Here is a 72089-nt window from a genome sequence, read left to right as displayed (position 1 = left end):
ACTTTCACACTGTGTTTTTTATCTGTGAGCCAATTTGCAACCCACCTAATGATATAGGGGTCGATGCCTAGTTTGGTGAGTTTATCAATAATTCCTAAGTGAGGAATGGTATCAAAGGCCTTGGCCAGATCAAGGTAGGCTCTATGAACTGCCTTTTCCACAGTTCTGGTGATTGACTCAAAGAAGTCAACCAGGTTGAGCCGGCATGATGATCCACTCCATAGCCTTACATATCAGACTCATCAGTCTAATAGGGCGATAATTTCCAAGGTCTGTAGTCACTCCTCCTTTATGGAGAGGGATGATTGTAGCAGTGCATCATTTGGTAGGGACAAAGCCTGAGGTGAGGCTGTGAGTGAACAGAGCACACAGATATGGCTCCAGTTCATTTTATAATTCATGTAGAACACATCAGGGATATTGTTGGGCCCCATAGAAGCTGTATTCTTGGCCTTAGACAATGCAGCTTTAACCTGTGCTGCAGTAATCCAGGATGCCTGGCATTCTTCCGGTATTGAGATTGGGCCTTTAGTGGGGGATAGAGGGGTAAAGTTGGCACTGAATCTGTTGGCCAGTATGTTGGTAATATCTGTTGGATCAGTATAGGAGGTACCATTGTGCAGTAACTCAGAGAAAATCTGGGTATTGCCATGGAGATTCATGATATAACTAAATAAGTCTTTGTGGTTGTTTTTAGTATCTGCTACAATTCTGCCTTCATAGCTGGCTTTGGACATTTTGATGAGGGATCTCAACTTTTTGTTGAGGCTAATAAGGGATTTTTTCCAGTCTTGGGACTTCACCATTTTCTGCAACAGCTTCTTCCTTCTATTGTAAAGTTTATTAATGGCAGGGGACCACCAGACTGGCTTCCTTTTTTTTGTAGGAGAGTGTATGGTTCTGTTGGATATGTCTAGTTCCATGCATTTATGTGCACATTCAGTGCATAGGTGTATGATTCGGCAGTCATGCATCTATTTTCAATTGGCATGGTGCTGAGTGCTGTGAAGTTAGCCACCTCAGCTTTGGAGAAGTTTTTCATGTTGGATATCTTTGTGGGGGGTGTGGGACTATGACAGTCAAAGACTAGATTACTATCTATATGTGTCCCCAAGTCCCTGACTACTGGATTGACTCTTAGGGGCATGTTGGCAAGTTGATAGTTGCCAGAGTTGGATGGCTTCCTGAAGGATACTATTATGCATTTCTTGGCATTTCGTTTTAGTCCATCGCTCTGACACAAATTATTTGTCTGTGTCAGCCCTTCCTGGAGAATATATATAATATGCTGATAAATACATCAACAACTAAGCCTATGAGATTTGTGAAACTTAAATTGAAAGGTGAATATTTAATACAGCACACAATGATTGAAACTGTAGACTCATTTAAGGACCTGGCTATATGGGTAGAGCCAGCTTTGAGTTTTTCTGACCTTATCAACCAATTGGCTAATGATAGTTATAGAACTATAGCTTGTATAAAAGATTTATAAAGTCTAAGAAATCAGAAATGATAAAGTCATTGTTTGTTAGTTACATTAGACCCAAACTTGAGTATGGAATAACAATATGAAAACCTTGTAAGAAAACTAGCGTAAGTAAACTGGAAAGAGTACAGAGGAAATATACCAAGGGCATCCATGGATGTGAAAATTTAAGCTATTATGAAAGACTAAAATATCTGAATTTGTACAGTGTATCTTACAGATATATAAGAGATCTTATTCAGGTATACAGGGCATTTAGAGACAACTATATCTGGGAAAGTTTGGGGTTATCAAAAAGTACTAGAGAATCATCAGACAAATTATGTAGAAGATTCTATAGGAATGAGAAGTGTACTAACTGGTTCTCTGAGAGAGCAGCTGATATGTGGAACACACTGCCAAATTATATTAAAGCAAGTACTAGTTTAGATATTTTTATGAACAGCATGGACACTTATTATGGGAACACGTGTTTGGCAGGCTAAAAGGGCATTAATGCCCGTACTTGAAATATTCGTATATATGTATGTATTAGTGTCAGTGTCAGAGTCTATGACAATTTGCAATTGTCTACAAATTTGATCATCCAGAGGCTATTCACACTGGCCTTGACTTCAGAGCAGTAAATGCCAAAAACGAGTGGTCTCAGGACCAATCCCTGTGGGACCTGGCTTGTGGCTGACCACTTTTCTAAAGGTGGACTCCCCATTTCTAACTTCCTGGGCCCTTTCTGTGAGCCAGCTGGCTATCCATCAGGTGACATAAGGGTTTATACCTAACCTCTTGAGTCTCTCAACAATGTTTGAGTGGAGTATTATGTCAAATGCCTTGGCCAGGTCAGGGTAGCCAGTGTGAACTATTTTGCCCTCATGCATTGATTTGATGACCTTCTCAAAGAAGTCCACTAGGCTGAGTAGGCATGACCTGCTCTTGAAGAAACAAAATATGGTTGCTTCCAGCATCTGGAGGTTTTGTATGATGTTACTGATTATTTCCATGATAATTCTATCCATTGCTTTACATATGAGTCTAGTGAGACTTATGGGTCTGTAGTTTCCAGGGTCTGAAGATGATTCCCATTTGAACACACTGATGATTGTTGCTGTTGTCCATTGGCGAGGCACAAAGTCAGTTTGGAGGGTAGAGTTAAATAGTGATTTCAGAGGCCCTGACAGGTCATCTTTCATGCTATTTAGAAGGCATCCTGGGATATTTTCTGAGCCCATAAATGCAGTGTTCTTTGCCTTAGAGACAGCATTAAGGACCTGTTCCCTGGTGATAGTATTTGATGGTATTTCCTTAGGTGAATTTGAAGGGAGAGAGGAGAAAAGTTAGAGCTGAATTTGTCTGCTGGTAGTTTGCTACATCTTCTGGCTCAGTATAGCAGACTGCATTAACAATGAGCTCTGCACACAAGTGTGTATTGCCTTTAAGATTGCGTGCAGAGCTAAAGAATGCTGTGTAGTTGTCCTTGGCCTGGGAGGCCAAATTTACCTAACGTTTGGCTTTGGTAGACTTTATTTGTCCTCTGAGTTGTTTATTTAGTTTGATGAAAATGTTTTTATGCTGAACTCCTAATTTTTGCCACGACTTTTTTCTTTTTATTATACAGCCTATTGATGTTATGATTCCACCATGGTGGCTTGCTTTCTGAGTTAATTCTATACTTATTCCTGATGGGTACAGCTACCTCTGTGCAGATATTTATATGCTTGTATAAGGTTTCTCTGAGCAGTATCATGGTTCATAGGTTCATAGGTTCATACTAGGCTATCTGCTCTAGGGCATTTATAAGCCTAGCCAGAGTGTGTTTGGCTTTCGCCACCCATTTTAAATTAATTTTGCTATGCCCTTTTACGAGGTTAGTATACTGTGCCTCTGTCTAACAGTGACACAGACGTGATACCCAGGGTAAACCTACGATCTCCCATCCACTCATCAAGATTCCTCTTGAAGAGAGTCAATGAGGGACTCTGCCTAACCTGGACTGGGATTTTATTCCAGAGTGAAGGGAGCCTCTGGGTTATGAATCTGTCCCTCCAGCATGTCCTATTTATTTCAGTGCTGAGGTTCAAGTCTCTCGAGCACGTAGCTCGATAGGATTTGGATTTTCTGAGGTGCAGCACGTCCATTAATTCCGGGTTGGACATGGCTTTATGCGTCAGGAACAGATCGCCTCTGAGCAGGCGGTATGCCACTGAGTAGAGCTGGAGTTTCTTTAACCGGGCAGCATATGGCATCTGTTTGAGCCCTATGATCCTCTTGGTGAGGTACTTTTGGGGTCTTTCCAGTTGCTGCAGGTGTCTGGTAAGGTACATCCCGAAAGGGGCATTGTACTCAATTATGGGCCTGATGAAGGATGAGTAAAGAGGCACGATGACCTCCCCTGATCTAGATGTGAATCCCTTCATGATTAGGTGGGCTATATAAAATGTTTTTCTAACCACTTTGGTCACGTGGTTGTCAAATGAGAGATTGCTATCAACTTGGGTCCCCAGGTCCCTAATTACTTCTTCTGTACTTAATGGATTACCACCTATGTGGTAATTTGTGGGCACTTTGTTTTGCCAAAGGGATGACTATACACTTTTGGCGTTTAGCTTGAGGCCATGGCTCTGGCACCAGTTGTCTGTTTCTATGAGGCCCTTTTGGAGGATGCTTGTGTCAGCTGGAGAGTCGATTATGGCACCCAGTTTGCAGTCATCTGCGAACTTAGTCAGCCACAGTCCTTCCATGTTGGCCTGTACCTCCGAGAAATATATACCGAACAAGATAGGTCCCAGGACTGAGCCTTGTGGGACGCCACTTGTAACTGGTTTGGAGTCTGACATGGCTCCAGCAATTCTAACCATGTGGGATCTGTCCTTGAGCCAGTTTGCAACCCATCTAGTGACATAGGGGTTTATATTTAAGCTGGTGAGCTTATCTATAATGCCCGAGTGGGGTATTGTATCGAAGGCTTTTGCAAGGTCCAGGTAGTCTGTGTGGACCACCTTCCCCTCGTCAATGGCCTTGGTGACTGTTTCAAAGAAATCAACCAGGTTTAAGAGGCAGGATCTGCCCTTAACAAAGCCGAACTGGGTAGGATCCAGTGTCTGTAGGTCCCCAATATCTTTATTTATGAGGTCCATGATGATCCTTTCCATAGTTTTGCAGACCAAGCTAGTCAGGCTTATGGGGCGATAGTTTCCAGGATCCATTGAGGCACCACCTTTGTGGAGAGGGACCACTGTTGCTGTACGCCACTCTTTGGGTACATATCCTGTAGTAAGGCTGAGATTGAACAGTAGTTTTATGTTTGGGTTTAGCTCTTCTTGGAGTTCATGTAGGATGCAGCCTGGGACACCATCTGGTCCCATTGATGCTGTGTTTTTTGCTTTGGAGAGGGCAGTTCTTACCTGAGCATCTGAGATGTCAGGGGGGCAACACTCTGCTGTGATAAATATTTGCCCTTTTGGTGGGGGGGGGGGGTTTGCGCTGAACCTGTCAGTTAGGATGCTGGCAATGTCATAGAGGCAGCAGTACTCTCAGAGTTTATGGGTGCTTGAAATTTTGCCAAGTTATCACTTAATAGTGGGAAGCTAGTCCTAGAGTAATTTCTGAACAGTCCAGGGTTAGCTGGACTTCTACGTTTTAGTTTTACTTCAAAGGAGACTGTTTAGTGGTCTGGCATTACCAGAGAGGGCAATACACTAGGTGGTGTGCAATGCTTTCCTGAATTAGTGAGGACCAGATCCAGTATGTTTGCAACTCTGGTCAGCATACTGACAATGTGGTCCAGGGAGTTTGTACTTATACAATCTAGGAATCTCTATGCCTGCATGCTTGGTGTAGTAAATGTAGCCATTCTGGTGGTGGTGCAGAGAGATAAAGCCCTATAACCCTGGGTTCATTTAGCTTCTTACAAGACTGATAAAATGACAATGAGGGATGGGTGTGTCCATCCTGGGTGGAAGACTGTTCATTGATGATGCTTCCTTAGAAGAGGCATGGTTCAAAAGATGGGAGTTGCCCTTGTAAGTAGTCAATTAATGTGCAAGGTTGGGCAGGGAAGTGGGTATGGCATATAAATAACAATTTCCACAGGGCAAAAAGGCTGAGCCCTCAGTATGCTTTTAGGATTCATGACTAGCTACAGCAGTATTGGAGTAAGTCTGGGAGTTAGGAAATAAAGTTTGTAGACCTGACATGGACATGGGGCAACGGGGGGCAGGCTGGTTACATGACTTCTCAAGAGAGACAAAAAAAAACATTTGCATAGTAGCTGTTTATACATTTGTGCTGGTGTCATACTGCTGTTCTACACAAGTATATGCCAGGGTGACACACTGCTCCTTGTCTAACCTTATAGTGAACTGACTGCAGTGCAAAGTGGGGAATTGTACAAGGAGCATATTCAGTTAAGAGATGCATTTCTGATGTCCTTTATAATATGCAGCAATTGTACTTCCAGGAGGGGTGTGTTTACTTACAGTATGTTTTTCATTGAGAATTGTAAATGTTGTGTTATGCAGCAAGTGAGTGACACACATATTTGGACCTACATATATCTCACACACAAACACACACACACACACACACACACACACACACACACACACACACACACACACACACACACACACACACACACACACACACACACACACACACACACACACACACACACACACACACACACACACACATTTATATATGCACACACACACACACACACACACACACACACACACACACACATATATGCACACACACACACATATATTTATATATAGATATATATATATATATAGATATATATATATATATATATATATATATATATATATATATATATATATATATATATATAGATATATAGATATAGATATCATACCAGGCCATACAGCTTTCTGATGCTGAAAAAATAGCAACCAGGTTGTCAGTATCATGCAGCACATCAGTAAACAAAGCACACACAGGTCAGATCAAATATACAGACCTGCATATGCTTAGGCTCTTAAAAGTAACCAATCTGAACCACTATAGCCTTCTAAATGTAACATAAGAAATAAGTACCCTTAGCAACCACACAAGCACATATCACAGGCAGGTCCCACCATGAAGTTTACATCCTAGAGTCACAATGACTCATTTCAAAAGTCCATATGGCAAACCTCCCCATTCCAATAGTAATAGGTGACTCCACAGTGAGACACACTGATGCACCATTCACCAGGATGTATACAAGGCCATATTCAGTTGTCTATCCAGCACCAGCATTTGCCTAGTCATGCAAGCACTCACGTCCTTGTATGACAAGTACAAATATGACCCAGTGTTAGTACACATGGGACTAAATGACTTGAGATGTATATCCATGGACTATATGAACAGAGACATGATGGAGGTCTTGGAATATGTCTGAGGCTGATATGAACCTAACCTTGAGCAGCATTCTATCATCACCAAGAATGATGCTGCTATACAAACAAAACATTATTGATTTCAACATTTGGCTTTGCTTGTGATATCATTTACAGTGTGTATGTGTGTGTGTGTGTGTGTGTGTGTGTGTGTGTGTGTGTGTGTGTGTGTGTGTGTGTGTGTGTGTGTGTGAGAGAGAAAGAGTGAGAGCGAGTGAAGAGTGAGAGTGATCCCTGGCAGCAGCAGTTGAGAGGTCTACAAACCTGTCGACATACCTCTCAACTATACTGATTTTTTCAGCATGTTCAGACTTTTGCTACATATTTTTGGTATAGTTAGCATCAGATTTTGGTTTTCTGCTAAATCACTGGCAAAGCATTGAGAAATTAAGTCAAAATTATGACAACATTTAAATTTCAGACATAATTCCTTTCAGAAAATGCATGCTAATACAAAACTTTTCATTTTATCAACTTTCTATGCATGGAAAAGCAGTATTTAAAAATTGTGTTCCCCTATTACTTATGGCGTTGTCCAGATTTCTTGTTCTAAGAGGTATGCCACTCAAACCCTTACCTCAACATCTCCAGTACTTAGTACTTAGTAATGATGACCATCCCTCCCGGAATCCCTAAAGGTCAGTTCCTTGTGCTTTCTCCCATTAACCCGGTGAACTTGGGCATTCTGAGGCAGTGTAGCATCTGCCTCATGTACACAGACAACCCTCTCCTCTTACCTCCCAACACTCAGACTTGTGAGAGATGCACTTATATCTCCAAACTGAAAGCCATGCATTCTCCAGCCAAGACCGGAATATCTGGTCAAGAGGAGAAGGTCAACACCTGCACCGCACCACATGGAACACTTAGTCCTTCAGAACACCCACCATCACAGCTCTCACATAACAACACAAACCACACACCCACCTTCATGGAGCCTCTCAATAGAAATCTACCCAAACAGCAGAGACCTCCAAAGCCGAAACGCACTCAACCACCACAACACAGCACAAACCACAAGACACACTGCTCACCTACACAGTGTGCCCCTCAATCTAAGCTCCTAAGGTAAAACAGCTTTCCCAATACAATAATAATAGGTGACTCAATAGTGAGGCACACTGATATCCAACTCACTAGGTGAATAAGGCGAAGGTAACAGTCAGCTGTCTATCAGATGCCAGAATCCAACATATAACACACACACTCAGGTCTCTCCACAGCATGTACAAGTATGACTCTGTCATTGTCCATGTGGGTGTGAATGATCTGAGATGCACCTCCCTAGACTACATGAAAAGAGACATGGTGGAGCTCTCAGATTATGTGGCCCAGGTATTTGTGACCCTAGCCCTGAGCAGCATCCTACTGTCACCCAGAATTATACCGCAGTACAAACAGAAAATGATTGACTTCAACAATTTGCTAACTTTCTGATGTCATTCTAAGGGGATCCAATATCTGTCTGCTTGGAATGACATGTTTGACAGACCTCGATACTTTGCCAGAGATGGCCTGCATTTGTCACCCCTGGGTTTCTGGGTACTGGCTAAGGCTCTTGCCACCACTATTGTGCCTTTTTTAGGCAGTGTTCCAAAGACCATATTACCACTGTAACAGCTATAAATAAATGCAATCTGAGGGTCATGCTGCTCAATGCTAGAAGTCAAAATCGCAAGATGCACTCACTTGAAGCACTCCTCAAAATGGAGAACATCGACATTTCTGCTGTAACGGAGACCTGGTTTAAAGCAGCAGAAAGCACCCCTGTACTACCAAGCTATAACTCATTCCACACTTTTCGGCCCCAGAAGATGGACTGATGCTGCAAAGGTGGTGAAGTCTCCATATTCATAAAGGATATGCACACCTCCAGACTAGTAGCCCAGCATAATGCATCTGAGATACTCCAGGTACAACTAACATTGGGTAAGACGGAAATTCAGGTCATAGTCTGCTATAGGTCCCCAACCATGTCTCAAGACTCTCACTCCACATTCCTAAGCACCCTGGAAACTATTAAGATGCAACCTAACACTCTCATACTAGGTGACTTCAACTACCCCTCCATCAACTAGGAAAATACTCATGCACTAATGCACTGGTCCAAGGCTTCCTGGAATTCATCAATTCCAGTGCTCTGGACCAGCTCATTCTTACCCTCACTAGAAGAAGCAACATTCTTGACCTGGTTATTACTAAGATGGGCAACCATTGCTTTATACCAGTATTCAATTTCACCCTGGTTAAATCCGACCACAAACTAATCACCATGAAATCCACCCCCCACCCCCCCGCAAAGGTATCCACTATGAAAAACTTCTCCAAAGCTGACTTTGGACTCCTAAAAACAGAGGTGGCTAACTTCACGGCACCCATGCCAATGGAAAATAGATTCATGACTGCTGAATCATACACCAATGAACTGTACGAACATGTACATAAATGCATGGAACTAGCCATACCCAACAGAACCAAGACACTCTCCTCCAAAAAAAGGAAGCCAATCTGGTGGTCCCCTGCCATTAATAAACTCTACAACAGAAGGAAAAAGCTGTTGCAGAGGAAAAAGCTGTTGCAGAAAAAGGTGAAGTCCAGAGACTGGAAAAATTCCCTTATTACCCTCAACAAAATGTTGAGATCCCTCATCAAAACCCTCAAAGCCAGCTATGAAGGCAAACACTAAAAACAACCACAAAGCCTTCTATAGTTATATCAAGAATCTCCATGGCAATACCCAGATTTGCTCTGAGTTACTGCACAATGATACCTCCTATACTGAGCCAACAGATATTGCCAACATACTGGCCTACAGATTCAGTGCCAGCTTTAACTATCCCCCCAAAAAGGACCAATCTCATTACCAGAAGAATGCCAGGCACCCAGCATTACTGCAGCACAGGTTAAAGCTGCATTGTCTAAGGCCAAAAATACAGCTTCCATGGGACCCGACAATATCCCTGGATGTGTTCTACATGAATTACAAAGTGAACTGGCACCACATATGTATGCCCTGTTCACTGACAGCCTCGCCTCAGGCTTTATCCCTGCTGAATTTGGCACTGCTACAGTCATCCCTCTCCATAAAGGAGGACTGACTACAGAACCTAGAAATTCTCACCCCATTAGCCTGGCGAATCTGATATGTAAGGCTATGGAGCCTATCATCATCATGGACCTAATTAACAAGGCTATAGGGAATCTCCAAACCCTAGATCCCATGCAATTTGGTTTTGTGAAAGGTAGATCATGCCTGCTCGACCTGGTTGACTTCTTTGAGTCAGTCAACAGAGCTGTGGATGAGGGTAAGGCAATTCATACAGCCTATCTCGATCTGGCCAAGGCCTTTGATACCATTCCTCGATTAGGAATTATTGATAAACTCGCCAAACTAAGCATCAACCCCTATATCATTAGGTGGGTTGCAAATTGGCTCACAGATAGTACCCACAGTGTGAAAGTAGTGGACTCCAAGTCAGACTGCCGACCAGTCATGAGTGGAGTCCCACAAGGATCAGTCCTTGGTACTCTTCTGTTTGGCATCTACTTCTCAGAAGTCTAGGCCAACACAGAGGGACTCTGGCTGACCAAGTTCACAGACGACTGCAAGATGGGAGCCATTATTAACTCCCCAAGTGATGCCGACATCCTACAGAAAGGCCTCACTGAGACCAGCGACTGGTGACAAAACCATGGCCTTAAGCTTAATGCCAAAAAATGCGTTGTCATCCCCTTTGGGAAAATTTCAGTTCCGACTAATTACCACATTGATGTGAGCCCACTGAACACTGAAGGAATTATAAGAGATCTGGAGACACGGGTTGACAGCAACCTCTCCTTCGACCACCACATTGCCACTGTGTTCAGAAAGTCCTTCTATGTGGATCATCTCATTACCAAGGATTTTGCATCCAGGAAGAAAGAAGTTATCATTTCTCTCTAATCTACCCTCATTAGACCAATCATAGAGTACAATGCCTCATTTGGCATGTACCTCACTAGACACCTGCAACAGCTGGAGAGTCCACAAAAGTACCTCACGAAGAGGATTCTAGGCCTTAAACACATGTCCTACATGGATAGACTCAAAAAACGCAGCTATTCTCTGTCTCATATCATCTACTAAGAGATGATCTCTGCTTGGCTTACAAATCCATGTCTGACTCAGCTCTGTTAGAAATGCTACACTCTTTAAGAGAAATCCTGATGAGTGGATGGGAAGGATCACTCCAGTGGCTCTATTTGATATATGCACTAGGAACTGACATCGGGCGGCACAATGCCAGGGCACTTCTATGGGCTAGGCTTGTAAAGGCCCCAGAGCCATTAGCCTAGTACACACCTATGCACCTATGAACATATGCTTTTTATATACATTTGATGTAAAATGCTTCCTCCAACACCATTAACATATACTACAGCAAGTTTGAAACATTAGGCGGAGGAACTATTTTACATCAATAATAGATATAAAAAATATAGTACTTAAAAAAAATAAATAAATAAAACACAACAATTTTACAGAGAGCCCATTCTCTAAGCTGCTGCAGCTTTGGGCCTCATAACACCCCTGGGAGGGTGTTAATTACACATTAACACACAGCCTGTCTGAAGTTCTTGCTTGCTTGTTGCAACTATACCTTCAGCTTACAAATTCAAATGACAGCATTATCATGAAAATTGCAGGCATACCTCTCAGAAAGAGAAAATTAATTTTTATCTCAAATAATTTTATGGTAAAGATCTACACAGCGAGTTATAAAGGGGTCTATGACATTTCATTGAATGCCTATTCAGTGAATACCCATTCGTCAAATACCTATTTATCGAAGCCACTCTTCAGCGAATGGTTGATTTTAACTAGGGGACACAAGATGTTGGCCAACTGAGTGACTGCAAAAAAAATAAATAAAATTTAAAACTTGCAAAGGTGGGGGACAAAGCATCCCCTTCCCCTTAAATAAATATACCAACTCTGACATGCCACTACAGTGGGGGAAAGGGCAAATTCCCAACGGTGGTAAACTGCTGTTTTGCCCTAGTTAAAATCTGCCATTCCTTGAAGAGTGGCTTCGATAAATAGGTATTTGATAAATGGGTATTCACGGAATAGCCATTCGACATATGTCATAGATCCAGTTATAAAGGTTAGTCGAACTTGATAATTATCGAGAGGTTCACCTACCTGACCCAGAGAAGTATATAATTTTTCAACTTATCCCAAAGAGTCAACACTCCCACTGCATACCCTAGTTCTTTACTGACATGCTGTCCTCCTCCCTTCACTTTCTGTCATTCATATCCTGGAGATGAGTCACACAGCTCTGCTTGCCTTCTTCTGACTTGTAGTCAGTAAATTGTAGCCTGAGTGCAGGAGCTGTTCTTTGAATGGTCACAAATACAAGCATAATTATGTCACTCTGTATCTCTTCTCTTTGCCTATCTTTAATCTACCCATTATCAACAGAGCTATAGGTTCTGTACTGTGGACTGGTGATATTCTGTTACCTACCTTTTGCAACAAAGAATACAGTGCTTAAAGTGCTTGATTCATTTTCTGACTTTGATTCATTTTCTAACCTATTAATCTGAATTTATGATGGCCATTCTAAATAAAAACATTCATAAAATACTATTTTTATATAACTAATGTCCCTGAAATTTTCATTGAAATTTACCCTCTATGATACCTATGTATGGATTGTATCTGGATGCATCCATACAGCTTAATAGATGCACCGACACACATGACAGAAACATGTCCATTAAAGACTACAAATGCATCCTAACGCCAGCCCTATGGTTGCTTAATCAAGTGGTAAAGTAAGTTTATGTGGGCATATATTTAAAAAAAATTGAGATTTTGTGACAGTTTTTATTATGAAGTGGGCAATGTAAATTAGGAATATTGGGGAAGAATACCTCAGAACTGCACTTAAGCTTTGACATGCTATGGTATTTGTCAAAATGGCAACAGAACACCTATTTCATTGACTCCTTTATTATCTTTTACAAAAAAAACCCATCATCATCATCAACCCCCCCTTTTTCCCATTTTTCTAGATGGAGTTGGGGTGTCACATTACCAGCTTTCTTCCTCCTTTGTTCCAATGCCTTATTCTATAAAATAGTTCTTTCCCCTTTCCATTGAAACATTATAACCAGTGGAACTAACAATTCACATTTCATCACAGGAGTAGTTAATGATCACTAAAGAACCTGTTACTCTTATAAAAAAATGTAGCAACCATGAGAACAGCACATGCAATATAGTAATATAAGAAACCTCTTGCTTGAAGACATGCTCAGATAAAACATGTGGAAAGGGCCCAAGAAAGCTAATTTGAGCAGTCTTGCTTGAAGAAGACATATATCTACATGATATACTGTATATGTAACTCATCTTCAAAAAATTAGCCAGTGTCCCAAGCACCACAATTTGGCCACAACATAACACCATATAACATGTTGCTTCTTCTATGAATGACTGATGCACGATCTTTCAAAAAAAAAAAAAATATTGCTCAATGACAGATTTCTGCTGCAACCCACTGACAATGAACAAAATAAATGATTTTGCAAGGCGCAAACCCCCAGCACTTACTTCTGTACACAGGGCATGCCTTCACTTTTCATGAACTTAAATATACTATACGTCATGGTTACAAAACAATGTTGAAAGGAGAAACTCCTCATTGAAGGCTGAAGTGCTCAGCAGTCTTGTACAAACAACAGTTTGACTGTCTAAGACATTAGTCAAATCAGTGCTAAAAAGGGTTATGTTGGCCAGTTATGTTTGAACAGTTAGAATCCAATTAATTTCTCCTTGGTGACCTGTAGGGAAACCATACTCCATAAGCTGGGTGCTATCCTTCTCACCCGTTATAAAGCCTAAACCCACAGAACCCAGTGAGAACAATAAAACGAGCAAGAAAGAAAGAAAGAAAAATCTCATAAAACAAACAAAAAAAACAATAAAACAGCCTTTAAAAATGGCAACCTTAACTCACCTTCATTGCCTGCAAAACCAAACTGAAACTTTGAAAAATGCAGGAAAAAAACCTCCTGTGAAAATAATTTCCAAAGCAGTACAAAAATAACCTAATATAACTTCATATGCCCTACAATGGGATCCATTTCTAAATCTAAAAAGGTGATACTAATAGCACCACTATTTTGTTAAACATCCAAGTTAAAATGTTTAATGGAAAAAAAAGCATAAATACAAATAATAATTATAAAGCATGAGTGGCATATGTGAAATCTAGTTTTATATGTACAAAATAGTGTATGACTTCTGAATTTGCCATAAAGCTTGTCCCCTACAAATACAGTAAAAATACTTTACATACTGAATTTAATTTGTGTTCAGATCATATACTGGTGGTTAGGTGTGTAACATGCAAACCATATGATACAGTATGGTAAGGAAAGAAAGCCATGATGTGACAAAGTCACAATTCATATTACAAGTTTCTTATGTCTACAGTGCAAATAATATCATATGTATACCATAAATCCATTTTTCTAAATTTTTAATATTTTTTTGTGATTTTATGCTGACATACTTTTTGGTTTTGGGAGCCTTGAACTGTGGTGGTAATTGTTTCTCAATGCAACAGGATTCCCAGGGTTGAATGAAATGTGCTATTAAATGCATTTTGAAACTAAGACATTATGTTATTTATGTTTTTTATATCAATTACTTAAAATGTTGTTAACATTGTCAGTAGGGGATGAATGTTAAGTAATGGTGGTGTTTTTCATGCTTGTGTTGCTTTAAGGTCACCTAAAAGATTTTAAACTAAAATAATGATTGTGATTGGCTGTAATGATGCATGTGATTTTGTGCACAGATTTCAAAATGAACAGGAAGTAAAGGAGGTTGAGGACAAACCAATTTGTCCAGGACCCTCCTTTTGGGGAAAAGGGGGGAGGGGCAGTATAGGAGGAAGGGGAAGGGAGGGGGTTTTGGTGTGGTTAAGTCAGGTAACATTAAGAGATTAATTGGCTTGGGGAGTTAGGGGAAGTGAGATAGGTTTAGGGACAGACTTAGCTTTTATATTTTGGCAGCAGAGGAAGTGGTGTCACATTTAGGTGTGAGTTGGTGAAACTAACCCACATCCAAGATAAACTGGGGTGCATCCAGAGCATACTTTCTGTAGGTCAGTGGTCTTTTTGTTAAAAAGGGATAAGAGTAAATACCACTGGGTAAGGGTGAATAAGTTGGTTCTGGAGGATTTGTTGCTTTGGCTGTGTTTTTTGGATCAGTTCAATGGGATTTCTTTTTGGCAGGTAGACTGGGTGGGGCAAGAGGAACTTCAATTATTCATGGATGCAGCAGGGGGCATTGGCATGGGGACTTATTTTGGTAGACAGTGGTTTGCAGTGAAATGGCCTCTGCATCAGAAGGAAGAATGGAAAAGAGAGGTCGTGCTTTTAGAGTTGATGCCAATTTGGCAGCTTTGGTAGTTTGGAAGGAGCGTTTGCAGGGGAAATGGGTAGTTTTCTTTCGCATAACATGGCAGTGGTGTGGGTGTTGCAGAAGAAGATGGCCAGGTCAGAATTGCCATTGCTGATTTTGCGTAAGTTGGTTTTACAGAGTTTGATAATTAATTTTTCATTTACAGGAGTGCATGTGCCTTTGGTGACTAATGTCATTGCTGATAGCTTGTCCTGATTTCAGTTTTCCAGGTTTCAGCTGTTGGTGCCAGGGGCAGAGGAAGTGCCAGTACTCTTGCCAAAGGAGGTGAGAAACCTTGGGTCGAGCTAACCAGGAGGTTGGTGTGTCATTCTTGGCCGGTGTCTACAAGGAAGGCTTACAGCAGAGCTCTTTGTGAATTTGATCAGTCTGTCTTAAAATTGCCAGAAGATGAAGGGGTTTGGTCCAAGGAGTTACTGCTTCATAACTAAGCTCGAGCCTGGGATTTAGGTAAAGCCTTACAAATGGTTATGGTGGATTTAGCTGCAATTAGCATATCCACGTGGGTATCTGGGTTACATAACTTTACAAAGTCTTGAATGGCAGGGCATATGTTGAGGGGATGGGGAAGAGTGGCTGCAGAGTGCAGTGATGTGCAATGGCCGTTGACGAGGACATTGCTGAAAGTTTTACTGAAAGGTTAAGCCTTACTGGAAGGTAACTCCTTGGATTATATTATGTGGTTCACTTTGTGTGTATGGTTATATTTTGGTACATTCCGTGTGTCTGAGTTGCTAGGATCATTACTTTGGAGGGATGTAATGATAGGCCCTGGGATGGTGATTATTGGGCTGTGGAAGGCTAAGACAGATCAGTTGGGGAAAGGTGCATCAGTAGTGCTCAAAAAAGATAGAAACCTTAGGCTTTGCACAGTAAGGTGGGCCAAAAAATTAAGAGAGACTCAGGTGGGGGGGCCCGTATGACTTGGTTTTCCATTTGGTGGATGGCAGGAGGGTGACAAGTGTTCGCCTTGTACATGTCATCAGGAGGGTGTTTTGCTGCATGGGTTTTCCAGCAGAAAGGTTTGCATCTCATTCGTTTTGCAATGGTAGGGCTTCAGACTTGGCTAGGAATGGCAGTTCCATTGAGGTTATTAAAAGAGTGGGGAAGTGGTCTTCTAATGCATTTTTATCTTATATTAGATAAGGTTTGCACTGCATATGTTAATAATTTTCTTTTCTTTCTTTTTTTTTTAGGAAAGCAGATTGTCATCCTGGGTCATTCTTATATCCACTGGGTAGAGAAATGGGCAGTGGTTAGGATGGATGGACAGAATTTGGGTTTGTCTCTGTTAAATAAATTTGTTAGAGTCAGACTGTAAAAATCATTGAGTTATTCAAAAACAATGTCAATCAATAACAAACAATAATGCAGGAGAACTCAAGTATCTAACGCTCTAATGTACATTAGGAGGCAAAAAACCATACACAAACTTGTACAGAATTTTGTCTAGTTTATTCACAGAGGACACCATTTTTATACATGTCATTATCAGTTTTGCCCACCTCACTGGCGTGGTCAGTGACAGGGTCTTTACATCATAGTAACTTATGGAAAAGTGCTGAGGTTGTGTTTTTCAAAAAGTCTTTTCCCATGAGAATGTTACAGCCTTGCAAGCACCTGGTCAGTCACGATGACCTCCTGAGGATGTAGCCAATTCAAGGCTCTTAGATTAGTTCGAATACAATAGATGTATGTCTTCTTCAATGCCTCTCTTTGTCTTTCTTGTTCACCAGCTGGGCACTATCTCTGATAGTGCGCACAAGGCTATTCTTCTGGTGGAAGCAGGCAGAAGATACACATGCGAACAGATTTATTATTTTCTAACTTTGCAAAATAATCTTTACTTGAAAGACATGAGCCAGGCTGTGCTTGCACGCTGCCAAGGCCAAATTTCTGATTACACTGCAGCTTGTGCTTCAAGCAATAATATGCAAGTTTATTTCTACTATTATTCTAGTAAGACAGAATTAAATGCATTATATACTACTTTTCAAACTTTGTTCTCTATTATGGATTTAAGTACATTTATTCCTAACTAAAGCACACATTTCTCTATATATTTGACCACACAACTTATATGTGTTTGAATGTTTGAATACACATTTTCCCAAGCAGCATACATTGTAAATATATTTTCTAAGCAGCATACATTGTAAATATATTTTCTAAGCAGCATGTATAGATTTTTCTAACATTCTCCCTCCTGTTAATGCATTTTATTCTATTTGAAACATAAACAATATTATTTCATTCCTCAGCCTTTTCCTTTCAAGGACTTTCAGTTAAGTTAGTCATTGGTTTTATATTTCAGAAAAAGCATCATTTGAAATTAATCTTTTAATTTCAACACTTTGGTAAAAAGTTTCAGTAACAGATATATCAACAGATTTTTGATTAATCTTTTCATGCAGGGAATTTCACAGTAAACACATGCTCCTATTAGGAGTATACCCACAAAAATTAAATGTTTAATAGGATGGAACCCCACCCCCCCCAAACAGATTCTGGAAAAAGTTCGTCAGTGGGTTTGGGTCTGGTTTAGTCATTGCTGATACTTGCTGAATTACCTCTAGGTGGTCATTGATTTTATGTTGGTTGTCTGGAATGACAGCATTTTTCTTCGTGTACCACCTCTTGCCGCTAGGGTGAAGTAAAGAGCCATTCGATTTTGTAGCACAACAGTTTTTATTGCATTCAGTTCATTAGTCACCAATTCTAGGGTGGAAAAAGTTGCATTGCTCATGACTTTTTGACAGCTTCCTCAGCTCCCAGATCGATTTGACTGCTCCATAGGCTGGTGGTATTCCTGTCCTGGATATAACACTGTTGCCCAAGTTCATATGAGTCAATTTACTTTTGTCTTTCACTGAATTATGGCCTTTTCAACCAGCTTCGATTTTACCAACTGGATTCACAGGTTTTTTTTCACTGGACCTTCAGATTCTCGAGCTGTTTTCCTTACGTTTCGTATTTTACCCAAAGGTAATTCTGCAGTATGTCTTATTGCTAAAACCAGATAACCCAAAAAACAACTGCGGACCAATTCTCAGGTAACCATTTATATGCCTTCTGCCCGCAAATAAAATCATTACTTTGGTACTGATACGTGTTATCCCTGCATGAAACATTTTTTCATTCTTAATAGACAATTGCTTAGTTAAGACTGGATTGTCACATACTGCATTTAATGTAGTTTTCATTGAACTCAGATATGAATCATGGTTAGTATTACAAACAGTACCCCACTTTTGACTTTAATGTAACATTTATAAGACATTGTTATATTACCATTACTCCAGCCCACCTGGAGGGTATTACTTTTGTAGAAACATACAACTCCTTTTTGTGTGAACAGGTAAAAATAAAGCAATTTTGTCCTGTGATCTCACAGTTTCTGTATAAAAACTTTCCAAAGTCTCATTTTATCCCCAGAGGGACAGAGGACGTTAAAGTCTATTATATGTTGTTGGTATAGCTGTACAAACTCAGCAATTTGAAATGTGCATAGTTTCTGTATACACTTGCTTCATGGCCAGGATCGTGTTAAAGTTTGGATGCCAGTCTATAAACAGTTCATCACGTCTTCTCACTTTCACTTGTGTGGTTGAGTGCAGGAAAAACCACAATAAGAGAAAAATTGTCACACTTATAGTTAACAAATGCACAGTTAAAATAATTATGCTATAGTTCTTGGGTTGCTCTGCTTTTTTGTTTTTTTTACTCTTGGCCATTTTGCCCTTGTGTATCAGTCACAAAGTTTTTATTCAGCTGAAAGTTCTTTTGTCTGAAAAGAGTTAAACTGCAAAACAGATTTATTTATAAGCAGTTTCTTTATATAATTAGCTAGTGAACTGTCAGCCTCCAGCTCTGCAGGCATGAGAGCTTTTACTGAGGCACATAATATGCCCTTCCAAATACTACTTTAAAGGGATCAAACCCTTTACATTTGTTACTGTTTTCATGCTCAGCAATGCTAGAGGTAAACAGCAAATCCAATTCTTTTGAGTCTCACTCATCAACTTTCTTAACTTGTTTTTTAAAATCCCATTGTACCTCTCCACCAGTCCTGCTGACTGTGGGTGGTAAGCACAGTGATTCCTTAAGGAAATCCCCAAAAAATCTCCCAAGTTGTTGAATTGTCTGATTGACAAAATGTGTCCCATTGCCACTATAGATTCTTTCCGGTATGCCAAATCTAGGAATTATTTCCTTTACTAGGGCCTTTGCCACTGTTGCTGCATTCAGATTCCTGGTTGGAAAAGCTTCTACCCATTTTGAAAACATATCTATGATCACTAAACAGTATTTCTTTCCTTCACATTTATTCAACTCTATGGAGTCCATACAAATAGTATGGAATGGATATGGTGGTGTAGGGAAACTCCCTTGCTTGTTTTTAAATGCTCCTCGTGCATGGTGCTTGTTACAAGTATGACAAGCTGCACAAAATTTTATTGTATAATTTATGTATCCATATGTTTGGAATATTTTATTTACTAACTGTACCATCCCCCCTGTTGAGACATGGCTCTGCCCATGGCTCAACAAAGCTGCATCTCTAAATAAATTAGACGGTAATATTGTTTTTTCCTTTGGAAATGTACAGTCCATTCTTAAAATTGCACCTTGTTTTACCCAGTTTTGTTTTTCTGCTGTTGTAGTAAGCATTTGCATTGTTTTTAACATGTCTAAATCTAAAATCTCAAAGGGCTGTAATTTTCATTAAAAATAAAGTTTCTGAGTCTGAGGCTGCTTGCTTTGCAGCTGCATCAGCTCGTGCATTACCTTTTGAAATCTTATCCTGTTGTTTTGTATGAGCTACACATTTACAAATAGCTACTTTGGTAGGCAACTGAATAGATTCTAATAGCTCCAAAATAAATTGCATGATTAATAGGTTTTCACTGGATGTAATCATCCCTCTATTTTCTTTATTATTGTGCAAACACATGCACTGTAGAAAAAGCATACTGATTATCAGTATATATGTTTACTTTTTGCCTTTTACTAAAATACATGCTCCTGTCAAAATTACCAGTTCTGCTGCTTGAGCATACAAGTTGTGTGGCAAAGTTTGTGCTTCTAAATTTTTAGTGTCTGTAACTACTGCATACCCCACCAGATTTTTCCTGTAGGACCCCTTCTGCATGAGCCATTCACGTAATATGTCACCTCAGCATTATCCAAGGGCATATCTGTAAGATCTTGTCTAGGTAAAGCTAACTGTTTATATGAGGTTGACTCAGCAGTATGGTCATACATGAAAGATGTCTAGCAGGAGAAAGGTATGCAACTTTTTCTTGTGGCAGAATTATTGCAACTGCATGAGGCATTCTCAATGTGAGAGGGTGGAATAACACCATTGAGGCTGAAGCCTGTACTGCCATTGCTGCTGCAACTACTGCTTGTACACAGTGAGGCAAAGATTGCACCACTGGGTCTAACTGTGATGAATAGTAAGCTATGGGGCATTGCTTATCCCCATGTTGTTGCTTTAATACTGATGTCATGTACCATTGCTTACAATCTATGGTCTAAAAAACGTTTGTGATAACTTGGAAGTCTTAAAACTAATGAAGAAGCTATTAACTGCTTCAACCTGCAGAAAGCCATTTCTGCTTTTGTTTTCCATTGTAAAATAATTTGGTACCCAGTTCCAACAAAAATTAGTTGTACCTAAGAAAAGACATCATTTCTTTTTAGTTGTTGGTTTGGGTGCTTGCAAAATTGCTGTTTTTCCCTTTTTCTTTCCCTTATCTAGTATTTTATCTATATTGAATATCACATATCCCAGGTATTTAACCTGTGTTTTTTTCCCAAAGTTGTAACTTACTTTTGTTTACTTTGTGTCCTTGTATTAATAAAAATTTTAACAATGCTACTGTATTCACCCTGCACTGCTGCTGGGTGCTGCTAGCAAGATGTCATTTACATAAAGTAAAATTTGACTACTTTCTGGTGGGGTAGACCCTGCCAGGTTGCTAGCCATTTTTTGTGCAAATATTATTGGGCTCTCACAATATCCCTGTGGTAGTCGAGTATATGTATACCTTTTACCCTGAAATGTAAATGCAAACCAATATTGACTATTAGGATGTATAGGTATTGAAAAGAATGCATTGCTTATATCTACCACAGTAAAATACTTCTGTTGTGGCTTTAAATCATTTAACAAGGTATGTGGGTCTGGCACCGTGGGTGCTTTAGGTATTACTGCATTATTTACAGCTTATAAATCTTGTACCATCTGCCATTCCCCGTTTGCTTTTTTAACAGGAAATAGGGGTGTATCACATGGTGAATCAGGAGATTCTACCAGTACTCCTTTTTTGAGTAATGCTGCTTATTATAGGCTTAATTTTTACTTTTGCATTCTTTTCCAAAATGTATTGTATTTTCTGTGGTCTAAAAGCTGACTTTGGGGTAATTGTAACTGGTCCTGCTGCTTGAATAAGCCCTACATTTAACTTGCCTGTTGACCACAGAGTTGTTGGAATTTTACACAAGGCCTCCTCTTTTCTTTTAATAAAATGCTAATCAGCTGTCCTTACTAGATTGCAAGTGTACAGCTGTATGTGTCTGTGTCAACCAATTCAGTTTTGTTTTTATATCCCTTGTCCTGACATTTTTAAATCAGTCTGTTTTCCCATTTTGTTACCTTTTTCTAAGTCTGCCCATTTAACACTTTTGTTTTTGTCAAGCTGACATGTGGCAGTCTATTGGACTTATACAATCTCATGAACTCCTGAGGTAATGAACAGCTTACTACACTGTTTCCCTCAGTATCCCAGCATAAAGTTTGTAATATTAATTTGTCAGCAGGATTTTTACTTATATTTCTTATTAGGTCCTGGTGTGCTACAGTAGTATGGAGTACAATGTAACAAGTGCTGCTGATCAGTGTCAAGGGAGGGTACCTTACTGATGGCTACGTTTATCAGTTCTTTGGTTACTGCCCTGGACCAATCATAACTAGGTCCTGGCTGTACCAATAATAGGCTTCACCCTCTGATCACACCACAAGAGCATTCATTTGTCTTTGTGCTTCCATACCCTGCATGGTAGGAACTACTGCTATGCCAAATATCTGCACAAGGTCTTTTCCCAGTAAGTTTACTGGATATTTTTGCAGAAACTACAATTTTACTTTTCTGAGTCATACCTGAAACAGGGTCAGTTATTGCTATATTATGGGAAAGTGGTTCCTGTATAGCTGTCCATTTGCTGCTTTTACTAATATATAATCAGGTGATTTAGAATGTTTTGGTAACTTGGAGGGTGTATCAAAGTCCGTGACGCTCCTGAGTCACACAGGAATTTGACCTTTCTTCCCTCCACCAGAAGTGTTACTTCTGGTTTTGTATTGCTAGGTAGAGCTCCAGGCTCAACAATGCTAAATCTAAAATTTTATTTTCATTTTTATTCTCTACATCTGTTTGTACTTCCTCTATTCCTCTACTACATTCACATTTTCTTTTTGTTTATTAACCTTTCCTGATGATTTTTGGTTATTATCACTATCATATAGTCAGTCCACATCTCCTTTATCTTCTGTCATTGCTTTCTTATTTTGTTTATAGTCCCTAGCTAGATGCCCTTTTACCTGACTGTAATACAAATACTTCAGCTCCGTCTTCAGCAGTGAAGACTTGTGCCTTTTTTTCTTTTACTATTAAGGTGTCTTTCAGTACGTCTAGCATACTCAAGTAAGGCTTGCAGCCTGCTTGTTCAGTGATTTATCATATGCCTTGTAATAAAACTACTAACAGAGGCAATGCAACCTTTTAAAATGTATATTTTTTTTAATTGCTGTTTTAAGCATTTTAATAATCTAGAATAATATCCATCTACTGTCTCATTTCCTGTTGTATGCATTAATTAATGCAAGTCCAGTCTGCTCTAAGTTTTCATTTTTCAGAGATTCTGTCTGTTAGACCTTTCACTCTGTTGTCTAAAATGTTTCAGAATTTTTAAGCTTCTGTTTTTTCTTTACAATTTGCTTCCTCAATCCACCTATGTGCTTGAGGTATGCCTAGTTGGTGCTGTTTTCTTTTGCCTGACGCCCTGCATCAGATTAAAGCTTGTTTAAGGAGTTTAACTAGTGAAAGTTTATCTAGTTTACTATCAAATTCATAGTTGTTAACACATTTTGCAAAATATCTCACATTATCTGCTTACTGCAATTGCATATGCTTTACATTATCCGTTAGGGCGGATCTCGTGATCTCTTAGTGCACTGATTTCCCATGTCTTAAAAAGACTGTTACGTAACCCTTCTCTTGTACCACGTGGTATCTTATTTCCCCATATCCACAGTAGTGTCTAGAATGACTGTTTACTTTGCTTTGTTATTCCCTGATCTATGACTCAAGATACAATACTTGACTCTCTCTCCCTGCTATCACAAACCTTAGCAATAGCACAGTGTAACCTGGTCCCTGATCTAAAACAAAGACAAAGAGGGAAATTCTTCTTACCTGAGCCTCCTGCTCTTACTGTTTTTCCTTGGGGCCCAGTCTTCCGCTTTTCAGCCACAGATCAGAAAGTGGACAGCCTCTTTACACACAACAATTCAGTCGGAGGTCTTTTCACTTTAAGAAGAACCATTTTTTCGGCAGCTTCTCCTGCAGATTTATTAGCACTCATGCACTCTGTGACCTGCAGCTTACCAAGGGAATTCCACGATTAGGACCAAAATGTTAAATAAATTTGTTAGAGTCAGACTGTAAAAATCATTGAGTTATTCAAAACAATGTCAATCAATAACAAACAATAATGCAGGAGAACTCAAGTATCTAACGCTCTAATGTACATTAGGAGGCAAAACCATACACAAACTTGTACAGAATTTTGTCTAGTTTATTCACAGAGGACACCATTTTTATACATGTCATTATCAGTTTTGCCCACCTCACTGGCGTGGTCAGTGACAGGGTCTTTACATCATAGTAACTTATGGAAAAGTGCTGAGGTTGTGTTTTTCAAAAGTCTTTTCCCATGAGAATGTTACAGCCTTGCAAGCACCTGGTCAGTCACGATGACCTCCTGAGGATGTAGCCAATTCAAGGCTCTTAGATTAGTTCGAATACAATAGATGTATGTCTTCTTCAATGCCTCTCTTTGTCTTTCTTGTTCACCAGCTGGGCACTATCTCTGATAGTGCACAAGGCTATTCTTCTGGTGGAAGCAGGCAGAAGATACACATGCGAACAGATTTATTATTTTCTAACTTTGCAAAATAATCTTTACTTGAAAGACATGAGCCAGGCTGTGCTTGCAGCTGCCAAGGCCAAATTTCTGATTACACTGCAGCTTGTGCTTCAAGCAATAATATGCAAGTTTATTTCTACTATTATTCTAGTAAGACAGAATTAAATGCATTATATACTACTTTTCAAACTTTGTTCTCTATTATGGATTTAAGTACATTTATTCCTAACTAAAGCACACATTTCTCTATATATTTGACCACACAACTTATATGTGTTTGAATGTTTGAATACACATTTTCCCAAGCAGCATACATTGTAAATATATTTTCTAAGCAGCATACATTGTAAATATATTTTCTAAGCAGCATGTATAGATTTTTCTAACAGTCTCAGTTAAGATAGACAGTTACTTGGAGTTAGAGGGCTTAGATGGGATCAACTGATGCATGAGTTTGAAGTGGGAAGGGTGAGAGTAGGTTATCCATGAATATTAGTGGTGCACTTGGGCTGTAATGATCTGGGAATCCTTTTGAAGAAGCAGTTGGTGGATATCATAGCAGAGGATTTATTTAAGTTGCAGAATTTGTGCCCTGGTATGTGTATAGCATGGCTGTAGATAGTTCCATGTTTGACTTGGAGGAATGCAATCAGTTATTAGGCTATTGAGCAGGTTCGGAGGTTTGTTAACCAGAGGTTGGCCAGGCAATTGGGGGATTTAGGTATGTATACTATAGAACATATGGACTTCAAAGATAGTGATGCTGTTTGGTTTCAATCAGATGGGGTGCATTTGAGTGATGTGGGCTTGGCTTTGTTTAATGTACATTTGAAATTGTTTCTAGAGGGTATAGTGAAGGTTATGGGATAAGAGGTGGAAATGCCTGGGATCAAACTGGTGGGGGGATAAGAGGGACAGTATTGTCCTCTTCTGTTCCTCTTCTAGGTGAGGGTGTTGATGGCATTGATATGGGGATCAAGTGAGTTGCTGGACGTTGCTTGATAATAAGTGAGCTTATATGGATGCTGCTTATTTTGGAAGGGTGAGCAGGTATGCTGCCCATTTAAGGATTGGTCAGGGTGAGTAGGTATGCTTCCCTGCTAAATGATTTGAACAGGGTGAGTGGGTACACTGCCCCGAGGTTGCTTATTTTGGACAGGATTGTCCTCTTCTGTTCCCGTCTAGGTGAGGGTGCTGATGGCATTGAGTTTGGGGATCAAGTGAGTTGCTGGAATCTGCTTGAAAATAAGCAAGCTTATTTGGACGCTGCTTATTTTGAAAGGGTGAGCAGGTGCACTGCCTGTTTAAGGTTTGACCAGAATGAGTAGGTACTCTGCCCTGCTGGATGATTTGAACAGGGTGAGTGGGTACACTGCCCCGATGAATGAATCAACCAGGGTGAGTGGATACGCTGCCCTGAAGGTGCTTGAAAGAATGTGAAGTTTCCAGTTATTTGTTGTTTTATGTGAATAAAGTTAATGATTTGCTTGTATTAATAAAGGTTGTCAACTGTCTTTTGGTGTTGATGTGAGTTATTTTAAGGGTGGCTGGGACAATTTTTTTTTACTGTTCTGATGAAGTTCCCTCAAAGTGGGAATGAAAGTATTTAACTTTTATTAAACTTTTTTGTTTGCTATTGGTGTGGATCCATGGCTCTAGTTCTTCTTACAGCAACAAGGTGGATTTTACTACTGGTCCCAAACATACAGAATGCCAATTTACCCTTAGGAGATCTCACTTTGTTATTACAGCAAGTTAGTCAAAAACTAACAGCTTCCCAATTTTATTCAAATACTAATATGGATTGCTTGGCTGATGGTGGATTGGGAAGTATGAACAATTTTCTATGTTTGCCTCTGACTTGGCTTACACCTAATTTATCGACTGCAGCCCCTGGAAGAAATAGTGGAGATATTACAACTAATGTCTTACATTTAAACAATTGGATAGGAAAACATTTTGGCTGGGATTCAATAAAGCTTACACAGAACAATTCTCCATGTCTGAATAGTGTAGCAGCTATAGCATGGAATATGACTGCCAAGCGATTCAGCAAACAAGGTTGGGGGCGTGCATGAGCCTCTCAGCACTATTCTGACATGGATGCAATGGAATAATGCTAATCACCTCATTTGCTGGTGAATCCCATGCAAATGAGGTGAATTAGTGATTCAGCAAGCAGGCAGGCATCCGTGTCAGAGCTGTGTCTGCTGCAGAAATGTATTCGGTTACTAACCATGTACATTTCTGCAAAAATCAAAATGGAGGCATGACAGATAAAAGTAAAGCATGTATTATGAGTATTAGGCATGTCAGTGCCAAACATATGGCCATTGGCATGCAAAACTGTTGCAAAATTATAAAAATCAAAGTTTTTTGTTTTTTTTTTTTTGGGGGGGGGGGCAATTCCAGCCATTTAAGTGGAGCCCAGTGGCACACAAATGAGAATGGGAAGAAAATTAAAAAAAAATGTAAACAGACGAATTTTATGTGAAAGATGAATTTTGCCATTATAGTGGGTAGCATACAGAACCAAAAAAAAATAACAGGTAACAGTGGTAGCTAAGGACATAGGCTCTGGAATAGTGCGGTAACAAGGGACTAAGGCAGTGGGGTATGCAAATGAGCTAAATTTCTTGAAAGTAAAATGGGAGGCTGAGTCCACATGCACTTAACCATGTAGGAGCTATAATGTGGTGGTGTAAGCAGGAGAAGAAGCTGACATGAAAAGGGGTGTGTCGTGCTTGGTGTAAGCATGTTGGAGCTCTGTGGCATTGTATATGAGGTATTGGTATACCCTTCATACAGCTACTACAAACCTTTCTTTACCTGTATGACCTGTGGAGAAAATATCTGTTATCACTATCTGACTGCTTCTACAAATATTCAAGATTTCTTGAGTGTATATATGCACACATCCCAGTACCACTCCCTGGATTTGAACCATGTCTGGATGTGTTAAAATTAACAACAAGGCTATTTCACATCAAACAGAGCTATTGGAGAACTGCTGTCTTTTGTTTGACTGTTTTCTGCCTAATTCTCTGTGGGTTAGACAGTCTGACCTTGTAATCCTGAGATTCATGCATGACAAATAGTGTACTGTGTATTAATCCTTTGAAATAATACAATCTGGAAAGCAAAGGTTAACACAAGGCAATCCAGCAGGGGACACACTATAATACACTGGACATTACTATTCAGGGTTCAGATCTTAGTGCATAACTTATTTCATATTTCATTTATAGCTTGTTTTACAGCTCCACAATCTACTGTTTTGCATAACAGCTGGTTCTCAGAACAATCTCAGTTTATTCATGCTGTCAAAGCCAGATTTGCTGTGCAGAATCTGTACACATTCTATTTGTATAACAACATACCAGAGTAAATACAACAGTTGGTAGTATAGGTCTTTTTTTACTTATATGACTCAGTGCTGTACTACTGCATATCGTGTAGATCAATATTAGTCTGGCAAACTTTTATTTAATCGTTAGACACAGAACACACTGCACCTACTGGCAGTAAACAAGTTACTCCTTCTTATTTATTTCACTATATATTGCAAGGTAGATCTGTACTCACCAGCCTGTCGGCACAGTCTTGTCAGTCTGTCGGCATGGGCCTCAACATTGCTAGCCCTCTCCACTGCAGCTGTAGGGGGACAAAACATACATTATGCATGCCTGTCTATCACATACTCAGGCAAGGATTTGGTACAGCTATGGATAAGATACTTACAAACTACTGGAGCATTCTGTGCCCGAGCATCTTGGATCCACTGGGCCAAGAGTATCCCCTTCCTATGCTTTAGGTCAGCATAATAATGCTGTACCTGCTCACCAGTTTGGGGGATTCCAGTGGCACTGGTGAGGTCACATGCCAGATGGTACCAGGCCTCCACTTTATACTGACAGCCCTGGTACTGGCCCTGCAGCAGTCTGTCATCATGGTTTTCTATGAGGAGCCCAACCCTGACCATGGACTCCTGAATACCTCAGTGCTGCACCCAAAAGCACGCTCCCTCACCAGTGTCTGACATGGTTCCTGCAGAGATCAAACTACAATAGGTTATGGCTGTATTCCCACCTGTGCAGTTTAAATAACACCATATTCCCACCCTTTGCCGTCATTGGGCCATTTTGAAACTGCTAAGCTCAGCTAAGCAGTGCACAAATCCGCTAAGCTGATTTGAACAGTGCTTAAAGATGTAAATGCTGAGTACTGCTTCACAGTGCACAAATCTGCTTAGCTGACCTGACTGCTGCTTAGTATGTACGTTTAAGCAATGCTTAAACCAGCTAAGCAGAGGTGACCACTGCTAACCATTGCTCAGTTTTCATTTTAATAAAATATCAGAATTATGACTTAATCATTACTGGCATATTATTAAGTGTATATGATTTACTGGGTTCCTATTACATGAACGAACTTTTCAAAGTTCAAAAGTCATATGGTCGATACCATATGATCGAACTTTGAAAAGTTTGAAGGTTAAATGTAATGGTGCCATATGGTGCAGAATGGGAGAATTTCCCTTTTCTGTACTGAAGTGTGATCTTGGAGTTGGTATATTTAAGTAGGGAGGGTGTGGGGGATGCAGCGGAGCTTGCCCCCCTGCTCAGAGCGTTAAGGTAAGTTTTATTTATTTTTTGATGTTTTATTATATATTTGAAGTTTCAAACTTTGATCATATGTTGTCTAACATATGAGATTCGAAGTTTTGAAACTTTGAATATATAATATAGACCCTGATTTACTTTACATGACATCCCTCTATGCACTTTCATTACATTACCTTGGGGTGTGACTATATTGTATGGGACACTTTTGTATACATTGGTGATTTCACATGTTATATGCGCTAACACTTCCATTTTGAACCAGCTACACTACCCTGGTTAACAAATATCAATGACTACATAATTTAAAATAAAAAAAATATTTTAATAATGCTTTCCCATGTAAAAAGAAAGGGCCTGTCTTGGTACTCGAAACGTGAAGGGCTGCATGCAAAGCTGGGACTCTAACCACTACACTATCTCACCATTAAGGATCTGAGCTATACATTTGTATTTAGCTCCTATGAGATGTTTAAGCAATGCTAAGCAGAGATCCATAGCACACAAACCCTCTCAGCTATGCTTAAACTTTACTTGGAATGGAAAAAAATATTAATAAAAGCACTTTAATTACATGTATCAATACTTCTTGTAAGTCATATTTGGTAATGCACTACCTGTCATTCTATCAACTTTCTAAGTCTGTATCAGCAATATCAGAACTGAAGTCACTACATAATGGCATACATTTGAGCTTCAGACTTCTACTCCTTCTCTACATGTTATGTTGATACCGACCCTGTTCCTCTATCAGCTTTCTAAGTTTGTAGGGCAATATTTGAAATCTGTCCCTATTGTCCCCCCATCATTTTATGCATTGTCCAGTTTTTGCTCTAAGAGGTTGAGAGGCATGCCCCCCATCATTTTAGGCTTTGCCTGGAATTTTGTCTCTGAGAGATTGAGAGGTATGCCCCCCATCATTTTAGGCTTTGTCTAGATGTTTGGCTCTTAGAGGTTGAGAGGTAATCCCCCTATCATTTTAGGCTTTGTCCAGATTTGTGCCTCTGAGAGATTCAGACATATGGTGACAGTGCCGTATGGCACTTTGACAATGCAGGGGGTGTGTGACAGTACCTATCACACACCCCCTCCATTGCTTTCTATTTAAATACCTGCTTTCAGTGTCTGTGGACACTGACAGCAGTTAGAAAGTGCCGTACAGCACTTTGACAGTACCTGTCACACACCCCCTCCATTGCTTCCTAATTAGATTTCCTGCTTTCAGTATCTGCAGACACTGAAAGCAGTTAGAAAGTGTTGTATGGCACTTTCAGAGTGCAGGGGGGCATGTTGGATGTGCAAGCACTACTGGAACATGTCCCCTGCACTGAATAGTATTCATGTCCGCAAAGCCGTTATCAGGAGATGATCTGCTGTTAAGGCTATGCAGAAGCAGACAACATTCACTCCATGTAGGAATAACACTATTCCTGCATGGAGTTTATTGAATTCTGGGGTTTGTTTTCACATCTGGTTTACCAGAGATAAACCAAGTACTGTACTCTCACAGTTGGCTGTTTTTGATAAGAAATTGCTGAAATAAAAAAATTACAGCTGGAGAATGCATATTTTATCTAAATGCCTAGAGTTAAACCAAGTTCCAAAAGGTTTGAAAATATGGAAGTATCTCAATGGACTTGTTAAGTGGTCTGAACTACATTTTGATCTTTCAAAATTATTCAGCTGGACTGGTTTTGAACTGATGAGGGTATTAATTAAGCACATAAATATACAGATGGACCAGTTACTGGGTGATATAAACATGTTGGACCATGCTATTTGTAGTGACTTGTTTGAGTCACTCTTCAAAATATAAAACAATTTTCAGGGACATTGATAACATCTGTGATTCTATTTTGAAACAAAAGTGCAGTAAACTTAGCAGAAATGCCGAAGATTATTCCAAGAGGATGGGTTACCCAACAACACCAAGTACTGGACCCAATAGATGGAGCAATGGATTTGAAGCTGCATATAAGAAAACTGAATTTGGCATTATGGTTCAATTCATATAGCCGTTCATTGCACTCTGACCTTCCACATAGGTCGAGTATTTTTAATCCCCTTGGTCATCATATTTTGCAGAATTTTGAAAAGGTTTGTGTATTGGACATTAGGCACCTGTTATATGAACCTGTTGCGTTTAGATTCTATAAAATTACCATACATGAATATAGGCTTTTTAATGAAATTTTTGATGATAGTGTTAGAATCATAGAACCAGATAAAGGGGGTGGTTTGGTTATTATTTAAAAAATGGAATATTCCAACTGTATGATTTTTTTACGTATGGAGGATACCTATGAGGAAGTTTTACAAAATGAGATCAGCATTGCGTACAGTAAGATAGGCCTTTTGTTGAATGACATGTTGTTACAGGGACATATTACCAAAGAAGAGTTTACATTTATGTTTAATGACAGATTGAAATTGCCCAGTATTTTTTGCATTTCCAAAATCCACAAATCCATCAACAATCCACCATTACATCATATAGTGGATGCAGCTAGATCAAAAACCCATTTTATAGCCAAAGTTTTAGATATGACATTGAAGGAAGCTTTGGCTGTTTACCACAGATTTGTAAAGATTCTTGGGATTTTCTTAACAGGATTATTGGCCTATCTTTTATGAGCAATGTTTTTTTTATTAACCATAGATGTGAAGGACCTTTATTCAGAAATTCCTGATGATATTGGTCTACAGTGCTTCCTTGACTGTATTAGTAATATGTTGACTAGTCTTCTTCCAGGTTAAACTCTTTAATGGCATTAATGGAGACAGTATTAGAAAATAATTTTATCTTCTTTAAGGGACAATTATTTAGAAAAAGAACTGGAGTAGCAATGGGGGCAGTCTGTGCCCCCATCTTTCCTAATTTTGTTATGGTACACTGGGAATTTTATTTTTTGTTTAACAGTTAATTTTCCAAGTGCTGGCAGATGTATACTAGGTTCTTGGATGATATTTTTATTTTTTGGACTAATACTGAGAGTAAGTTATATAAATTTATCTGGTATATTAACAACACTAGATTTTTTTAAAGTTCACATTTAGCACTTATAAAGATGTTATAACCTACCTGGATATAGAGATTAAAAAGGATTGTCAACTAGGTTGCTTTAACACTAATATTTACAGGAAACCAACATTTTCCAGTTCTTTTTTACATTTCCACAGTTGGCATCCCAAACACCAGAAAAAGGCAGTGGTAAAATGACAACTTGTCCATTTGGCATGGATGGTGTCAAACTTTGAGATATTCCTACAGGAATGTGATTTACTAATTAATAAGTTCATCAAAAGAGCATACCCACAAAATTTTGTCAGCTCTATTATGGCAGAGGTGATTACTAAAAGGAGAAATGTTTTTTGCACTCCATTAATCCTGGGGACAAAAAAGGATGATGGGGTGATCTCAAACTCCCCAGATAAAAAGTTGGGAAGGTCCTTGATTAACAACTCTACCTTGTACAGTTCCATTTCTGATATTTAGTGTAAAAATTGGAGTTTGCTTACTAAAGATTTGGAAATATATAGAAAAGTGGGAGAGGGGCCCCTGATAAAATACAGGAAAGATAAGTATTTTTAAAATTATTTGGAGAGTAGACATGCACTTTTCCTAGTGAGTTGTAGCTCCAAATGGGGGTTGGAATGTTTAAATGTGGACATTGTTCTCAGTCCCCTTTCATTTTAAAAGCAAAATATGTGGTGGTGAATGGGAAAATCATACGTGGTAGGGGCCACTATTCCTGTGATTCAAAAGGGGTGGTATACCTAGCTACGTGTAAATTATGTCATGCATTTTATACTGGTAAGACCAATTGAGAGATTGAGTCTATGAACATAATTACGACATAAAGTAAAGGAAGGAACCTAACACCTTATATAAACATATTGAAATAAATATAGGACATGAATTTGCACTTTTTATACTGGAACAAATCAGTCTGGATCAAAGGAGTTTTATGGAAGAATTTATTGAGAGCTGCAAATTGTGGTGGCAGTTTTTTTCTCAGTACAACAAGATTCCCAGGGTTGAATGAAATGTGTTCCGTTAACTGTATTTTGAAACGAAGTTATTAATGTTTTGTATGCCAATTACATATTTTTAACACTGGCAGTAGAAAATAAATGTCAAGTATTGGTTTTGTTTTTTATTCTTGTGTTGCTTTAATGTGACTTAAAAGATTTAAACTAAAATAATGATTGTGACTGGCTGTAATGATCCATGTGATTTTGTGCATAGATTTTAAAATGAACAGGAAGTAAGTTTTTTATTGTTCTGATGAAGTTCCTTCAAAGTGGGAACAAAAGCACTTAACTGTTATTAAATGTTTTTTTTTTTTTTTTTTTTTTTGCTATTGGTGTGGATTTATAGCTCTGGTTCTTATCACAACAAGGTAGGTTTTACTTCTGGTTTGTGTTTCCTTGTGTTGGATTTTGATTTCTCAACATATTTCCCTTACATCTCACCTTCAAAGATCAAAATAAATGATTTTGCAAGGTGCAAACCCCCTGCCCTCCCTACACAAGGCATGCCTTCACTTTCCCTGAACATAAATATACTAACTTATTGGTTAAAAACAATGTTGAAAGGAGAAATTCCACATTAAAGGCTGAAGTGCTCAGCAGTCTTCCACAAACAGCAGTCTTACTGTCCCTAACAATTTAGTCAAATAAGTGCTAAAAGTTGTTAACCATTTGTGTTTAAGCAATTAGAACCCAATGAATTTGTCTTTGATTACCGGTAGTGAAACCACACTCCATAGCGCACTGCTACAGTCATCCCTCTCCATAAAGGGGGAGTGACTACAGACCCTGGGAATTATCGCCCTATTATCCTGATGAGTCTGTTATGTAAGGTTATGGAGCACATCATCGTGGAACTAATTAAAAAGGATATAGGGAATATCCAAACTCTAGATCCCATGCAATTTGGTTTTGTGAAAGGTCGAGCATGCCTGCTCAACTTGGTTGACTTCTTTGAGTCAGTCACCAGAATTTTGGATGAGGGCAAGGCAGTTCATACAGCCTACCTCAATCTGGCCAAGGCCTTTGATACCATTCCCCACTCAGGAATTATTGGTAAACTCACCAAATTAGGCATCAACCCCTATATCACTAGGTGGGTTGCAAATTGGCTCACAGATAGAACCCACAGTGTTAAAGTAGTGGACTCCAAGTCCGACTGCCAACCAGTCAGAAATGAAGTCCCACAGGGATCAGTCCTGGGTCCTCTCCTGTTTGGCATCTACTTCTCAGAAGTCCAGGCCAACACGAAGGGACTCTGGCTGACCCAAGTCCACAGACAACTGCAAGCTGTGAACCATTATTAACTACCCAAGTGATGTAGCCATCCTACAGAAAGGCCTCACTGAGACCAATGACTGGTGTTGAAACCATGGCCTTAAGCTTAATACCAAAAAATGCGTCATTATCCCCTTTGGGAAAAACTCATTTCCCACTAATTACCACATCGACGGGAGCCCACTGAACACTGAAAGTGTTATAAGAGATCTGGGGACAAAGGTTGACAGCAACCTCTTCTTCGACCACCACATTGCCACTGTGGTCAGAAAGTCTTTCTATGTGGCACATCTCATTACCAAAGGTTTTGCATCCAGGAAGAAAAAGGTCATCATCTTTCTCTACTCTTCCCTCATCGAGTATAATGACCCATTTGTCATGTACCTCACTAGACACATGCAACAGCTGGAAAGGCCACAAAAGTACCTCATTTAGAGGATTCTAGGCCTTAAACACATGTCCTACATGGACAGACTCAAAAAAGTCCAGCTATTCTCTGTCTCATATCGTCTACTAAGAGGCGATCTCTGCTTGATTTACAAAGCCATGTCTGACCCAGCTCTGTTAGAAATGCTACATCTAAAGAAATCCCAATCCCTCCACACCACACGCTCCAGAGACCTCAACCTCATTACCACAATCAACAGAACATGCTGGAGAGACAGGTTCATAACCCAGAAACTGCCCATGCACGGGAATAGACTTCCCATGCATGTCAATCACAGCACCTCATTGGCCCTCTTCAAGAGAAATCTTGATGAGTGGATGGGAAATAGAAAGTTCACCTCGGGGATCACTCCAGTGGCTCTACTTGATAGAGGCACTGGGAACTAATGTCAGGTGGCACAATGCCAGGGCACTTCTATGGGCTAGGTTTGTAAAGGCTTCAGGGTCATTAGCCTAGTACATACCTATGAACCTATGAGCTGGATGCTAACCTTCATACTCATTATAATGCCTAAACCCACAGAACCCAGTGAGAAGAATAAAATAAGAAAGAAAGAAAAATCACATAAAATAATGAAACAATAAACCAGCTTTTAAAAAGGCTTAACTCACCTTCCTTAATTACAAAACCCAAATTGAAACTTTGAAAAAAGCAGAAAAAAACCCTGTAAAATTAAATTCCAAAGCAGTGCAAAAAATAACCTGTTGTAACTTCATATACCCCACAGTGGAATCTGTTTCTGAATCTAAAAAGGTGATATCGATAGCATCACTATTTTGGAAGTCATCCAAGTGCAAAAGGTCAGTGGAGCAAAACACAAATAAAAATAATAAAGTATAATTGGAATATATGAAATCTAGTTTTATATGTGCAAAATAGTGTATGACTTCTGAATTTGCCACTCATCATAAAGCTTGGCCTCTATACCTTCAATAAAAGATACTTTACATACTGAATTTCAGTTGTGTTTCGATCATATAATTGTAATTAGGTGTGTAATATGCAAAGCATATGATATAGTAGGGTTGGGATGGAAAGTCATGATGTGGCAAAGTCATGATTCATGTTACAAGGTCTTCATGTCTATAGAGCAAATAGCATCACATGTACCCCACAAATTCATTTTTCTTAATTTTTAAATCATTTTTGTGGTTTTATGCTGAGCTGTTATTTTTGGTTTTGGATTATTTTTTTCCACCATAATGACACTAGTGCTCTTTTTCCTTTTCTGCCCAAGAGTTGTGGCATAGAGATAAATAACTACTGAAGTATTTTATTCTCTCTCTCTCTCTCTGTTTTGGTAGCTCCTATTATTTTTGTGATTTATTTTAGCCTGATAAGGTGTATGCTTACTTTTTCATTTTATGTTAGATTGGTTACAGATGTTCTTCGTGTTTCACTGTTGCAGTCATCATATTTGGGTTATCCCTGCTGGGGTAGACCTCGGCCAGCCTGAACACCAGAGACTTAGTATTTCTGCATTGGTTGCTGTTGCTTGAAGGCTGACATCAGGTCATCAGTGGTATAAAGGAAGGCAACAGATGCAATTACATCAGTCTTTCTTGCCCTGGAGCCTGAAGCAGAAGCAGTTCATATGAGTGCCGGTCGGTCGCTGTGTTTCGTTTCTGAATTGAAGTTGAAGTCTTCAAAAGCTAAGTATCCCGTCGGGGATCCTTTTTTCTTGCACTAAACTTTGTCAGAAAAAGTTAATAATTGTCTCACCTGTGGAAAGCAAATACCACACCGAGACTTCCACTCATACTGCGTCACTTGTCTAGGCCCAGACCATGATGTCCCTCATTGTCGTTTCTGTGCTTTCCAAAAATCCAAGAAAATAAAATGAAAAACTTCTGGACCATGTAGTGAAGGCTGTAGAATACAAACCTTCATAATTTTATTAAAGTTTGTATTCTACAGCCTTCACTATGTGATCTGGACGTTTTTTATTTTATTTTCTTGGGTTTTTGGTTTATTCGTTTGTGTCTTTTGACAATTTTTGTTTCTGTGCTTGGTTTAACGGCAGAACTATTCAGAGTCGGGCCCTTATTGTAGCCAGATATTTCCATTTACAGTCCTTGAATTCCGATATGGCTACTGTAAGCCATCCAACAGCAGACCTTCTGAAAAAACATAACGATAAAGACAGAGACAGACTGCACAGGACTAAACCTTCCAAAGACGCTACTGCCAAGCTGGTCATCAGTTCTCCAAAATTCAGCGAGGTACTTTCACAGGCCCTGATGCTCGCTTCAGTTAATTTACAGGCCTCTATCGAGACCCTTTCAGACTCGGTATGCCGCAGACCTCTTCTTTGTCTAAGTATCCTGTGGTCATCTCTACCTTGTATGGGTCCAGAGCCGCTGTGCAGGCACTGGCTTCTGAGGAAGTCCTTCACTACACCAAATCCAGACATAAACTGACATCTTCTTTCATGGCTATCTTTCTTTCTAAAACAACAGAGTTCCTTAGGCCCAGGGGTCGAACCACCCCCAAGAAACCAACTTCCAGCCATTCTTTGGCACCTGCTCCCTTGCCTCAGTCACACATGCTTAAAATGGCAGAGGACCTTATCATGCTGATTAGGGGAAGCCAAACCACTCTCTCAAAAAGAAAAAGAGATGTGTCTCCAGAAGTTTTGTCTGAACAAGCGTCAAATGGATCTGATGCATTTGACTATGAAGACATGCAGCCCCTCTCTACATAAAAGGATTCTAATGCAGATGAATCTATTCCTTCAACCTCTCCCTCAGAGGATTTTTCCTTTGGGGAAATCCTGCATACTTTAAGGGAGCATTTCAAATGGGAAAGTCAAGACTACCCACAGTCTAAAAAGAGACTCAGAGAGTTCCTGGACCTTCCACAGCACAGGATCTTAGCCATCCCCCCAGTCCTAGATGTGGTGAATGATGTCTTCCTTGAATACAGCTTGACTCCAGACACCCTTCTGCCTGCTCCCAGAAAGCCAGACAGGTACTACAGAGTCCTTGACTCTCACAAATATCTCTTTAAAAACCCAACAGCAGACCCTGAGGTCATTACTCAAGGCCCAAAAGGGGTTAAAGCTACTTCAGCTAAGACTCCCACCCCCTCAGACAGGGATTCTAGAGCACTGGACAGATGAGGTAAAAAAGTATACACCTCAGCTACTCTTGCTATCAGAGCACTAAATTGTCAGTTCCATATGCTTAAATATCAGCAATATACCTTGGAACTCCTTAAACAAAAAAAAATCCTCCTTTCCTGCATGGGCAGAATCTAAAGATTTACAGGAATTAATATACTCTGCTGGTCAAGTAACTAAATACACTTTGCAATGCAGTTTTGATGCCTTAGAAGCTTCTTGTAGGGCAGCAGTTACTGGATCTGTCATTAGAAGACATGCATAGCTTAAGGAACAACCCCTGCCAGACCATGTCAAATCAAAATTGTTGGATGCACCCTTGCACAAGGATAACTTTTTTGGTACTAAAGCAGAAGAGGTATTAAAACATATGGAAGAAAAAGCAAAATCTATGCAGACTGTTAAAGATTTCTTACAGGTACAGCCCCCTAGGTTCAGCAGACATTTTCCTTCCAAGTACTGGTCCTTTCCTGCATCTAGTAAACAAGGCCAGCCTTGGCTCTGTGGAAACAGGCCTCGAAGACAGCAGTCCTATGGGTTGTAGAGATCTAAGCAGTGGACTGCCTCCACATCCAAACCAGGAAGTTCTAAGCCATCCCCTTATGGTAAAAACTCACAATGACTCACCCTCTCCCCACCTTGCCTCTGCCCACCATCACATATCCCTAGGAGGAAAACTCTCCTTTCACTCAAGCACCTGGGCCACCATTACCAGGACCAATGGGTTCGGAACATTGTGTCTCAGGGGTGCAAATTCAGTGGGCAGAGGCTCAAAAGCAAATCCATAGCCTGTTCTCCTTGGAAGTAGTAGAACACGTTCCTGCAGAGGAGATAGGCCAAGGATTCTACTACAGACTTTTTCTGGTACCCAGAAAAGTGGTTACCTGGCACCCCATCCTTGATCTACCCATTCTAAACACCCTCCTGGCCATCTCAAAATTCAAAATGCTCACCCTCCAGCAGCTGTTACCCATGTTGTCCAAGGAAGCTTGGATAGTCACCCTGGACCTAAAAGAGGCCTCCCTCCACATTCCCATTAGGGAATCCTGAAGAAAATATCTTCACGTCCAGGAAGGATCTCAGCACTTTCAGTTCTCTGCACTTCCCTTTGGCTAATCTACTGCTCACATAGTTTTCAGAAAATACCTGGCTCCGGCCATTGCTTTTTGCATGTGACTGCTTTATTCAGCAGACAGCCAGGAAACACTGCTCAAAGACCTGGCCTTTGTAAAGGGCCTACTAACCTCCTTAGGGTACACAATAAATGAAAAGAAATCCAAACAGATACCCACCAAAAGGATAATCTTCCTGGAAGCAAGTCTGGACACAGCATCTCAGATGACATGCCTAACACCAGAGAAACAAAGTTTCCTATCAGCTTACTTCTCTCAACTGGCCACCAGGCCCCAGCTTTCTGCAAGGGAAATCCTGCAAGCCCTGGGGTTTATGGCATCATGCATACTCCTTATTCCATATGCTGAACTACACATGAGGAAACTTCAGTGGTACCTAAAGAGCCTTTGGTGTCAACACTCTCAAGATCTGGAAACTCTTTTACCTACTTTTCCTTGCCTGAGGGAGGAATTTCTTTGGTGGGCAAGGGACTGCCCTTCTCCCCACACCCCGCCACCCAGACCCTCACCACAGATGCATCAGACTAAGCTTGGGGTGCACACCTGGACAGCAGGTGCATACAGGGCCAAGGGAACTCCCAGCAACTTCCCATGCACATCAGTCTAAAAGAGATGATGGCTGTGCAGCAGGCCTTGATAGCTTTCAAACCCCTTCTCTCTCCAGGGGTTCTCCTGATCAAACAGACAACACCACAGTGATGTGGTACATCAACAAGCAGGGAGGGACTCACTCCTACCTGCTGTGCAGGCTGGCCATGACCCTTTGGTTCACAGCCTCTTCCATGCATCTACACCTCTTAGCACAATACCTGCCAGGCTCTCACAACTCCCTGCCAGACCAATTAAGCAAAATACTGTTGGACCCCCATGAGTGGCAGCTCAACAGAAACACCTTCTTACTAATTACTCAGAAATGGGGAACCCCGGAGGGCGATCTCTTTGCCTCCCACATCAACCATCAGCTCAGCAAATTCTGCACTAGGGAGCATTACTGCATGGCATGGAAATAGATGCCCTGTCCTTCCCCTGGGTAAACCTCTCGGTCTATGTGTTTCCTCCCCCTACCTCTCATTCCCAAGGTACTGATCAGAATAAGGGAGGAAAAAACAAGGATCATTCTTATAGCTCCAGACTGGCCCGAACAGCACTGGTACCCCTTGCTGTGCAGCCTGTCCCCACTGCCCCCATGGAATCTTCCACAGATTCCCAACCTCCTAACCCAGAGGGAAGGGGAATGCATGCACCCCCAATTGTAGACACTCAATTTGGCAGCTTGGCTTATAACCTGACCCATGACCAATCTGCCCTCCTCAGTAAACAGGTTCTGGATGTTACCTGAGAGGCCAGATGCCCTAGCACCAGAAAGTCTTATGCAGATAAATGCAAAAGGTTCTGCACCTGGATCCAGGCTAAGGGGGCCAATACTGCACAGCTCTCCACCCCTCTCATCTTGGATTACTTAGCTGACCTACTACACAGTGGTCTCTCTTTCTCTGCTATAAAATGTCATGCCTCTGCTATTTCCACTCATTTTCCCACTGAGCAGCCTCTTTTTTCACACCCTCTGATCAAGCAGTTCTTCAGAGGGGCTAACAACTTGAGGCCCCCCAGAAGGGCACCAGCACTGGCTTGGGACCTTAACTTTGTCTTGGAAAAGCTCACCCTGCCTCCATTCAAACCAGCTTCTTCTGCAGAGCTAAAATTTTTCTCATGGAAGACAGCCTTCCTCCTGGCCATCACTTCAGCCAGAAGAGTCCCTGAGCTGCAAGCACTCATGGCAGTGGAACCCTTCATCATCTTCCATGCAGACAGGGTATTCCTCAGAACTAATCTATCCTTCATGCACAAGGTGGTGTCCAGTGTGGCACTCAACCAATCCATCCATTTGCCCACCCTTCTTTCCTAACCCTCAAAACAAGGGGGAAAGGATTCTGCACTCTCTAGATATGCACAGACAGCTCAGATACTATCTGGACAGGACAAAACCCTTTAGAAATTCTGATCAACTGTGGATTAGCTTTGCTTCAGGGACAGAGGGCAAAGCCATCTCCAAACAAACCATTTCTAAATGGATAGCATACTGCATCCATTTCTGCTACAAACAGGATGGCAAGCCTCCCCACAAGGGGGTCAGGACCCACTCCACCAGAGCAGCCTTCACTTTTACAGCACTCCTCAGAGGAGTCCCACCAGGAACATCTTGGATGCTGCCAACTGGACATCTGTTTACACCTTTACCTAACATTATCACCTGCCTCTCTTTTCTAAATCCAGGGCAGATTTTGCCTCTGCTGTCTTGCAGGGCATGCTAGGCAGCCCCTAGCTTCCTTGACTGCTTCCACCCATTTCCTCAGCTTTGGGAATCTACCCAAATGTTATGACTGCAACAGTGAAAAACAAAGAACATAGTACAGTTGTGTACACTTACCATAAATGTTGATGTTCAGGTACCTTCACTGTTGCAGTCCTGGTCTCCCTCCCTCCTTCCCACTTTTTCTTTTTGTTACATTTCTTCCTTGTTGTTCTCCTTTCCTTACAAGGGACATATTGGTATTTTTTTGCACTGGTGGGGTCCTGCCACCAGAGCCTGGCCTCCTACTTAAGGGGCTCCTGACCGGTTAGGGCAAGAAATACTAATGTAATGGCGTCAGCTGCCTTCCTTTATACCACTGACAACCTGACGTCACTCTTCAAGCGACAGCAACCGACGCAGAAATACTAAGAGGCCGGCCGAGGGCTGCCCCAGCAGGGATAACCCAAATGTGATGACTGCAACAGTGAAGACACTCGAACATCTACATTTATGATAAGTGTACAGAACTGTGTTTTTTTACTGGTTGGAGTATGTCTGTATTGTAGCATTTTTGCTTTCTATGATTTCTTCACTGGGATCATTGTAGCAGACAATGCAGACAGTGCAGGTGACAGTGTTAGGGCATTTTATTCTTTATTAGTTCACCTTTGGCTGTTGTAGTTCATGTGGGGATTTTTTTGTCATACATTTAGTTCTGGGGTTTGCTGAGCAGAATCATGTAGGTTGGTATGTTCCTAGAGGGCTGGATTCAAAAAGGCTTGGGTCTGGATTAAGACACCTAGCTTGGAGTGTTTACTCTACACCCAAGTGCATAAGATACAACTGGAAGAGTTCTGCACACACTTCTAAAAATGGAATTGGCTATTGCCTCACTAAAATAATCCAGTGCTGCACATTGGTTTGACATTATATCAGGTCAAATCAGTGGTAAAGTCCATTGAAATCATTGGGCATTTTGGTGAGTTGGAAGCTCCACCTCTATGTGAAACTAAGTATCAAAGGCATTACTTTGTGGGCTGCTGAACTGACTGTAATATCCAGTTCCACATCTAGGTGGAGGTGTTCTCCACATATTGGGAATGGGAGACCAGCTGAGGATAACATACATGATGTGTGACAGTGAGTAGGTTGAGCTGTCCCCAGACTCCTCTGCCATTGTCTCATTTTAGTACATTTTAAAAATACAGTGTACTCTGTGATGAGCTAGTGATACTGCATCCCTACCCTTAACCTCAGACAGTGTGAATGCAGGCATGAAACTCATATTGGCTATCGTGCTTGCATTCAACACTCTTCCCTAGAAAATGCATTCCTTGTACTGCACTGTCTCATGCCCCTACTCTTCCACCTGTATGTCTGACCCGGTACTGCTTGCAAAACTTTGGTCAGACTTGGTAGCCAGTCAAGTCTTCAAACAGTGTTGTCATTACATTCAAATTAGGGAAAGAAGTTCATTAACATTGAATACTAGTAAATTGCATTATCTTGCCTAGGCACGGTGGGCCCCCATTTATTTCAATACATTGATCTTGCCAGTCAGGTCCGACTCCTGAAATGGATTAATCCCACTCCTTTGATGATGCAATCCTAGGGGGGAGGGGACAGGTTGGATTTTTCTGTTTTTGTAGTAGTGAGGGAAGGATTGCGAAGGCCATGAAGTTGAAAGAGTAGATAACTGCAGTGTGATTCTGAGAAAAAAAAGAAATAGTACAACATTTGTATATGATGTAAGTGGAAATCAGTAACAACTGAAGGGGAGAATTCAGTAATTACATAATGCAGTAATTAGTGAGAGCTTTTTTTCATATACATATGAAATCAGAATTTGCACAAGGGATGTTCAGTTGTTAACTTGAGGCAGAGTGCATATTAAAACTGTTGGATGTCATATACATGATACTGTGCACCTGAGAAAGAGGTTTCTGTTTCAACACCCCCTCCTTAGTTCTGAAACAATCACATTGTCACGGTATCGCTTACAGTCACCAACAGATGATACCCAGCCATGGCTAAAATTCATAACCTACCCTGAAAAGAAAGACAACTGGCATCGGACACTCAGTCCTCTCTTCTACTAACCACCCTTCTAACTTACTAAACTATCTCAGATCACCTGAAAAGCAGTCAGACAACCTATTTCAGTGTCACTGGGTAATATTTCCATGCATTATAATATAGCCTTTTTATTTTGTGTATTGTGTAGTTATTAATGTAATTGTTTTTATGCATTTAGAGACTTTTATTACTACTTTAGTGAGTATCGTGGTGTGTTACAGCATACTATAGTATTAGTGTTAGAATGTCAGGGCATGCTGTTAATTCATTCATTAATTAGTTTTCGTAGCTGGTGATACTGTTAAAGTGGTAATATCTTTGATGACACAGGTAAAGTTGTATAAATATTTGATGAAATAGAATATTATGTGTAAGCTGTAAAATGCATTCCCTGTTAATGATATTGCTCCAAACTGAATTCATACTTAAAACATCTCTACTGAAGTCTTTTATCATGCATTCCTGTGTTTAATCTCTTGCATCTTAATACTTCTGCATTTGTACTGGCTACTGTGCTGAACCAGAGCATGAAGTATTTGCTCACTCAACACAAAGGCAGGTTTCCTCACTGGATGTTTCATAAGGCACTCATCATCACTGTTCTTCAAAAGACTACACAATTTCTACAGTATGAAAATATTATAAATATGTGACTTTTGAATACTATAAATACAGTGTCTTCATATAACAGCAGTACTACCATGTATTGTCATATAACCACACTATTACTGTATTCCAACTGTCTACAAATGGTCCTTACAACTTATTGTATGTTTTCTGCCATCTTTAATTGTACTTTGCTATGTTGTCCTTTGAACCTTGCTCATGGCTGAAAAGGGTCACTAGAGCAATTCACCAACCTGGTTATCAAATAACAAATAAATAAGTAAATAAAGTACTAGCAAACAAAGTAAAAGTGATTGAGTGTTATATGAACTGACTGACCTCCATTGCCATAATCTTGCCAAAAAGTGCAGTGTCATCCCCTTTGGTAAAAACTCTGTACCCATGTACTACCACATAGGCAGCAATCTACTTAACACCGAATGCGTGATAAGAGACCTTGGGACCCAGGTGGACAGTAGTCTCTCCTTTAATAGTCACATCGCCACAGTTGTCAGGAAGTCCTTCTACATGGCACACCTCATCATAAAAGGGTTCTCATCCAAGAAAAAAGAGGTCATTGTTCCCCTATACTCGTCACTCATTAGACCCATTATAGAGTACAATGCCCCTTTTGGAATGTACCTTACAAGACATCTGCAGCAGCTGGAGAGGCCACAGAAGTACCTCACAAAGAGGATTATTGGCCTCAAACAAATGCCCTACACTGGCCGCCTCAAAAAACTCCAGCTTTTCTCCGTAGCATATCGCCTACTCCAAGGTGATCTCTGCCTAACATATAAAGCTGTGTCAAACCCAGAGCTGTTGGACATGCTACACCTAAAGAAATCCCAATCCCTCCGAGCTACACACTCTAGGGACCTAAACCTTGTCACCACAATAAACAGGACATGCTGGAGGGATATATTCCTGTCCCAGAGACTTCCTATACTCTGGAACAAGCTATCCATCTATGTCAAGCAAAGCTCTTCATTAGCACTCTTCAAGAAAAATCTTGATGAGTGGATGGGAAATAGGGAATACACCCCGGGGATCGCTTCTGTGTCTCTGATCGACAGTGGCACAGGAAAATAACTTTCTTGGGTGGTGTAAGCTATGGAACCTTGCTGGCTAGGCTTACGTAGGCCCTTGTGCTGATAGCCTAGTACCTACCTATGAACCTATGAATGGTTCTTCTACTGAATGTCAGGTATACTTTCCACCTGTACACAACTTGCTCTTACATCTTTACTTCAGCAGTTGGGCACCCTAGCATTACTCAACATTCAAGAGAAGATAAAAGTTTTGTTTAGGAGTTACACGCCTCTTTGTACAAAATATCAGATCAGCTCCTTATGTTGATGTTTGCATGGGATTATGAGGGACAATACTACTGTGAAGTACTGCACTAGGCAAAATAGTTTTCCTGAGCTTTTTTACTGGAAAATTTACCACACAGAAACAACAGAGTTTATAAATATGAACTTGCACCAAGGAATATTACATTAAATAGATGCTGTAACAACAATTGATTTATCAGGAAGCAAATAATGTATGTATGTTCCGTTAATTATTTCTGCAAAAGCTGAAAAAAACTAAAATATTCTGAACTTGTGTTTGTCATAGTTCCAAAATTTGACTATATACTGGTTATAAAGATTTTGCTTTTAATCTGCAGCAAGTGGTGCATTCCTGGATTGTGTGACAATAAAACTTTGGCCATTGTCATGTGTACAAGATTTAAAGTTTGTGTTCATGATTAAACTTGAATATCCATTCAGGTCACTTCTTTTATGTGGAGTGTATGAAACAGAGCCCTGAGTATAAAGGTAAGTACATGCATCATTGCCTTTCACAGCTCTTTCAGCATGCCATCCATATTATATAGATGATTCATTTGACAGTCTAACATTTTATCATCCTCTGCAGGTAAAACAGCCCTAGACAAATCAAATATAATCTTAGGAGATCTACACACAACACATATGAGAGACCAGGCCCGCAAAGTAATGCTTTATGACCTGTTGCCTGGAAAAAATGTCTGTACAGTGCTTCTGAGATATCATTCTTCTTTTATATACTGTCATAATGTATTAGGCCGGAAGGATCCTCAGAATATCACAGCTTTACTGTTGCATCTTTTCTGGGTAACTCTCTCAGGACTTATAGTGCCAAGCTTTCTGTAGCTTCAGTACAAGAAAATCAATTTCATAGATTTGATGGAGGTCAGCAGATTCAATCTTTTACTTGTCACAGAACACTACATTGCTGTACTTCATATTAGAAAAATGATGTATGCTTTTCTTCGAATACAGTCGATGATGACAGCACATTTATCTAACTTATTTTGCGATGCTGCAGGATAAGTACAGTATAAACAGATTTTAAAATAAATGTAATTGTGAGATGAATTATGGCAATAGAGAAACTGGTGTTTCTTCTACATACTCTATATGACCTGCTCATTAACAACAAAACTCGCAGATGAAGAAATAGATATTAGACAGAAAATACTGGTTTATGTCAATATGATATATCAGATAGAATGAGTTCAAACAAGTTTTGTTGTGAATGAACACAGAATTCATAAAACACTCAGTAAATCAGGTATTTACTTTTAAACTTGGGAAGTGACATTTATTTTATAGAAATGGAAGTAAATCATCCCAAGTATTTAGCACAGTGCAAAAAATACATTATATTTGCTATGTAAATAATTTAACTTAAAAGAAAGGCAGCATCTGTTCAAGTAAAAAAAATGTAATCAGGAAACCTTCCACTAAGTCACTAGACTTCCTGGATAAGTATTTCAAACTTCCAAAAAGAAAAAAAATAAAAGCTAACTCAAACAGTGGGCTAGTAATTCCCTTTAATAACAGTGGCTTTTAAAGCCATGCGGCTTCTTCAGACTGTTACACAAATGATCAAAATTCAAAAAGTTAACTTTATACATGTCCCCTCCCCCCATTGGTTAAAACATCATTGCATATATTCAAACATTAAAACACATTGCACCTGATTTTATACCAGGCACATATAAGAAGAAACAGGCGCACTACTCAACTAAGGTAAAAAATTGATATCACAAGATCAACATTCCTTTGTCACTATGGTTTTAGTTTTTGATTTATTTATTGTTTTAAGTTTTGCATTGTTAATAATGGAATGTTGATCTTGTGATATCAATATGTATGCCTGGTGTATAAAATCAGGTGCAATGTGTTTTAATGTTTGAATATAACCAATGGGGTGAGGGACATGTTATAAGTTAACTGTTTGAATTTTGATCATTGTGTAACAGTCTGAGAAGAAGATGGGCTAAAGCGCTCACTGTGATTAAAGGATTTATTTTTACTAAAAAAAATGTAACTTTTATCACGGATTAGAAAAGGCAGCTCACACAAATGCAAAACTTATGTTTCTAAAAATGGACCTATGTTCTCTGCAGAATTTCAATGTTAAAATGATTTGTGGCTCAGCCTGTCTGGTTACTTGCTGAATAAAATGATATTTTTTCTTCCTTTAGCTGTTGGGTCTTGGGACGTTGTTACCTTCATGTTTGTATTTTTTGTCTTTCTGCTGTAATCTTCCAGAAGAGGAAAGTAACAATAGCACACTGTTTATTTAAATTCACTCACACATGAGCTGTATATCCAGAGTAGACCCCGATTAGCTACTTAGACAAGCAACCTAGTTATCTAGACTGATTTGTTAGACATCCTGTGTTTGAAGATACTGCAATTAATATTAATTCCTGACATAACAACAGGCACAATAGTTTCTCGCAAGAGGCAAGGTCTTCCTGGAAGAAATAGCAGCAGACTGCAATGCTGTGCTATGGTGCACCTGGTGTTACTGCTAAATGGCAGAAGGTTTAGTTGCATCTTTCTCACAGTGTGACATTACACACTGCAGCTCATTCTTGTGTTCTGTACATATTTAGCATTATTGCTGAAATGCCTTTTGTGTGGAGTCTGCATGTCTTCCCTGAGTTTGTGAGGGTTTTATCTGGAAGCTCTGTTTTCCATCCCCATTTCGAAGACATGCACTAGGTAGATTGCTCATCTTAAATTAGCCACAGGTGTAAGTATATATATATGTGCTATGGACAAAAAGCTGTGGCAGCACTAGCCGCCTGGCAGTGAGAACATTGGTTCTAGATAATTGAAACTGTTGATGTGATACTCTGACAACTGGAAAAAAGGGGCTGTAGATGGAAGTGCATTTTCTCTAGGAGAGTACAAATGTGGCATACATTTTATGAAAGTTTTATGACCCTTACAAGGATTGTGATTGTTAAACTCGTACCTAAAAATTTCTGCCAGCATCAATCTCTGCAATCTTGCACCATTAACAGTGGGCATGAAAAGAGGTTGGTTGAGTTAAACATACTTCAGAAATGTGAGCATTAAAAGCTAATAAAATTTAGATGGGAAGGCAGGGCAGAATACTATCAAGGTTACACTAAAGGTGTAGCTTGAACATTATGGGATTCAAATTACTTTTAGTCATCATAGGGCATCCAGAAAGTGCAAAGAAACATGTATTTTCTAATTTCTCCAAATCTTTTGGGATTCTTATAACATGACAGGAATAGACCCCATTCCTAAGTCAAAGTATGATTAAAGTTCATGAAATTACCATTATTTCAGTCTTTGATGTCAGCCAGAAGTGCTCTTTGCAGCACCCGCAATGTGACCAATAATGACTCCTTCTTCAATTCATACGGAGTTACATGTATCAGTAACATATCTAAATATAATTGTAGATTCTTTTTTATAAGACCCATTGCTCCTTCTACTATTGGAACTGTCTGGATATCTTTCTTCTACACTGCTCTTGTTTCTGTCTCCAAATCCTGATATTTGATGGCTTTATGTCTCTCTGTATGCAAGAAACTTTAGTCACTGGGTATAGCAATTTCAATGATCAATGCTACTTTTGTCTTCTTTTCATGGACCACTATACCTGGTTTTCTTGCATCTGTCTTTTGAACTGTTGGTAATGGGTGATCCCATGTGATGGACTTCATCATTTTCTGTGATGCTTTGTAGCTCATGTTTCCAGTGTTTTTCAGCTACTTCAATATTATAATGTTTGCACAATCCCCAGTGCAACAGTCTTGCTACATTATTATGCCTTTCAGTATACAGTCTTTCTGCCATTAGCATGTCACAACCAGCAACAAGGTGTGCAACTGTTTCGAATTCTGTTTTACAAAATCTTCAATTGTCTGTTTCTTCCACATGTTCAATGGATTTTGTAATCCAATGTGTATGTAGTCCACTGTCTTGGGCCACCGATATTAACTTTTCATCATTTGGTTTGATTTTGCCTCTCCTTAACCATTCCTGCATTCGATCCTGATCAAGATGATGCTGTTCCAGAAGTTTCCAATACTTGCAACTATATTTATGCATTTTCCACATTTTTTGCTTTATCTGATCCTTCACCTTATATTCTTTCTTTTGTTTTTTGGCACATACTTGTGGTTTAATTTCCATTCCTTCTTGACGCTGATATACTTCTGCTAGACTAAGCAGGGAAGTTATCTTAGATTTATTCTCCTCACATTTCAAAACTTTCAATATGTTTGGGTCTTGTGAGGTCAGCAGATATGTATGCAGTCCCACAGTTGCAGACCTATACATGTAATCAATTTCAAGGAGGCTCATACCTCCTTCAGAACAGGGAATATATAATCTTGGTATGCACTGATTTTTTTATAAATCATTTGATGAGCATGAAGCATCCTTCTTGTTTTCCTTTCTAATCTATCTAACACTTTTTGGGGCCAGTCAATCACTCCAAAACTGTAAGTTAGGACAGGAAGAACAAATTAATTTATAACTTGTATTTTGTTCCTAGATGCCAATGCTGTTTCAGGATTAATTTAAGTCTTTTAAAATATTAATTACTGAGTTTTATTCACATTTGTTCGTGTTTTGTTACTGATCCTTCATCAGTTCCCAAATATTTATGCACTCCTTCTTGTTCAAGTTCTTTTATATCACATTCTTGTCCGAAAATGATGTTTTCTTGGTGCTGCAGCTTTCCTGCTTTAAAAGTTGCTTTTGCAGATTTATCAAGCCCAAATGACATTCTTATATCATCGTAAAAAGTTTTGACTATTTGCAGTTGTGCTTTCATTTCCTTAGCTGATAAGCTATACAGATTTAAAACATTGACAAAGAGAAGATGAGAAGCCTTTGCATTTTGTTGCTTTCTGGGAGCCAAATTATACCCATGACTTACATTGCTAAGCAGACAGTTTAATGGGTTAAGGGCAAGGCAAAAGAGCAGCAGTGAAAGAGAGTCACCCTGGAATATCCCTCTTTGGATTTTTATCCCTACTAGAATAATGATTTGTCCTTTATCATGGCTTAACTGCAAAGTGGTTTGCCACGGTTTCATGGTCGCTGTGATGTAGTTTATCAGTATAAGTGTAAGTACTCTTTCATCCATAAATGTGGGATACTGTCAAATTTTTTTGTAGTCTATCCATGCCATACTTAGATTCTTCCCCATTTTACGCTTCACCACTATGACTTTATTTCACAATAAATGAGCCTTTGTTCCATATGACTTTCTTTTATTGCCCCTTTGTTCTAGTTCCATGACTGAGTTTTCTTTTAAATGACTATAAACTCTGTCAGCATCAATTCCTCTGTATATTTTAAATGTCATCAGAAGCCAAGTTATTGGTCTATAGTTTTTAGGGTAGCTTGCAGGTTCATTCTAAAGAAGGACCATTGTTTTTCTTGCTGTTAGCCAGGCTGGTATCTGTTTGGGGTGTGCAGATAAATAGTTCTTACTCATGGCTAAATCTTCATGCAAATATGTTAATACCTTTAGCTAGAAGTTAGGTAATGCTTCTGGGCCTGGGATTTTTCAATTAGAGGTTTTTCTTAACTTTGTTTTAACCTCTCTGGCCATTACTTCATCCTATTTAATATCCTGTACATTTGAACATCTTAGCTTTTCTTTTACTTATATTCATTTAGCATCTTTGTTATGTTCCACAGGATCTTCATAAATATTTCCGCAAAATGTATATATATTTCTTCTTTTTTTGGTGGTCTTTCAATTCCTTTTACTTTGTTTCCCAATTCTCTATAAACGTTTTTTGGGTCATCTATACATTTCTTATTTTGTACTTTTGCTTTATATTTATCTGTGTATCTTCTAAGTTTTTCTGCCTGTGCTGATATTTTTAGTTTATTATTTGCGATAGTGCATGATAAATCCTGATCCTTTATAATACTGCTCATTACTTTTATCACATCTATCTTTCTGAATATTTTTGTTGATCTGTTCCCTCTTCTATACTCTTCTAACAGTGACACTTCTTGTTCTTAATTATTTTGTAGTTTTCTCTTTTCAATGCTTCCATGTGGCATTCAGTTTCTCCCCATCCTTTCCCTTACTACCCTGTGTTCTTGTGGGAGGATTTTATCTGTTATTAATTTGGCTGCACAGTAATGTATCCTATTTACTTCTGTTATGTTGCATGAATCTCTTTGGACAGTCCTAAATACTGTGTTCATTTGTTTTATCAAACTTCTAAGTTCTGGGTTTTTATTGACCTTCTGCGGTATATTTCTTTCATTGATCTTAATATGTCTATCCATCTCTTTTAAATCAAGCAATTCTTCTCTTAGATCATTTTCTTCTAAACTGAGGGCACATTCTTTGTTTGCCATTTCCTGTGGACATTCTATAGAAAGTTCCAGAGCTTCTTCCTGTGCCATGTTCTCTTCAGTTTCACCCTGTGTCATATGTTGCTCTTTTGTATGAGAAATCACTGGCCTTTCACTCCCCTACATTGAATGTGTCAGAGTTGCCACAGTTTCCTGTTCTTTCCCTTGCTGTATAACTTGAACTGAACCTTTGTACCAGTTTCCTGCGGGAGCTTCCAAATTATCTTCATATGTCAACTGATTAGATGCTTCCTGTTCCAGTGGTTTCTCCTTAATTTGGGTTTCCATTGCTCTATCCTGTTGTGTTGTTATCTGAGTTAAATTTTCTACACTAAAGCCTTCATTTTGCATGTAATCCATAACCTCAGTTTCTACTTCTTTAACTCATTTGTTCACTTAGCTATTTCAAGGACCGTGTCTCCAGTGCAGGTTTTATGCTGACACAATTATTAAGCCCAGGATGAATATGGGCACGTAGTCTCAGAATCCACTTCAGCTCTATGGACTCTAGATGATTATTTAGGTTGCCCCCTCTCTTGTTTATATGTACTAGCTGTAAGACCATAAAACTAAAACTATGTGAATTAAAGGCAGCAATATGCTTTGCTAGAGCATTTTGAAGGTGCGCGTTCTTAATATCGTAAAGATGATTATATATCCTATCCTTCAACCTCCTAGAGGTCTTACCAACATAGAAACAATCACAGCACTTACAGCTAGCAAGGTACACTAAATTACTACTCTCACAGGTGGCATTAAACCTGGGAAAGAACTTAAAATCCAGGACAGAGTGACTGAAAGACTGTGTTATGGATATCACACTACACATATTGTAATCTCCACAAGGGAAGGTGCCAAGTCTTGAGTCCCTCAAACTCATGCCATAACCTCCATGTTTGATTTTATCATTGCATAAAAGTCTTTTCAAATTTAAGCTATTTCTATAAGCAAAACATGGTCTCTCCCCAACTATACCAGCTGCAATAGGGTCCACAGTAAGGACGTGCCAGTTATGTTTGACATTGTCTGTCACAACCGCATTGTCATTAGTATAGGTCATTGTAAAACAAAGCCTATTTCCCTTATATAGTTTTCCCAAATCACATCCTGATAGTCTCAGATTATCAAACACCTCATTCCTAACTCTGGCCAACATGGACTTTAACTCCTATTATTAAACAAGCGATCTAAAAGATCCACTTGAACTTTCAAATCATCAGGGTCCTTACATATTCTTTTAACCCTATGATATTGCCCTTTAACTATATTTGAAAAGACAAATCCAGGATGCATGCTACCAAACTCCAGAAGACTATTCTTCCAACAAGGCTTGCTATAGAGGCTAGTAGATATCATACCAAAATAATTCTTATACAAAGTGACATCTAGAAAGTCCACACTAGTTCTGGAAGATGTCATTGTAAACTTCAGAAAATCAGTTGTCGATTCTAAGTATTGGATAAATTCACATAAATCAGAATATTCCCCATCCCAAAAAAGGAGAATATCATCCACAAGGCGCCTATATAGGTGAACATGCGAGGAATAGATGCTAACAAACAAGAACTTCTTCTCCCAACAATAGACAAATAAATTAGCATAGGAATTTGCACATGGGTTGCCCATAGCAACACCCCATTGCTGCAAATAAAGTTGGCCATCAAACATAAAAACATTGTTAGACAAAACCATATCCAACAAAGTACATAGCAATATCACATCATTATTCACCATTGTGTCCATGTCATTTAGCATCTCCCTAATAGCTTCCAGGCCATATTCATTTGGTATGGATGTAAATAAATTTTTTACATCCAATGTTACTAATATACATTCATGGGGCACAGCTTTTCTAGTATATATGCCTATATCATCCAACAACTGAATGGTATCCTTCAAAATGGTAGGGATTCCTTTTACTATGGGTCCCAGTTTTTTCTCTATATAGACCGACAGTTTCAGTCACCCGTCCACCACCTGCAACAATAGTCCTCATAGGGGGGTGAACTCAAAGACTTATGCACTTTCGGCAGACCCTTGATGTGTGGAATAAAAGGATGTTCAACACATAGATAACTATACAGTTCAAAATCAATTTGCCTGCACATTAATAAATCATATAAATTATCCTGCACCTGTTTAACCAATTTCATGAACTGTACAACATCTAAAACAGTATAAGTCTCTATGTCTTGTAACAGCTCATACATAGCACCAGTATAATCAGTATAGTTCAAGAGCACAATACCCCCAAACTTATCAGCCGGCCTAATCATCAAATCAGTATTATTCTGTAGAGACAACAAAGCCTCTCTTTGGCCTGCATTCAAATTAAAATAGAAACATCTATGTACATTCTTATTATAAAAATCCTCATATATATCCCTTTCATAGGATTTTATAAAGCAATCAACATGTGCTGGTAATGAGGGCTTATACAAACTTTTACATCTCAATGAGTAACCCTGTCCAGTACATTCAATAGTGTCTTTTAAGTGTATTAACTTCAGTGCAACACTACGCCCGAACATCCTCAGATCTGTGAGCAAAATGGTCACATCCATACCTGTTGAAGGGACAAAAGACAACCCTTTGTCCAGCAAAGAAGACTCAGCTAAAGTTAAAATGTGGTTAGATAGATTAAAAACTAAACTGTTCATCTTCTGGTTCGCCGATGCATAGTGCTGCCTTCTCCTGAATACTTCCTCTTGCATCAGCCCCGACTGCTCAACCTCGTTTGGGATGTTGTACGTGCTTTCACTGGCAAGGGCAAAAAATGATCCATGTTCAGTAACGCTATCACTTTGGGTCTAGCACCAGGATCAGAAGCAGGATTACATAAAGCCTGCTGATTAGGTGGAGGCGTCTGACCCTGTGCCAGGTCAGATGAAAGTTCCAGGCGCTCAACCAAAACATTACTATTAGCAATAGCAATAATAGCAGAAGCAACATCCACATGGGATTACAGAAACCCATTTCACTATCATGTTTCCTGTAATATTCACTAGGCCTCACACATGGAATATTCAGTACATCAGTCAAGGGAGGTATTAGACAGTGGGGTTACATGATATTCGGACTACTGAGCATCCCAGCAGAATATGTGGTGTAGTCCCCCACCCCCAACATAGTAGTGTTCTCTAATAACTGCTTTAACAGTAACTCATCAATGGTATATCACCAGTCCAGGCAGTCCCACGGCAGTAACACAGAAATTGATCATACATTGTATGTCTTACTTAACACAGGAATAACAATGTACATATTTATGCTGTTGATTGTGTGATGAATAACCCTTCTCTGGCAGGTAGTTTATGTGACTCAGTGGACTAGAGAAGTTAGCATGTGTGATGGCGTTGATAGTTTTAATCTAAAAATATCCACTTCTTTTGGATGTGAGGTATTATTATATTGTGATTTACAGACTGTCAGTCTGTGTGTGGTGTAATATTATTTACCTCTGTCACATATTAATTACATCAGACAGCTTTAGAATGTTGTCGACAATATGAGTGAGGTGCAGCACTGAAGAAACAGGGACAGATGTCATTGTCTGTAGTACACAAAATCCCAGACTGGAGTACAGGGAGGTGTGTGCTGGAGTCAGTTTATAGTAGTGAGAATCCCACTGAGTATGCTCATACACTAGTTAAACAGACCGCAATTCGGTTGCTCCTTGCTCAAAATGACCTGTTATATATAGATATGTCTATAGATGCATACATATATGTATACATATCTGTCTGTCACTGTCTCTCTCTCTTTCTCTCTCTCTTTCTCTCTCTCTCTCTCCCCCCTAGATAGTATATCTATCTGTGTGTGTATGTGTGTATATATATATATATATATATATATATATATATATATATATATATATGGGAACACTTAATGCCGAAATCCTGAACAATCGAACTTTCGGAATCCCAACATTGTGAAAGGAGATCTGCATACAGCACTGAATGGGAGATTTCCCTTTTCCTTGCTATAGTGCGATCTCAGTGTTGGAATATTTAAGTAGCGGGGGTGTGTGGTGCAGGGGGATTCGTCCCCTGCAGAAACATTTAAATTGTTTTTTTTTTTTTTTTTTTGGATTTGTTTCGGAATTTTGGTATTCCGAAACATCGATCATATGGTCTCGATCATATGAAATTCGATGTTTCCGAATTTCGAGATTCTGAAGTGAATCCATACAAATATATATATATATATATATCTATATTCATATATAAATATGCATATATATATATATATATATATATATATATATATATATATATATATACACACACATACATATATCCACATATATCTACATAACACATATAGATATATCATGCACACAAACACACACAGCTACAATTATATATGCATCCCTTTTATATACATAAATATCTGTGTGGATGTCTGTATTGTCCTACAAACCCTGGTAATGGTGAGTAAAGTTACACTATGACATATATATATATATATATATATATATATATATATATATATATATATATATATATATGTATATAAAATGTTGCTCAAAGGATCCAAAGTAAGGGCTTAGCAGTAGATAATGCACTTACTTACAGACCCCTGTGCCTGCTGGATGTCACCACACATACACCAACAGGTGAGCAGGTGGTGTAATGTGTAATTTTGTCTATGCACGCATTGACAGGCCACATTGTTCCTGCCCACAGGCTTACCCATCCAAATGCAAGCAGCCACATATGGAAAAAATAGCAACTGTAGCTACATAGCTAGGATAAATAACAGTTATCTGACTGCTAGGCTACTAGATGCAGATAACAGTAAGAAGCAATATCACTCTGCAGGCCACTGATGCTGTTCAACACAAGCCTAGTTTATGTAATCCACAAGTAGTTTGCCTGCAATCATGTATAAAACAGACATCAGCTGTGGCACATGCAACAAGTACTGTGTTTTGTAGTGTGACAAACTAGTTAAGTAGGGGTTCTACTCTCACCCCAGGCCACTTGGTGTGTGTTTGTGCATGCATCTCCCTGCAAGACAACTGAGAATCCCTCACTGACTACCAGACTGCAATGATTCTGCACTTATTGTCCCTGTAAGTTAATGCTGGCCTCTAAACTGTCCTCTTCTGCAAGGCCTGCTGATGTTATATACCTTAACACTACCAACTGCAATTCTCATGTTAGATTTAAGCTGTGGCACATGAGATAAATACTGTTATCTATTGTGTCTAAAACTAAATAGATAGGGGTTCTCATCTCACTGTAACTTGTTCAGTGTGTGTGTGTGTATCTCTACAACATAAATATGATCACCTCAATGACTTAAAAAGAGGTTGGGTTTTGCAGTGTTTTGGTTGTAGCAGGTGATGTGGGCTTCCAAATGCCTCACTGCAACACGGCCTTGTGATGTAATCAAGCATAAGATGTCCTAAAGAGACGAGGTGTGATGCATGCGTTGCATAATATGATGTGTAGTGTGTGCCATTAGATAGGTAAATGTTCTAATCTACTTGCAGTCAACTTGGAGTGTGGGTGCAGTGCCCTGTAAACATTAAATGGAAGTGGTGCTATTCTCACCATAGCCATGTCTGTGTGTGTGTGTGTGTGTGTGTGTGTGTGTGTGTGTGTGTGTGTGTGTGTGTGTGTGTGTGTATAGTAGAACATTTTACATCAGCATATGGAATTATAGGATCTTTGAGCTTTAGTAGCCTACTGACCCTAAAGCGTAACAATCCTAGCCAAGTTCTTACCCTTATTTACACTATCAGCACATATTGCCCCTGTCTACAAGGGACACAGGCAGAAGCCCTGCGGTGAAATGACAGTCACCCAGCCAATAATACAGATGGCATCTGGCGAGGACCAATGAGGTGCTCTGTATTGCCATTAGGCAGAATTCTGTTTCAAAGGTGTGTTAAAGTCTGCAAGACAGATCTCTCTCACCAGCATGTATTACTAATGTCACATACCAGGTTAATGTGAATGATCTGTGCACCATGCCACCTACAGATATGCAGCATTTTCAGTCAAGCAGGGTCAGACATTGCCCCATATGCAAGCAGAAATCAACTCTGAGTAATCTATATGCCACAGGCTACAAGGACAGTGGTTTCAGGTGATCCCCATTGGACAGATACTGAAGTTTTTAAGTTCCCTTGTGAGGGTCTATTGTGTTGTGTGCAACTGCCAGTAGTGCTTGGAAAGGTTCATTACAAAATGGCCATTGCACTCAAATATTGGCATGCTGAAGGAAGAGTACATGGAGGTTATTACTACTTCAATTTTGGGTGACAGTACCCTCAGTTATGACATATGATTCCCTTTTTACCACTGGGGAGACATTGTGATCTAAGGTAAATTAGGTGTAAACCTGTGTGCCCAGGTCTATCACCCCTGAGTATGTACATCAGGTATTGCTACTGATGTGCTACTTACCAGGAACATAGGCATTACCAATGGAAATTATACTACATATAGATTTGCATGGAGTTTATGGCCATGAGTATGTCAACAGGCATTTGTTCATCAATACTCTCTTGTAGGATATTGACATAACTCATAGATTGTATGACCGCTCACAGTTTGCAAGCATCAGCCAACATTGTCATCCACAGGCATTCAGTTTGTGCTTGTATTGTGGTTAAATGGATTCCAAGCAGAAGGGGACCCAGGACTGAGCCCTGTTGAACACTGATGGTTACAGATCCGCTACTGGAGGTGGATTTCCTTATTTTGAGTATGTGTTTCATCAGTGAGCCACTTAGTAACCCCTATAATGATATTACCATTGATGCCTAATTGGGTGGTTTTGTCAATGATGCCTAAGTGGGTGATAGAGTCATATAATTTGGCTAAGTCCAGGGAGCTGTATGCCCTGATGTCCCCTCATCCAGGTCCTTGGTGACTGCCTCAGACATGTCTACCAGCTTTAGCAGCCATGATCTTCTTTTCAGAAATCCAAATTATATATGGTCACCTGTTTGTAGATTACATATATCTTTGCTGATCAGCTCCATGATGATTTGCCCCATTGACTTGCAGATATGGCTACTCAGGCAAATAAGTCTAGTTATAGTTCTGGTAGTCAGTGGATGGACGACCTCTGAGTAAGGGGATAACAGTTGCCATTGTCTAGTCAGCTGGGATGCAGCCAGTGGTTACACTATAACTGCAAGGAGTTTCCAATGGTGTTAGTAATCCTTGTTGGATCCCATGTCGGATGCAACATGTGATGTAAGCATGTCCAATAGATGCTGTGTTTCTTACATAGAGAGGCCAGTTACAACCTGATCTGTAGCTATAGAAGGTATGGGACAGGTTGTAGGGATGTCATGTGGCACATGTGGTGGGGACAGGGGAGTGAAGTTGACTCAGAACCTGTGGGACAACAATTTAGCTATGACTACAGACTCATTATATCTGGTATCATTAAGTACCTTGGAAAAAAAACATAATACATGCAAAAGTCAACTGATTGCTCAGGTTGCTAATCAAGGTATCTACCTGGAAAAAGGTATGTGAAGCCTATAGAGCCTTGTATGATGTGGGACAACTATGTGGATGAACAAACAAGCTGCGTCCTACTTCTCATCATGAGCTTCATAGTAATGTTTTGCTTCTGCTCAGAGAAAAAGTATTGATGCATTGTATCCCAGGAGAAAGTGGCTGTGGTGAGACCAGCATTAGTAGTAGCCAGGCACCAGTAACTCAGAGGACTCCCCTGCTTTCTGCATTCTTCACAAGGTAGTTGTGTCCTTTCAGTACACAATGCTTGAGTAGTGTCCAACTGCAGAATACCTGTGTAAAACCTTCCACCTTACCTTCACAGGGTGTGCATATTACCTTTCCCTCCATTGTTTGTCTGTGCTCTGTACAGACACAGACACCTTGGATGACTATTTTCTTGGAAAACATGATGGACGTATCTGCAATACTTTGTTGCACAGAGGACAATCAGCATGCAGTGCCAATCACTATCTCCAGATTTCTTAGTTGTCTGATACTTAAAGCCATGACATGAATTATCATGGAAATGATCAGTAACAGTGTTGTACACCTACAGACACTGGACCAAACACAATTTGTTTTGCTGAAGGACAGATCATGCCTACCCTAACCGGTGGACCTCATAGAGTATTGCACTATGCAATGGATGAGGGGGATATGACTCACTCCAGCTACCATGGCCTGACAAGGCATTTGACAATATTAGGCCATCAGGCATTGCTGAAAAACTGTATAGATTATATACAAAGTAGTATGTCAGCTGGTGGATAGCCAAGTGTCTGATAGTCATTATCTGGTAAGATAGCATTGGGTAGTCCACTGCTACAATGAGGCCAGTCACCAGTAGATTTTCCTCAGAAATCATTCATAGTTTACCCCTTCTAGCCATTACTTTCTATGCAGTCATGGCCATTGTCAGTGACCTCTGAGTGACTACATTCGCAGATGCTTGCTAATTAGGAGATGACACTGAATCCCACACAGAAGCAGTAGTTATCCAGGATGGGCTGAGACACACATTCAGTTGTTGTCAAAGCCACTGACAAATAGTAAATGCCAAGGAATGCACAATACTATCCTTTTGAAATGTATCCACCCCTGGAAATTTTAGTATTGTCTACTCACCACACACAGCTGAGCCATTATTCAGGGAATTGTGAACACAGACAGTGATCTAGCCTTTGAATTTCACTGGTCGGTAAGATGTGGGAATTCATTCAGTTTTGAACAACCTATACAGAAAGGTATGGCATGTAAATACCAGACTGTCACTGTTATACTGTATTTGGCACTCATCACTCCTATCATTGAATTCAATGGCACTTTTGTGATGTCACTACACAGGCATATCTGACAACTGTAACAGCCACAGAGGTTCCATGGTAAACCAATACATAGTGTAGATAACATTTCCTATGCAGACCATGTCAAGGCCATAAATGTGTAGTCTGTCTCCTACATGCTTTGGAAGGGAGTTGTATGGCTGCCATACAATGAGGTGTCAGATCCCACTGTATAGCTCCTGCATATCCAAGACACGACTAACACATGTACTACCTGTTCTACACACCTACACCTTCACTGTGGTATAAATAGTACATGCTGGACAGATGGATATGTAACCCAAGCATTACACCCTATATGTAACAGGCTCCCCATGCATGTGAAGCACACTTCCACTGTAACGCACATCATGTGCATGTTACACAATGAGATGTGAAACAAGACAGTCATAACTGGTATAGGACAAATGCCTGTAATTGACACAGGAACATTTTAGTTGATTCAGCTTCATTGCCACAGCTTGTAGATGTGTTACCAAAACCATGCTGACACTTATCGAGGGTATTGGACCTTTCCAGAGATTAGGGATGCATTAGTAGACTGAATAAAGCCATTGTTCTTGTTAGCCTGTTATACACATATGGAGTCATGTACCTATACTGCTGTACCTTTCTGAAGACATTTTTCTTCTGTGTTGACATTCCATCCTGTGCTGTGATGTCTATGGGTTTATTGTCACTGTGTATATCCATAGGTGTCTCCCACAAAATTCTGAAACTGAAACATAAACAGGTCCATGAGACACCTTTTAGTATACACCATACAAAACATAATGTGGATTACTCATTACAAATATCAGCATACAGTATCTGTCAGTGACCAGTACAAGTGGCATGTCAAAAGCAACAATGGATTACACAAATACATAGTAATTTATATAGTCACCCTGTGCATCAGACGCATAGCTTAATTTCCTTGCATCGATGACAAGGATAACAAAGATGTGGCACAGGTATCTTCACTTGCATAGGGTGTTGTGTGGGGGTGCAGGAGGCCTAGGCTGACCCAATAGGTTGAAAGCATATATGTGAGTCAGGAAGGGAAGCAGGTAAGATGGACCATGGAAATGTGTCATGTATGTCTGTAGGTGACCGGAGTGTGAAAGTGGTGTGTGAATGTGTGTGTGAACACAGTCAAGCTCAGTGCTAGCCCTACATGTGTGCATGTTGGACAGCTTTGAACCATGCATGGTAGAGCTGACAGTTCACAGTCTCTGCCCCCAAACATGGGAACTGGCTCTGCCAGGAGTTGCACTGGCACCTCCACCTTAAGGTCAGAAGCCGTGCTAGTATCTAAAGGTGACTGCTGTCTGCTGGGACTGTGTCCTCCATGGGAATGGTCAGGACCACAAGCCCATGGACTGCCATTTCTTGGTATGGACAGCACACTCCCCTATGGAGCACTGAATGCATTGCCACTACGGGAGCATAATTGTGCATCACCACATGGACTCTCAGCAGATGTAATTGCTGACCTATGTCCAAAAGTCAAACGCCCAACTCCAGTCAGGCGTTCCATCACAGAAAATGTTGGTTCCAAGACAGGTAGTCTGTGATCTGTCTCAGACTAACGTTTGTTCATTGCATCAGTGAACCAATCTAGGTTATCAAGAATGCAGTGTAAGCAGTCACAGATGTCAGACTGTGCTGCATCCATAACTCTGAGTATTTGTCTGGAGTTCCTTTTGGAACATGTCTGTGACTCCAGGATGGCCTGAAACATATGCCAAGTGACCCATGATGCGATAGCTGCAACAGGTGGTGGAAGGACAGCAGGCTTCCTATGAGCACCCCTATCAATCCGTCTGTTTGTAACCTCACCAGCTCTTTGGCTATGGCCAGTATCAACACTTACTCACTATAGCTATAGCTGCCATACTATCCTATTCAATGTCCCCAACCTCTGACCGTCCAAAATCTGTGGCCTCCAGGGACTGGGTATGTGTAGGCATACTGACTGTATACGGTGATAATGAGGGCAGAAGTTAGATGTAAGCCTCTGGGACAGATTCAGCCCCTGCAATCCCCACCTGTGCCTCACTTTGACCACCCTTATCATCAGAGTCTAAAGAGACACATATCAGGTTGTGAAGGGAACAGAGACCAACCCCCCCCCCCCTCTGGTCAGTGTGATAAAAAAGGGAAAAGCTGTACATTAATACCTGCACTATTATGCTCTGCAGTACTATGTTGCAATTTATGTTAAGTTGTATACACTGCTGTCATTATTACAGACCTGTTTAACTCCCAACCTCATACAGTAGGACATGAGGACATTATTTTCCAAAAAACATCTGTAGTTACTTATAAATAAAAGCTCTTTGTACAGCAATCTCATTAGTAACAATGAGATACACTGCTGACATTTGTTAAGACACTACACAGTTGACACATATGGCAATCTTTAATGTCCTGACACATCTATCAGTGTGGTCACACCTACAAGGCATAGGTATGACTCTAAAGTGTGTACAGTCAGAAAACATCTGTGCAGTTGGCAATCATGCCAACAGTACAGCAATCCAGCCAACAAGTCTGGGATGAGACTTTAGGGAATACATTACAGTAAATCTACATCTCTAACAAAATGGTGTTGTGCTTACCAGAAGCAGGAGCATGGCCTTGTCCAATTCCTGACTGTCCTGTGAAAATTTGAGGGAGAGATAATGTAAGCACCACCACATGCTGTACTATAACAGGGTAATATGTCCATATATATCATATTTACAGTAGCTACTATATTAATTGTTATGTTGGTCAAAATCTGAGCATGAGATTCAAACTGCAGTTAAACTTGTCCCATTCCAAAAACAAACACCTGACACCCATGTAAAACTATGTTCACCCTGACACATTGAATGCTACAGTATTCCAATGCTGGTCAAACTTAGCATACCTGGATGCTCCTCTGGCATGAAAACTGTGGCAACCTCATCCATGACATACAATGTGATGGATGCCAGGGAGCTGTCCTGTGTTCCTAGGTTTGCCAGAATTCCTCAGTGGCTGACTGTGGTTGTTTCACTGCAAGTCCTCCACCAGTGACACCACGATCCCTGGCCACGTCTGCTGCTCTTCTGAGTGCAGCATTTATTATGTCAGTCACATGGTCCTGCACCTGCTTATATGTCCTGCTCTGGTGACTGACAGCATTATCATCACAGACCAGGTCAGACCACAATGCTGCCTGCTGTTCCCTGTTTTGCCTCCCCCTGGACAGCAGGAGTTCATGGTGTTGATGCAGGCCTTCTAGGATGATATAATTTTCAGCATCTGCAAAAGGGTCCCGGTGTCATGCATATATTTTTCCTAAGAGACAATAACATGGGAACACATGTCAGGACCACATATGTGTGAGTACACTATGTAGTGATACAGCAATAACAGAATGTCTGACAGTATCCACTGCTTGATCACACATCTCATATTCCATAGGTTCATAGATGTGTACTAGGCTAATGGCCCTGGAGCCTTTACAAGCCTAGCCCATAGGATCACCCTGGCATTCTGCCACCTGACATTAGTTCCCAGTGCCTCTGTCGAGTAAAGCCAGTGGAGTGATCCCTGGGGTGAGCTTTCTATATCCCATCCACTCATCAAGATTTCTCTTGAAGAGGGCCAGTGAGGTGCTCTGCTTGACATGTATGGGAAGTCTATTCCATAGCATGGGCAGTCTCTGGGTTACGAACCTGTTGCATTGGCATGTTTTGTTGTTTGTGGTAATGAGGTTGAGGTCTCTGGAGCATGTGGTGCAGTGGGATTGGGATTTTTTTACATGTAGCATTTCTATCAGAGCTGGGTCAGACAAGGCTTTGTAAGTCAAGCAGAGATCGCTTCTAAGTAGGCAATATGAAACAGAGAATAATTGGAGTTTTTTTTAGTCTGTGCATATAGAACAGATGTTTAAGGCCTAGGATCGTCTTTGTGAGGTACTTTTGAGGCCTCTCCAGTTGTTGCAGGTGTTTAGTGAGGTACATGCCAAATGGGGCATTGTACTCCATGATTTGCCTAATGAGGGGAACAGTAGAGGGAAACAATGACCTCTTTCTTCCTGGATGCAAAATCCTTAGTAATAAAATATGCTACATAGAAGGACTTTCTGACCACATTGGTAATGTGGTGGTCAAAAGAGAGGTTGCTGTCAACCTGTGTTCCCAGATCTCTTATAATGCCTTCTGTGTTCAGTGGACTACCATCGATGTGGCAATTCGTTGGAACTGGGTTTTTCCCAAAGTGGATGATGAAGCATTTTTTGGTATTGAGCTTAAGGCCATGGTTCTGACCCCAGTCTTTGGTCTCAGTGTGGCCTTTTTGTAGGATATCAACATCACTTGGGGAGTTAATAATAGCTCCCAACTTGCAATCGCCTGCAAACTTTGTCAGCCAGAGTCCCTTCATGTTGGCCTGGATTTCAGAGAAGTAGATACCAAACAGGAGAGGACCCAGAACTGAACCCTGTGGTACTCCACTTGTGACTGGTTAGCAGTCTGACCTGGAGTCAACTACTTTCACACTGTGGGTTCTACCTGTGAGCCAGTTTGCAACCCACCTAGTGATATAGGTGTTGATGCCTAGCCTAGTGAGTTTTTCTATGATTCCTGAGTGGGGAATGGTATCAAAGGCTTTGGCCAGATCAAGGTAGGCTGTAAGAACCACTTTTCCTTCATCTACAGCTCAGGTGACTAACTCAAAGAAGTTGACCAAGTTGAGCAGGCATGATCTACCCTTCACAAAACCATACTGTATGGGATCCAGAGTTTAGAGATTCCCTATAGCCTTTTATTTATTAGGTCCATTATGATGCATTCCATAGCTTTGCATATTAGACTCGTCAGACTAATGGGGTGATAGTTCCCAGGGTCTGTAGTCGTTCCTCCTTTATGGAGAGGGATGACTGTAGCAGTGTGCCATTTGGTAGGGACAAAACCTAAGGTGAGGTTGTGATTGGACAGGGCACACAGATGAGGTGCCAGTTCTCTCTGTAGTTCATGTAGAACACAGCTAGGGATATTGCCTTATCCCATAGAAGCTGTATTCTTGGCCTTGGACAGTGCTGTTTTCACCTGTGCAGCAGTAATACTGGGAGCCTGGCAATTTACTCATATTATGAGTAGTCCCTTGGGGGGGGGGTAAAGGTGGCACTGAATCTGTCAGCCAGTATATTGGCAATATCTGTTGGCTCAGTATAGGAGGTACCATTGTGCAGTAGCTCAGAGCAAATCTGGGTATTGCCATGGAGATTCTTTACATAACTATAGAAGGCCTTGTGGTTGTCTTTACTATCTGCTGCAATTCTGTTTTCTTTGCTAGTTTTAGAGGATTTGATGAGGGATTTCAACTTTTTCTTGAGGCTGATAAGTGAGTTTTTCCAGTCTTGGGACTTCACCTTATTATGCATCAGTTTCCTCCTTCTGTTCTAGAGTTTGTCTGTGGCAGGGGACCACCAGATTGGCTTCCTTTTTTTGGAGTAGAGCATCTTGGTTTTATTGGGTATGGCGAGATCCATGAATTTGTGTACGTATTCATACAGTGCATTGTTGTATGATTTGGCGATCATGCAACTATTCTTCATTTGCATGGGTGCAGTGAAGTTAGAACCTCTGTTTTTAGGAGCCCAAAGTTAGTTTTGGAGAAGTTTTTCATGCTGATTACCTTTGTGGGGGTGGGGGATGTGGATTTCCAAGGTGATTAGTTTGTGGTTGAATCTAACCAGGGAAGAGTTGACTACTGGTGTAGAGCAACGGTTGCCCATGTTAGTAAAGACCAGGTCAAGGATGTTGCTATGAGCTCGTCCAGGGTACTGGAATTAAGGAATTCCAGGAAACGTTGGGCAAGTGTATTGGTACATGAGTAGTTTTCCCAGTTAATGGAGGGGTAGTTGAAGTCACCCAGTATGAAAGTGTTACGTTGGGCCCTAATATTCTCCAGGGTGCTTAGGAACTTGGAGTGTGAATTTTGGGACATGGTTGGGGATCTATAGCAGGGTACGACCTGAAACACTGTCTTATCCAATGTTAGCTGCACCTGAAGTATCTCAGACGCATTATGTTGGGCTACCAGTCTGGAGGTGTGTGCATCCTTTAAGAATTTGGAAACATTACCACCTTTGGAGCATCGGTCCAAGTTCTGGAGCCGAAAGGTGTGGACTGAGTTATAGACTGGTAGTGCAGGGGTGTTTTCTGCTGCCTTGAACCAGGTCTCTGTTACAGTACAGATGTCGATGTTCTCCATTTTAAGGAGTGCTTCGAGTGACTGCATTTTGAGATTTCGACTTCTAGCATTGAGCAGCATGACTCTCAGATTGCATTTGTTTTTAGCTGTTACGGTGGTAATTTGGTCTTTGGAACACCGCCTAAAAAAGGCACTATAGGGGTCGCAAGAGTTGTGGCCAGTATCTGGAAGTATGCAAACATAATAAGGGTGTTGATGCAAATATGATACTAGCAATAGTCAGCTATTCCTGTTTGTGCCATGACAGATACTGCTGTATGATCACACACCCAACACAGGAGTCCATTGTAGTGTGGTCCCTAGGGGTAACCCCCTGATAATATGTCAAAACAACAGTGCCAAGCAAATAGCAGTGTGCTATTACAACCAATATAAAGGGACATTCCCAAGAGACCAGTGTACCAGACTGACAAACAACTTTCCACCCTTGTTGTACTGTACTTTCCCTGTAGATTTAACAAATCTGGAGATGAATGTCATGCCATACTTACAGTTCTAAGAAAGGCTTAATGCTGTAAAGTGTAATCCCCATTACCCCTAAGTATATTCACACATATGCATCATGTTGTAAACAAAAAGATTACATACCTGTTGGAGTACAATACTCCTCTGTTGATAGGTGCAGATATATAAAGGTTGTGCCAAAGAGTTCACCCTGTGAAGTAACTCTCATACACAGTGGTTCCCCTAGCTAGCTACTTGCCTTTTTAACATGGTTCTCATTACCAGGTGATTGGCTCTTAACCAGTCTGTGCTTCTGAAATGCTAATTGCAGCCAACACAACTAATTTGCAGTATAATCAGCCAATCACATGCAACCACTGAACAAGATATAAAGCATCCATGTAGATTAGAACTCCTTTCTCATATGTTGTGCTGGAAATTACTCGGGAAAGATACTATGTAATCGCAGAGAGTACATCTGTAGCAGCTATTTTTTACATAAAGATGTGTGTGCTATAGGCCAAAGCTGAAGCTGATGCTGCAGGCAATAGGCATAGGCAGAGAGAGTGAACACTTTGGAGGACAACAAGCTGTATGCGTAATTGTGAGACCTGAGGCAGCTTTTTTGTAGAAGCAGATTCAGATTGAGGGTACCCATTCCACTAGAAATTAAGGCATGTGTTTTAGGTAAGTATGTTAGCCAAAAGTATCAGTACCACAATCAAAGGCAAAATGGTCTGTGTGTCCTAGAGAAAGGTAAGGTAGTAGAATAACCATTATGTCATGCAGTTGGACATGCACCATGTCATTTGGGCTGCAGTGTCATATTACTGGGCCTAAACATCAGTAGACACTTCCAAATCCCGTGGGAATTCAGGCTAATGCATGACCTGATATTTGCTGCACTTTCTAGTGTTGTACAAGGAGTAGTTAAGAGTGGTCCTAACTGTAGACCTTTGAGTTCTATTTCATAGATGCAGACATTCTAGCTGTACTATTTTGGGTGGATAAATAGGTGGTAAGATAGGCATATCACAATTTATAATGTTGATGTCCACATATATGTATTTTCAATGGTAGAGGTAACTGTAGTTGAACCCAGGACCATGTGTACCCAAATGCATTGTGCTCATTGCATTTTACAGACTGAGCTAGTCTGGCACTGATATAGCGAGTGTATGTTTACATGTTGTAGATATCATTCCACAGTTATCTGCTGTTACAGACTGCACTTACATGCATACCTCTCAACTGTGTAAATTATTACAGAATGCCCAGATTTTGGCCTCATATTTTCTGTTTTTCATAAACTTGTGGTTTTCTGGAAATTAGTGTTGAAGTTAGAAAATAATGACAGACATTTCAGTTTCAGACTTCATATTCTTCAAAACCGTCATGCTAAATCAAAACCTGTTAGTCTATTAACTTTCTAAGTTTGTAAGAGCAATATTTTAAAATTGTTCCTATTTGTGGGCCATTGTCCCACTTTTATTTATGGATTTGTCCAGATTTCTTGCTCCAGGAGGTTGAGATATATGCTGACATGTATTATTATGTGTATGGCTTTAGAGTGCTGTATTTCTCTAACAGAGTCTCAATTAAAATCCTATTTTTACATTAATGTTTTACCAAATGTATTTTTACATGTTGTACATATAATTGCAGGGTTACCTGCTACTAGATACCTCACGTATGTTCATTATTTTGTGTATGGCTTTATAGTCATGCATTTCCCTAGCAGAGTACCAACTACAGTAATATTTTTCTATATTTCTTTTAGCTAGTTTGTGTGGTGCGACACAATGCACAGTATTGCTTAAACACACAATGACAAGAACTTGAGCATTACTATGTTTTCATTAAATCACCTGTGTTAATTAGCAGCTGCTTGACTTGGCAGGTTGAGACAATGTTCTTCAGGAGCGATGGTCCTGGCTTTGAAATACAATGCAGGTGTACTTTTTGAATGGGATTAATAGTTTTTCACAGCACATATCATTATAGCGCTATTTAGCATAGCTAAGTGATGTGGCATATCGCGCTGCACAATCTTTAAAGAAAAGAAAAATGGAGAGATAGGACAATAGTGAAATGGGGTGCAAGCAGGGGGAAAAACACAGTGAAATAAATGTAGGTATGTGCAGGATAGGTGTAGGAAAGAACCGTAGGTATTCATTTCTTGAACAGCAACAACTGTGCACTTTCACAGTTACTTTTGCTGAATTTGGACTGTCAACCCCAGATAGGGGTGACAACAACATAAGTGCATTGTCAAGTCAATTGTATCAACTTATGTGTATCCAGTGGACATGGGCAAAATGGAGAGCTATGTATGGGACGGTATTATTTTTGTGGGACAGGTGCCTATATTTTTTTTAAGGTGAGAGTGGAATGTTAGGGAAGGACATAGGTATGTCTTGGGGAGGTAAGTTGGGAAGGTGAGGAAGCTTTAGCAGACAAACAAGATGGTTGATGTGTGACAAGACGGGGGTAAACACCTTGGATGGGGAGTGTGTTGGGGAATTGCAATTCCATGAGCATCCACATGGTAGCAGTGCAACTCAAGTCCTCGCCCATGGGACTGTCAGCACTGCTCCTTCACTGCAGCTGTGGTGGCAGTGGTTGAGGCTGGCATCTGGGGCAAGGCTGCCTCATCAGGATGGACAGCATGTTTTCCATCCAGTGTAGGCATGCACCAGCAGTTTGACACAGCAGCCCATGCACCATACCTGACAGTTCTTGATGGGTGACCAAAGTCACCCCTGCACCTTCGCTCCCAGAGGGGGGCCCAGCCTGAGCCTGAGCAACAGAACTACCCTACAGTGCAGGCAGTGCAGGGGCAACAGAGGGGGCACCACCAGACTGTGGCCCAGACGTGCTGGGCCCCAGTGCCATGGCTGGGGGAGCCAAGGTTGGTGGATCACTTGGAGCTGGCCTACCTTATGCTGCAGGAAATAAAATATAAACATAAGGTAAGATAAATAATAACCAAACAAATGTTAGTATTAACATAATGGAAGATAATATTGATTAATCAAAATACATATTAAGGTATAGTATGAAGAACACAACCATTAATAACATAAAGGTAAGTATGTTAACAGCAAACCAGTATGAAATAATACATAAAGACAACATAACAGTTAGTTACAAATAATATATTAATATCAAATCATAATAATAAATAACATTAATAAGTTAAAGAAGATAAGGGGTGGTGAGAGAGAGAAAAACATACCAATAGTTACCATGCAGGTAATATTACTACACAGACTATTAGTACATACTTCTACAGGTGTGCACTGTCAGTTGTAAGTATAGTGGCTACAATTCTTGTTTAGATGATGTTGCACATAGATACTTCTCAACCTGTTAGCGTGGGACAGTATGTTGTTATGTGTGCTTTATTTCAGTATAATGAATTATATAAACCATAGCATCTTTAAGATGTTTTTTTGCAACATTTTGTGTGAAATCCTGCATTTACACACATGCATAGCTGTCTGTGGTGTCACACTGGAAACCAAACGCAGTGAACACATGCATTATGAGCACTTTAGTTGCCTACAGTAGTTATCAAAGCATCTCCTTTTAGACTCTAATGATTGATGTCACAGGAAATCTGCTGTTTACCACATGTATGGCTGTTGAGGTCATCTGTTAACCTATACCTTGTTCATTCACTGCATGCTATCTACAACATATATCAGGAAAATTATCAGAACTCAAACTTGAGCCTTAATGTGGATGCTGCACTACATTTCTGTCTGACATTTGTTGGTGCACTACTTATTACTTAATATGTTACAGTTGACTGGTGTCTACATGGAACACACATCCAGTGAATACTGGCATAATCATAACTTATCTGACAGATTAGTTATCAAAGCACAATCCTGCTGTAAATTTTGTTAATAAAATGTTCCTTGTCATCTGGCATTTTTACATATGGATAGCATTCCAGAACTGCAGTAGCCTTACCCATATACCATGTACATTACCTGGGTGGAATATACAGCAGTCTTTCAGACAGCAGGAGCAGAACAGAGGGTTGCATCTTACTCTGGGTAATAAATTACATTTGTTTCACACAGTTTTTGCTGCATTCGTTATTGATGTTTATTTAATAGCTGACTGGTATCAAATTAGAAGACACATGCAGTGAATACGGAATACTAAACACCAATTTGATAAGATTACTATTAAAATACACTCCTACTGCAAACTGTATTTATTTATTTATTTACATTTGTTTACCGGGAAATTCCAACTGGATGCAGGTCCTTTTTCAGCGGATGCCTGGGGAGAAAAGCTCCACATCGTGTACATGATAGAGATACAAAGTTGCAGCAATAGTAAACAACATTGCATGTTGTTGGCTTTAATACAATAACAAGATATTGATTATCAACAGTATATACAGAAAATGTTGCAAGTTAAGATAGTTTCTTGTCATTTATAATATTAGTAACAAAGTTGTCAGACAAGATGTTAAAGTATGTAAAGACAACTAGTGATTTCTGACTGTGGTTAGTAGTGGCGGTAGTGTAGTTGGGTTAAGAGTCTAGTGGTTGGTGTGACAGAGCAAGGTGCAGAGGACAGGAAGAAATGGAAACAGATGATTCGCTGTGGCAACCCCTAATGGGAGCAGCCGAAAGAAGAAGAAGACAGTAACAATGGAAGATT

Source organism: Protopterus annectens, chromosome 5.part0, assembly GCF_019279795.1.
Source record: "Protopterus annectens isolate FY-2018-M chromosome 5.part0, PAN1.0, whole genome shotgun sequence".
Taxonomy (NCBI): domain Eukaryota; kingdom Metazoa; phylum Chordata; order Ceratodontiformes; family Protopteridae; genus Protopterus; species Protopterus annectens.
Note: the sequence above shows the minus strand (reverse complement) of the source record.